At 33.0% G+C, this 72,089-nt stretch overlaps 2 protein-coding genes across 4 annotated transcripts in view; one reads left to right on the top strand and one right to left on the bottom strand.

Annotated features, from left to right (window-relative positions):
- The window catches only part of LOC127720459 (solute carrier organic anion transporter family member 2A1-like), a 17,137-nt gene extending 4,611 nt beyond the window's left edge, over positions 1–12,526 (bottom strand). Inside the window, exons 1-6 of the mRNA XM_052227044.1 lie at positions 11,899–12,526; positions 10,541–10,627; positions 7,454–7,639; positions 5,814–5,978; positions 2,357–2,546; positions 944–1,073 (exon numbers count right to left, since the gene is read on the bottom strand). Of these exons, the coding sequence (XP_052083004.1) occupies positions 944–1,073; positions 2,357–2,546; positions 5,814–5,978; positions 7,454–7,639; positions 10,541–10,627; positions 11,899–12,526 (1,386 nt within the window). The remainder of the gene's footprint in view (positions 1–943; positions 1,074–2,356; positions 2,547–5,813; positions 5,979–7,453; positions 7,640–10,540; positions 10,628–11,898) is intronic.
- Positions 12,527–34,751: 22,225 nt separating this feature from the next.
- On the top strand, positions 34,752–56,908 carry LOC127720457 (cytochrome P450 3A24-like). Of its 3 annotated transcripts, XM_052227041.1 has the most exons (15): positions 34,754–34,855; positions 35,482–35,557; positions 37,342–37,438; positions 39,435–39,487; positions 41,229–41,325; positions 42,121–42,237; positions 43,282–43,370; positions 44,568–44,716; positions 45,391–45,518; positions 46,435–46,555; positions 48,451–48,608; positions 50,336–50,424; positions 51,372–51,509; positions 52,982–53,144; positions 56,586–56,908. In XM_052227041.1, the coding sequence occupies exons 2-15, from the start codon at positions 35,484–35,486 to the stop codon at positions 56,658–56,660; spliced, it is 1,548 nt and encodes a 515-aa protein (XP_052083001.1). In that variant the 5' UTR covers positions 34,754–34,855; positions 35,482–35,483; the 3' UTR covers positions 56,661–56,908. The 3 variants fall into 3 exon arrangements, with proteins under 3 accessions (XP_052083000.1, XP_052083001.1, XP_052083002.1); XM_052227040.1 differs by lacking the exon at positions 35,482–35,557 and having other exon boundaries at positions 34,752–34,855; XM_052227042.1 differs by lacking the exons at positions 34,754–34,855; positions 35,482–35,557 and adding an exon at positions 35,692–35,709.
- Positions 56,909–72,089: the final 15,181 nt, after the last annotated feature.

Here is a 72,089-nt window from a genome sequence, read left to right as displayed (position 1 = left end):
TGTTACATATTATGATAACAAATAAACATAAGTTAAAAAACAATAATGATGATGCTTGTTGTCTGTTCTATGGTCGGGTTGTTGTCTCTTTGACACATTCCCCATTTCCATTCTCAATTTTATTATGATAATATGGATTTAACTATAGAAGTTGGGTTTTTTTTTTATTGTAAAACATTTATTACAAATCAAAACCAGTGTTGCATGTTTATATATTGATATGACACCCTTGTATAAGACCTTCCAAAAAACGCTGAACTGAGCTCCTTTCAAAACTTCTAAAGTCAACCAATTAAAAATAGAAAAAATGTAATTTCTTTTTCGTCAAACGTTTCACAGAAGATACTAAAGGGACATTCACAAACTATAAGATGAAGACAGGTTGTAAAACGAGGTAGATTTGTTAGGGCCCATAGTCATCCATTGCTGTAAAATAAGCATTCAGGTGACAGTAAGTTTGTGGTACCATGTATTTTTTATCAGATTTTGCATACAATTATAGCACTGATATTACAATTTTACCTTACAAATGTTTGTCTAGTTTAATATATTTCCTTTATTCTCATTTAAACAAATACTTTATTTTTCAATTTTCGATTAAGCTGTTTTGTAAAATTACATATTTACACCCCGATCTTTAAAAAAAGAAATAAAATTTTGAAAACTCATTGTCATGTCGCAATACTCCCATATTTGGCAAAATCTTGCATCTCCACTGAATGTTTAGTCAACAGAACTCTTGATATGAACAAGCATAACGAATAACGGTTGTTAACCCCAAACTACAGACCTCCCCTGACCCTTTCCATTCAAATACTTCGGATTATAAGAAAAGTAAGCTGATTTAGCTTAAGGATTGAATCATCAAAAATATAATACAACCCCCACCGCATGCCGTCTAGGCCATGGGCGGTTTACCTTTCTAGACGTATTAAAATTATACCTCTAAATTGTGTTCCATACACCCAGCGTGACAATACGAAAAATAGTTCCGGTTGTCCGAACCACACACAGGGAAATAGGTATCTTTGTTACAATGACAGTCTTCGATGCATGTAGTTATATTGGAATTGCTACAAAAGAGGAAAATGAAAATGTGAATTTTGTTTTGTTTTGTTTTGTACATACATGTAAATGTTAGTGATCAGCTGGATTTTAGCGTACTTTATCATTTAGACGTGTTTACTCACAATAATATGATGACGTTACTTACTATAAATTGAAGTTCTACTCGATCCTAGTTTGAAATTAGAGATTTAATATCTAAAGTTTGAAATTCGAAATTCAATATTAGAAATTCGATCTGAAAATTTTTAAATTTAATATCTAAATTTAAAATGAATCTAGAAATAAGAAATTTCATATCCAAATTAGCCAGTCAAAAGAAGGCTTTTAAGATATTAAACTTTTGAGGTAAATATAATGTCTTTAATCCGCATTTACATAATGCCGATAATTGCTCCCGTTTGAGACGAGACACCGATACGACACGAAAAATGAAAAAGGTCGGATTTATATCCACAATGATCTGGAATGTCCTATCATTGTCTGACCACAGTCTTATCCGTTTATAGCAGAGTCCTACTGATCGGGAATGGTAAAGACAGGTCGGAAAAGCACTCTCGACAGAAAGGTGCGTACCGTAACATTCGAGAAACTTGATTCGATTTTGTCTTTTCGGATTACAATTGTGACTATGTCGCGACAGATTCTGCTGTATCGGATCAAAATCGTAATGATTTCTTTTATTATACTTTATGTTAAAATGCCAGATTTTGATTCGCTAAAACGAGGGGGATAATTTACTCTTTCCCATGGTAAATATTCTATCACCCTTCACGAAGACGCTTGATCAAGTGTGCGCTTTATTAGATACGGATAGTTGTTGTGTACAAACGTCATAATTTATTACTTTGAATTTGAAATTTCATAGACAGTAATAACAGAACAGTCAGTACGATGAATTAAATAATACATAGCAGAGAGGATGATAGAGCAGATTATTACCCCTCGAAAAAAAATTGACAACCTTGGCTTCGCCTCAGTTGACAATGTTTTCTCGGGGAAACAATCTGCTCTATCACCTTCTCAGCTATGTGTTATTTATATAGTGTTGTCTAGAGGTAGTGACTTGTTGTTTTTAATTGCCTCTTTGGTATCTTCTTACTTTTTTATATTAATGTTTTTTGCGACGAAAAGCGGAACTGCACATTTCCCCGTGGATTTTGGACTTCGAGTTATATTCAATTTACTCTAAGAAAAAACGGTACATCAAAAAGTGAAAGTGTAAATAAAAGTAAATATATACCACAATGAAACAATAAAAAAAAACAAAAAAAAAACAAAAAAAGTTTACCTTTTTGTGTTATATCCGATAATTTCTGGGTTATCGCATCCAACGAAAAATCCTAGTAGTGGAGTGAACCCTGTAATGGCCGTCAAAATCAGTGCTAGTTTCATGCATGCATAAGGGGTCATTCGAAATTTGTATACAATGTATCCTCCAATAAATGTCCCAAGTGAAGCAGAGCAGATGTTTAAACCACCTAAAAATCAATTTTACACATTTTTTAATAATTACAAAAGACCCAGCAGTGACGCTCGAATAAAATAGTTAAATAGGCCAAACAAAGTAAGAAGTTGAAAAGCATTGATAACCCAAAAGCAAATGCTGTGATTCAACCGTGTCCTTTAAATGATTCATATTTCTTCAATCACATTGTGCACAACTAGTAGTATTTTGTTGACTTGTTATCTGTCCTTAAGGTAGATCGGATGTCTTTTTCTGAGGATCCCTTCTGAGCATGTTGCAAAAAGGCTTTTTTAGTTTAAGATTATTTATACCAAGTATCATTAGTTATACAACAGAAACATATAAAGCTTGATATTTTAGATTAAACTATAAAAAATTAAGTGTCGTCAAGAGTATATATAATTTTCAGAAAAAAATTCTTTAAAATCAAGAGCAGATAATTTTATTGAATTTGACAGGAAAATTTGTGTTGGTTTTTTTTATTTTCTCAAGAAGAAAAGGCTCGTGATCCCTTATTTCTATTTGATATTTCGGAAGAACTTATGACAAGTAATTTTCTTATTGAATTTTAACCAATTCTATCGTTTAATGTTTCCTGAATAAGGAAAAATTTAAGTTTCCCCTATATAACCCATATACAATAACTGTGATTTCGTTAATTTCAGTGCATTTAAACGGGGGAAAAAACAAGGTCCGTGACCCCTAGTTTTCATATAAAAATTTAATGTACGTTGAACCAGAAGTCGTTTGTACAGTAGTTTAAGAAAAATCTTTCGTCGACATCCGAAGGCTAGCTACATTAAAGAAAATGTCTTTTCGTATTTGAATTCTAAAGCTTTTGTATTCTCCTTTTAGTGGTTTTCAGTGCTCTTACATTCACTTTTACAGTGAATCATAATATAGTCACAGTCACTGGTACATGTAAACTGGATTGCCCTCTTATTTTTTTATTTATGTTGTGTAAATTTATCGTTTGATAATAAATGTAAATTAACTTTTGATTTTTCAATAAGAGTTGGTGGATGTAATATGATTTGCTCATTTGAAAACAATAAATTCTACCGTCTACTTATGAAAGGAGAATATATCATAATCCAGTAATTTTCATTACTAAATTCTGAACATTCTATATAACACACGTAAAATAAGTTATGTCTAATATTGTTTCATCTCGGCTTCTAGAAAGTGTTCTACAACTAACCTTGTTTAAGCTTTAGACTATTACCTTTACTTCAACTAACGAACTTGTTATTTCCTTTTTTTTATGAAAGATACGTAAACAATGGACTTAATTATTTCTGGAGTCTTGGATAAATTATAATTATGTGCTTTTGAAGGTCCGCTCAATTCGGTTAACAATTATTGTGACTCTGTACACTACACTTCCAAACGACCTAATGAAACAGAAGTTTTCTTATTTAACTAAAATGATCTTTTGTATGGGCACCAATATTTCCATTTTTAAACAGAGGTCTTGTTCCTGTATTTTTAATGGCCTTAGTCAGTAAAGATTCGTCAAAATACTATCTAATTGGTAATTTGTTTGCATTTATTCCGTAACCTGGATGACATTTTTCTTTAAATAATCAAGAGTTCTCCATTTATATGGCGGAATTTTAACCAAGTGAACTTCCATTGGATAAATATAATATGAACAGCAATAATTGCCCTTTTCTACATTGGGACATTTCAGTTTCATACGGGAAACTCTTTACTTCAAAACTTTACCACAAAAGAGACAATTTTTCGTTCATATTGCTTTGAACAATGAACCCTAGCTTCTTCAAAGGTGTGGATGATTTGCAAACGATTGCTCTGTCTGTTTACTAATAAATGCCATCGTTTTAGCATCAATGAACGTTATTTATGTAAATCTAGTAAATAATTGAGCTTAAACCTTTACTTAATTTTTTTATAGATACAAAGATTCAGGTAGGAAGTTTGGCTGTATCTGCATAATTTATCAAAATAGTGACATTACATCCTAATGTTTACGGTGATGTTGTTTATAGAGCATGTTGATTTAGCAAGATCCGTGTTAACTCATTGGTCCTTTCAATAAATTTGTTCTTAAAGGTTGTCAACTTAACACCATAGTCAGATCTTTGAATATTTTTGTATCAGTACTGTCATTGATTTTGTTTTTTTAATAAATCAATTGATTGTTCTTAAGGATGTTCGCTACTCTGTTTCAAAATAACAAGCTTTTTAAAAGGCTGTTATAAATTGATAGTATATAATCAAGGAACTTAAAAAGCAGAAAAAAATGAAGGGTCCGTGTGATTGTTTTCGAGATATAAGCCATTGAAAATTTGGCGGGAAATAATTCTCTCTAGACTTTTCATACATTGTACTTTGACGCTCTTTTTCTTTCAAAAATTATGAAAAAATAACAAGGATTTTATAGGATTTTTTCAAATATGGCTTTTTAAACTATATATAATAAAATTATGAAAAGAAAAGGAGGGGTTATCGGGGAAAATTTTTAATGGCACTACATGGATAAAACCAGACGATTCCGAATATCTGGCAAACATTCAAAAACAAGAGGAGCGAACATCCTTAATGTGTGTTGTTATACATGTTCACAAACATGTTTAACCCCGCCATTCTTATTGTGCCTGTCATATTTGTTTTTCGTTCTTTGTTTTTTTCATCAATCATGTCGTTGTTTTTTCCGTCTGAATTGTTTCACATTTTGTCATGCCGTGACCTTTTATAAATGAAAGAACGGTATTGGTTCTGCTCACTGTTGACGGTATTACGGTGACCTATAGATCTGTGCTTTCGTCCACGTCATTTGGACTCTGATTGATAGTTGTGTTATTGGCAATCATACCGCATCTCCTTATTTTGATGTTGATAGATGCTTTTCTAGTAAAAGGAAGACAACTCATTTTACAAATATCAAGTCACTCATTAAAAATGCATTACACGTGTGTGTACATTTGTCACAAGCGTATCTAAAGTAATGATATGTTGCTGTTCTATTGAAAAATTAATATATGTAGTTTATAGTTTTTATTATTATATGTTACAAAAGTGCCCCCCCCCCCTTTCCGCCAATAAATTAGACTTACAATTACCTGCAATGTTTTGGGTATATTTTTCTTCACTATTCGATTCCATGCAATATTTTTGTTGGTCTTTTATTTTAAGGTTTCCAACGTTATTAGAAATATGCTATTTTCAGATAAAATCTTAAGTTTTAGAATAAAAAAACTTGTTTTAACTTACATGAAAATATGGTAATTCAATCCATTTATTCAGATAAACTTACCCATTAATAAATTGGCATGCCAAGTGGGTATAGTAAACTGTGTTTCTAAAAATTTTGGCATGAAAGAAATCATACCCGAAACAAAGAACATTTGTAAACAACTGCCAAGGATCGAAAAGGTGAAGCACCCGTTCCTAAATAGACGTAGTACAGTGCTTACAAATCCTGCAATTGATACAGAAACAATTTTATAAAATTTATCTAATAACAACTTATAACGTCAATTACAATAGTTATATGAATGACTTGCATTGAATACGTCAGCTGTAAAGGCATTTATCTACGAAAAAGGAATTCAATGAGATAGCAACCCAACGACACAGTTGATAAACAAACGATATATATAAGTCAAAAGACAGTCTTCAACAATAAACAGGTGTCACAGCAAATTATTTCAAGTTCTAAATCGCCAAGAACAAAATTTGGGAAACGTTTTAAATGCAATAGCAGACAAAACATCTTTTAAGAATATAAACACCGAAGATATATCTTACATTACAGATACTTTGATACTTTTACTTGTTAATCAACTGTTCAATTTCCCAAACATATATTAGCTATAAGTAATGCATAAAACTGAGAATGGAAATGGAGAATATGTCAAAGAGACAACAACCCGACCAAAGAGCAGACAACAGCCGAAGGCCACCAAAGGGTCTTCATTGCAGCGAGAAAATCCCGCACCCGGAGGTGGTCCTCAGCTGGCCCCTAAATAAAAGTGTGTACTAGTTCAGTGAAAATGAACGTCACACTAAACTCCAAAACATATAAATGAACTAATATTAAAAAACATACAAGACTAACAAAGGCCAGAGGCTCCTGACTTGGGACAGGCGCAAAATGCGGCGGGGTTAAACATGTTTTGTGAGATCTCAACCCTCCTCTATACCTCTAGCCAATGTAGAAAAAGAAACACATACAATATGCACAGTAAAACTCAGTTTAAAAGAAGTCTGAGTCCGATGTCAAAATAGGTAACAAAAGAAACTAAGCAAAATGACAATGATACATAAATAAACAAAGGACTACTAGCAGTTACTGACATGCCAGCTCCAAACCTCAATTAAACAGATTGAAAGATTATGTCTTCATCATATGAAAATCAAGTACAATCCCTCCCGTTAGGGCTTTAGTATCATACCATCATAAAATATATGAGAAGAACATAACCCGTATCATGCCAACAACTGGTTTTAGAATAAATGTGTTTATTTCCGATGCAAAGACCCTATGAGTGAATCAATACTAATACCAAAATGTGCAATCCTAAATGACTTGACAACAGTATCGTAACTACATCCTTTCCGAATTAGTCTGTTTAAAGGCTTGGTTAGCTTTTGAGGTGAATGCCGACATTTTTGCGCTTTGTAAAGAATATTACCATAAAATATTGGATGTGAAATACCTGAACGTATAAGATGTCTGCATGTTGATTTATATTTACGACTGATGTCCTTGTACCGATGATAAAATTTAGTAAATGTTTTGACTAGTTTGTGATATCGAAAACCCTGGCAGCTTGTTAATAATGCCAGATTTAGGCATATTTTAATACGTTCACTACAAAATATGTGCATTCAAGAATGTTATGTTATGATTACAAGTATATAAAAGATGTCTCTAAGCTAGATAATACTAACCTTTTATATGACTGAGAAATTTAATATTTTTCTTTGGCTCAGTTTTTATTATTTTTTTGTTAGATTGGTAGTTCCTTGGAAAACAAAACAACGGCAAGGATATCACTATGCTAATAATTCCAAATATTAGGAAGCCTAACCACCATGCCCCTATCCAGCGTGGGTCCCTAGTTGTAATAGCAACATCTGAAATAAATATTATGCGATTTATTCTCTATGTATGAACAAAACATGCAGATGATAGTATGCTTTAAATCTGTTGGAAATTGACTTCGGCGGTGCAACATAATTATATAGGGATTCGTGTATACACCTTATGGTCACGTGACATAATTCGTAGTATTAAAAATAGAATACTTACTAAAATTGAAGAAGATGCAGTATCTCGACCTTGAACATTACTTGAATTGAACAGGACATTACATTACATTACTTTTACTGCTAGGTAATTTAAAAACTTAAATCTCAATGTAGAGGAGAATTAAATGGTTAACTACTGATTCTGAAATCTCGTCCACCGCAAGTGATTTATCATTATTTTTATTTAATAGATATAGGAAGATGTGGTATGAGTGCCAATGAGACAACTCTCCATCCAAGTTACAATTTATATAAGTAAACCATTATAGGTCAAGGTACGGCCTTCAACACGGAGCATTGGCTCACACCGAACAGCAAGCTATAAAGGGCCCCAAAAAATTACTAGTGTAAAACCATTCAAACAGAAAAACCAACGGTCTAATCTATATAAAAACGAGAAACGAGAAACACGTATGAACTACATAAACAGACGACAACTACTGTAATCAGATTCCTGACTTAGGACAGGTGCAAACATTTTAAATCTACTTATGCCTTTACCAGATAAATTTTGGAGAGAAAAAAACTTTGGCAGTAAGATATTCAATTATTTATAAATGGGTTTATGACGTTTATGATGTTAAGCAATCAAAAATCAATCAATCATTAATGTGTTTACCTGACAATATTATATATAAACAAAAAATCCCATATGAAAGTAGACGATCAAAAGATGATAAACATATCTGGACGCTTTTACTAACATTAATTTTCCAGAAAAGGGTTTAAGTGTATAAGTTTTCAATAAAAAAAGTGTCAGGCGTTTAAATCAACGGGTATTTTCCCTTAACTTCAAAACATTGTGCACTCGGAAATTCTTTAAGTAAGTGGAGCTGTCTGTAGGTTATACGAATAAATATAATGCAACTTTTATAAACAGCAAATTCTTATCATATAATTTAGAATAGATTACTTAAATTAGCTGTTTTTGGTAAAACTTTTCTGAATTGTTGGGTCCTCAATGTTGTTCAACTTCGTTTTTTATTTGGCCTTTTGAACTATTTGATTCGAGCGTCACTAATGAGTCTGTTGTAGACGAAATGCGCGTCTGCCCTACAAACTTTTAAGACTGGTATATCTGATGAGTTTATTTACATTTATACCGAATAAAAAAATAAAAAATGAGATGCGAGATATACTGTTCAACAGCACCATAAATTAGAAAATAAAAGTCAAGAAAACGAGAAACCATTTTCAAGGATAGACTGGTACTCATTCTTAATTTCTATGGCACCCGAGTTCCCCTCCGGCTTTTTACAGAGTTCATGTTGTTGAATCTTTAGTTTTCTATGAAACGTCTTGTTTTTATTGTTTGCTGTTTCGTCGTTTTTTATTCTTGGTAATCAATGGTAATGGTGTTGTCTGTTTTATATGTGATTTATTACTTTCGATTGTCCCCTAGCTATTTTTGGTACCAATTTCATATGTAAAAGTCTAAATGGCTCCTTGTCTTTACACGTGTTATTTGAATTCAACAGACATTTTCATAAATATGCATTCAATACCAAATAAAAGAGGAAAAGAGCATTAAGATATAAAGAAGAACATTCACGTCATTTGGACTGATGTTTGTCTGATTATCCTTATTTTTTAGCTTTTTCTTATATTGACCTTTATAAGAAGACTGTCCCAGGTTAGGGGAAGGGTTGGGATCCCGCTAACATGTTTAACCCCGCCACATTCTGTATGTATGTGCCTGTCCCAAGTCAAGAGCCTGTAATTCAGTGGTTGTCGTTTGTTTATGTGTTACATATTTGTTTTTCGTTCATTTTCTGTACATAAATTAGGCCGTTAGTTTTCTCGTATGAATTGTTTAAATTGTCACTTCGGGCCTTTTATAGCTGACTGTGAGGTATGGGCTTTGCTCATTGTTGAAGGCCGTACGGTGACCTATAGTTGTTAATTTCTGTGTCATTTGGTCTCTTGTGGAGAGTTGTCTCATTGGAAATCATACCACATTTTCATTTTTATAATCAAATATTTGTCACATACAATGTTTTTTTCATTATAATCTTAAATTACTCAAAGTTTATCTATTTCACTGCCAAAAACTATACATTATTGCAAGATCCGTATCCTTTGCCATTGTCAAATTTTCATTTTCACAAATATCTAAGTTTAGGCATAAATATAGCCTGTAAACAGCCGGTACTAAAACATATTTATGCATAAAAAAGCGTCATATGAAACCAAATTTAAGTGGTAGACTTAAACTAGTTTTGATTACTCTAAACTCTGTCCCTGTTATTGCATTTGTTTTCTTGTGTTTCCTGTGCTTATTTTCAATTTTCATTTAACGGCATACGATACAGTTTTGAACCCACGGTGATATTTTTACGAACATTTGCATACAAGCTATTTTTCACCTAGTCAATTCAAATATGAAATAAAAATTATACCTTCATGTGCTACTTTAAGAGATAAATGTGGTCGGAATTTTAAACATTTCAAAATTGCTGTTTTTTGGACATTTCTATCCTTTTGGATAGACATGACTAACTATTTTTTTAAACATAAATACAAGCGGATTATTTTTAAAACATTTGGATAATCTTCTTTACACAAAGAGGGGTCAATGTACTCGTCTTCTAGCTAATGATTACAACTGTCGAAAAATGCATCTTTTCCCGATATGTCACATTTTGACGTCGCAAAAAAATAACATTTTTAACGTCATTACCTCCGCTGTAACTGTATCGTATGCCGAGTGATACCAACAGATCATACCTTCTAACGTAACGTATATGTTACTAAAAACTGCTCCTAATCCAAATGCCAGTGCTGGTCCAAATATACCAACGGTAATGATTATACCTAAAATTAAACAAAAACAGGTACATAATTTCATGAACATACACTGAATACAACAATGTCAAAGGTCAAATAATATAATATTAATAAAACAAATTGTATTTAAAATAAAATGAAATATACGATGTAAAGAAAGACTAGCATGTTCAAAGTCATAACGATTCCACCCCTAGTTTCAAAACAAAGCCAGTTCGGCCTCCATCGATTTTTAAAAATAAATAATTTTTTCGCAATGTTTTTCTACTGATTATACGAGTTTTGGCAATATCGGTCATAATCATTTGCTGCTCTGTTAAGGATGTACTCAGGTCAAGTTTATGAACTTTTGTCAGATGTTCGGACTTCTTGTGTTTTGTCTTACAATGCAGGGTGAAATATTTTGCCCCATATCACCAACTTTTCTTTCCATAGAAGATTTCAAAAGCTCATAAAAAGGTCATAACCGAAATTGAAGCAGATTCTAGATTTTTTTTAGCTTACGATTTGAGACCCAAATAATGCTAATGCTAAATATAAGGTAAAAGTCCGAGTCAGCCTTTTCCCGCCATTTTTTATAAATCAAATATCGCAAAAAGGAGTTCCATAACCTATCAATATTTTAGCTCATTTTGTTCCTTTACTAATGCATTTCTGACTTATAGTATCAATTTTAAATTCTAAATTTTTATGCCCACCTACGATGGTAGAGGGGCATTATGTTTTTCGGTCTGTGCGTCCTATTGTCCGGCCGTCCGTCCGTTCGTCCGTCTGTCCCGCTTCAGGTTAAAGTTTTTGGTCAAGGTAGTTTTTGATGAAGTTGAAGTCCAATCATTTTGAAACTTAGTACACATGTTCCCCATGATATGATCTTTCTTATTTTAATGCCAAATTATAGTTTTGACCTCAATTTCACGGTCCACTGAATATAGAAAATGATAGTGCGAGTGGGGCATCCGTGTACTATGGACACATTCTTGTTTTAATTTTACCTAAGTATATCCTTAAACAAGTTGTCTAGTGAGTAGTATACATAATAGGTGTTCCCTGAATGTCAAGCGGCCAATTTTTCATTCATATTCGGGTCTATATTGATTCAAGGGATACATATCAACTGGAAGTGAGATCACTGAATATTTCATGAAAAAAAATTGAAGTCCTGTGTTACTTTCATCAAAACCATCAAGAGGCAAATTGATTGATTGTTGATTGCTGAACGTCCGAAATATTTCATGCATGTTCAGGACAATCATTAGTAAGAATATATAAACACATGTTGACCTTGAATGTAAACTTACCAAGATACATAGATGTTTTCCTTTTCTCGACATTTTCATCAACGTAATAAGAAACATATGGCGTCCTTGGAGACTTCCCAACACCTTGCAATACCATACCAATCGCGATAATAGCCATTGCAACAGGAGTAAACGCTGTTGCTGTACCAACAGCTTTAGGTGCCTCGCTTTCACATTGGGTTGTATCGTATGACGATAAATTCTTAAGATTGCACAACTGCAAAGAATCTGTTGGCTCAAAATTTGTTTCATTTGTTGTTTTTGTTCCACTATCTTGGCTCGGCATAAGAAAATATGCACAGGAACACAAAATGCCGGCAAATCCATAAAGTACGGTTGATATACCTAGTGTGCGTGGGATATGAGCAGTTGTTGCTCTATAGCTAACAAAAAGTGTCAACAATAAGAAACCGATGTCATTACAACTTAACAAAAATCCACTCTGTGAACTATTGAAGCCAAACTGTTTTTCGAGTGTTGTTATCTGCGAACTTATATAAATTGACAGGGTTGATGTTGTCAAACTGGATAAACTGTAGATACCCGTAAAACAAACAATGGTCGCACAAAACTGGAGACTTTTTGGTTGACATCTGCCAATCCCACAATTATCGGATTTTGTATTCATTTCTGGAAAAAAATCTATGGTGAAATTTTAAATCTAGCTACATAAGTATATTGAAATGTGTACGAAATAAACGGATTTACCGGACGAACGATATTACTGCATTTTAGGGGGATTGACACCAACCCAAAATTAGTGTAATGTAAATTTACAGTTAAAAGATTTTCAATTTTACTAAAGTTCCTTCAGGCAATGGATGATTTTTATTAAAGAAAAAGGACTTAAGATCTTTTTCATTTGAAAATATTTAATGAAACATTTTTAATTGTAAACTTTCTATCGAAATGAAGGAATAACTTTATTTTGACCCCGTCTCTCTCATTCTGTCTCTCTCTCTCTCTCTCTCTCTCTCTCTCTCTCTCAAATTTGATCTTCGACAATTTTGGATGTTCTTTTATCTCTTTGTTGATCGTGCGCTTAAATGTTTATTGATTTGATTGCCCAAACCTTAAGTCAATAGTGTATATGATTAGGATCGTGCGCACTACAATCTCTATGTTTTTATTTATATTTAAGGGTATAATGTATAGACAATAACTGTCTAGTGTCTTTAAATATCAGCTGTATTTGTTGGAGGCTAAGAAACGGGTGTGATGCGAGCTTTAGTGAGCTATTACTCCTGTTTCGAGCCGAGTACAAATACAGCTGATATTTAAAGACACTAAACAGTTATTGTCTTTATTCTGCAATTAATTTTGTATATTTTTTTCCATCCCAATCCTTGAATTTGTTTTTGAAAGAAATCGACATGACTTAAACGCGGACGGCAATGAGGACCCTAAATTGAACTGTGACGTAACCGTTCGCTCGAAACAGAAGCAGGATACCAGGAGACTATATACGTATATCGCTTCGTGTTATCTGTACACCTGTAATAGTATAGTAGAAAGGTCGATTGCAGGATAAAATGTTTCTATAGATAGAAAACTAATATAATTGTACGATTTCAATATGTAGGATAATCGAATATAATTTGACGAACTATTTCGAAACGAAAGTTTTATTTCGCGCAGTTCCAGTTGTACTTCAATCCAAATTAAATATCCGAAGGATAACCTTAATTTCTTAGGGTTGAACATGTTTAAATCCGCCGCATTCTTTTAGCGTGTCTTTAACCAAAACTCTCCATCTAAAGGCAAATAGTTTCGTGTTTATACCCAAAAAGAACGGAAAACACTGTGCATCTGGAAAAGATTATAACGCACCCTGATTCAGTGGTTGTTGTTGGTTGCTGTCTGCCATGCTTGTTTTCGTTTATTAGTTAAGAATTATGAAATTTCGTTGGTTTACTCTTATGCCTTTGTTTCATATTATATTAATCTCGGGCCTTGATAAATTAATATACAGTATCGGTTTTGCTCATTGTGAAGGCCGTATGGTGACCTTATAGTTTTCACATTCTTGTCCGTTGGTCTCATTGGCAATCATACCGCATCTCCTTATATTTATGTAAGAATTTGTCCAGTATCAAGATCAAAGTGTTATCCTATATGATATATATGGTGACGAATGAATGGCTGATTATATTTGGACTTAAAAACAAAGTCACGTGTATACCATACTTGCATTACTCATTCTCTCTCTCTCTCTCTCTCTCTCTCTCTCTCACACACTTACCACTTACCTTGTTTATATACGATCATATGTACTCGTGTATTATGGCTAAGGACGACGTTCCAGCTGATTTAACTATATACTATTCAATGTAAATAAATTATAATCTACCTTTTCAAAATTTAAAATGCTATTGTGTAAACAAAAAGCTACCATATCTCGTAAACTTTTGATTTACATGGACTTATAACGTGTTTACCTGTGAACACGTGTTCTTATGCCTTTTAAGCTAGATTAAATTAAACTTGTTTAAGTCTATGAAACTTATATATCCTTGCAGAAAAAATGAGAACTATTTATATATCTATACTACTAAAATAACGAGGTCCAATTTGTTAGCCGGCATGACGTAAAAACGACGAATCAAAGAATTCAACTTTATATATAACTAATATATGACAATGGTGTTGACTAAAAATTGCACCACTCCAGGCCCTTTTGTTTTACACATAATTACCGAGTCACTTGAGACCCGGTCTAATTAGTCATACGGGGCACGTCACGATGGGTTAAATCTGTTAAGGGATTCTAAGTTACATATCATCAACAAAGTTACAGTTAATCACAGATGCGTATCGTTATACAGGATAATTATATTACACACTTATCTATAAATAGCCCAAACAGCTATTTTGTTTTAAGGTGAATAAAATGCACTTGTACGACTTTGCCCCCAGCAGAGCTATAGAAAAACAGTACATTAACGGGTGTTACACGGACACTTTTTAGATGATACACGGACACTTTTTAGTTGTTACACGGACACTTTTTATGAATAGAATCACTCGTGCATGGTCAGTGAGTTCATGGGCACTTTAAATTTCAATTAGATTTGAACTTTTTGTTTCACCGACATATTTCCTGTCTTTTTAATTAAAATATTTACGTTAGCATCAATAACTATATTTTTTTTCAAACAATTCCAGTAACTATTCATATTAGAACACTAAGGGATCATTGACCATTTAACTTCAAAAGGTGGGTTATGGTTTTTTCCTAAAAAAACATTTTGATCCCCAATTTTATGAGAAAAAATATATAATATATTATATAGTTGAAAAACTAAATAATTTTTTTACTCAGAAAAGAACACATCCCCTTTTGAAGCTAAATGGTCGGACCGTAAATGTTTTTTTTTTCAATATATGGACATGAATAGTATTCTGGACAATGCTGAAAGAAATGCTGGTACCAACGTTTATATTTCAATAAAAAAGACAGGAAATATATATAAAAAAATCAAATCTAATCAAAAGATAAAATCCCTATCAACTCACCAATGCACGATTGATCCTATAAATAAAAAGTGTCCGTGTAATACATGTTCAAATAGGCAGCAAATCTTGAAGAAAATCATTCAACTTATGTCATCAATTTTGGACGGTAAGCTCTGATTGGATCATATAATGACACGTGTTTAATCCTGATCAACACTATCAGAGACATATAAAAACCTATAAGCATGAACATTTTTTTTAATCCAAAATATATGCCTATATATATCTAATAACAAGACAAAATCCATTTTTTCATAACATTTCATTCACTAATGAGATAGGAAATTCATTCCTTTGATACACTTATATTTTTATTGAATTCATATATGTATTGAATTCATATATTTGGCGGCAAACGTACGATTTTTACGAATTTTTTAGGGGGAATGGGGGGGGGGGGGGGGCTGGAATGGCACAGCCTGCATTCTTTCAACAAAAAAAGGACGAAGCCTGTTGATTTTAAAGTTATTTTAACTCCCCCTTTTCCCCCCAATAAAAATCAAATGGTAGCTTGCTTACCTCTGAAATCTTTTTTTATACATTACTTACATGCGAAGTTGCATTTCAAAAAATCTCAAATGTGTATAAAATTCACCTTTAACTTGAAATGGTTCTTTTTATAAAGTTATTAGATTCTTGAATTTTTTGAGAAAAAAAACTCTCGGCTGAAGGGAAGTGAGAAAAAAAATTGAGTTTAAACTGTAACTTACATTAACTGGTATATGACCATTTAAGTTTCTAATATCTTTAGTTTTGCTACCTCTTCTAAATGCAAAATGTACTTCTTCCTTCTTGAAACGTCGTACAAGTCAGATACAAAACAAAGTTAACAAAAAAAACAGGCTGGAAACAACCTGCCGTATAGTTTGTCTGCACTTGTAGTCAGGTCAAGGTCCTCGGCTATCGCCTCGGACCTTGACCTGACTACTCGTGCAGAAAAACTATCCGGCAACGGTTGTTACCGGCCTGTTTCTTTGTTACCTTTGTATTGTATCTAATACACGTCGTGATTTCACCAATTAACGCTATATCAAGTTTACCAGGCATAATGTATTTTATGGAGAGGAGTGTTGGAGTGGAGTATTGGAGTAAACTTTTGGAGTGAAATTTTTGGAGTAAGATTTTGGAGTGAAATTTTTGGAGTGAGATTTTGCAGTGAAATTTTGAAGTAAAATAGAACACAAGAATAAGAGAAGAACTGCAACTACAATGTTATGTCCAAGATTTTCATTGAGAAAATATATCAAGACATTTTACTATTAAGGATTTACATCATAATTTCAATTTCGGATACAAAGATGGGGTGGGGGGGTTCCTGGCAGATTTTTTTTTCAATTGCATGAAATTGTAACATTCGGCACAAACAATTCTGTGGACCTATCATCGCTAGTTTTATGCAAAAAAGTGCCTTCCAATCACCCATTACATTTATTTATAAATCAGCCGTCTGGCGATAAACTTTTTTTGTAGTCGGTTGGGTCGGGTTCCAATTTCTTTTTAATCCTACATTTAACTTTTGATGTAGCACCTAAAAGAAAAACTATGATAGGATGTTAAAATTTTGCTATCAATGTTTGTCTACACACATAAAAGGATTGTAAAAAATGTCAGTATCTAATGCTGTACTGATCCAGCATTTCTTTATGTCCTTCATTCAATTGGTCTTTAATTTCGTCGTGTACAATAACATGCTGCATTTCGAATCTTGGTATAAGTAAAAGTATGTGCTCTGCATGTTCTTAGAGTTTTTTTACAATTCGACTTAAGGCTGAAGAATGAATTGAAGTCATACCTTTTAAAAGTAAATCATGTTCCGACTTTCTATGCTTTTTTTTCTAGAAATAATTTCTGAATTTTCGAAGTCAAGTTATACTTTAACGCAGGGGCTGCTGCGGGCACTGCATGATAGAAACGCAGTATCGGAAGAATGTAAAGTTGAACAAGTTATGTTGAGCAAGTGTGGACGCAGTATTGTGCTTAACTTAGCAATGTGCTGGACATAGACTCACATTATTTACATGGCAGGGCTGGGATCCCTAATATTATCATTTTTTGGATCTAACAAGTCAAAACCTTTCGAATGAATATACCAACATTTCTTTTTAGAAACTTTATATTTCGCCCTCTTTGTGGCCCCCAAATTCGGACCGGTAGGGACTTGGACCCCAATAATTGATCTGACCTTTTATTTTGTATATTTGAAAAGGATCAGTCATACCATAACAATTTTCGTTGAGCTTCATAAAAATAAAAGAACATAATTCCAATGTCCCCGCATTGCACATATTTTATCTATCAAAGGTACAAGGGGAATAACTAATAAATTGCTTCGTCGAGCGCAGCTGGATACGACCGCAGAGGTCCAACCCTGAACATTCGGGCCAAAAATGGACACAATATTCGCGCTTGATACAGGTCTGATTTTGGATTGTAATTAATTATTTGACACATAATAGGTTTCTGACACAGAATAACTGTAGTCAAGGAACTTAGAATTGGTTATATGATTTGAATTTATATTCAATTTTTTGCTTTTGTGCAATACACTATGCTGTTGCGAATTGAATTTTCTAAGTCCAAGGCCCATAACTCTGCACAAAATCATTAGACCGGAACAAAATTTTAACTTGATCTGTAATTTGTCATGATAAAACTATATAACAATTATCAAATCAATATCTTTAAGCACGACGAAAAAAGCTGTGGAAAACTGATTATTTTAGTGAATTTTCAAAGTCCAAGGACCATAACTCTGCATAAAATCATCAGACCGGAACAAAATTTAAACTTGATCTGTAACTTGTCAGGATAAAACAATATACCAAATTTTAAATCAATATCTTTAAGCATGAAGAAAATAAGTGTGGAAAACTGATTTTCCGAACTGACGGATGGATGGACAGACAGACAGACAGACAGAATGCAAACCTAAAGTCCCCTTCGACTTCGTCGGTAGGGGACTAATAACAAAACCTGTTAGAACCTGTACACTTTTTCTAAGCACCTTTAAACATGTGTGTGTGACCTCAACTTTGCATGTTTGGAGATACATGTATAACCTAAGTTAGTTATGATATTGATACAAAGTACATGTACATGTATTATAAAAATCATATCATAATCAAAGAATGAAGTTATAAGTTTTACTAGATATACATGTACATAAGGTGATTCCATGTTTTTAGACTGAATAAAAACTGTATATTGAAAATTGGTTATTTATTAGATTATTAAACTCACAACTCCAATTCACAACTCCACTGACACTGTACTCAACCCTTCTGTACATGCCTACGTTGAATGACATTTGCTGCCATGCTTAATTGAAACTTCGGTTTAATTAATTGTGATATAAATTTTAGTATATTTCACAGATATTTTGTTTCATGTATCTCGTATCTCGTATTTTGTTATTATAAAACACCCATGCAACCACGCATTCCATATTGCCTAATATACCATGTATACTATGTACTCCAAAATTTCACTCCAAATGTCGAATATAACATTGTAATTGCATTTCTTTTCTTATATTTGTGTTCTATTTTACTTCAAAATTTCACTCTTAAATCTTACTCCAAAAATTTCACTCCAAAATTTCACTCCAAAAATTTCTCTTCAAAAGTTCACTCCAACACTCCACTCCATAAAATACATTATGCCAGTTTACCACACAGTCGCTGTCGTAATTGTGCAGAGCCATTTACAAATTTAACGTTCTTAAAAACATGTAAATATACAAAGGATCGTGTATGCTTGCTTCTGTCTGTAGTAAACACAAATTAAAGATAAACGGGAATATAGATATACTGTTCCCAGAGATAAGTAAAATTGAGAATGGAAATGGGGAATGTGTCAAAGAGACAACAACCCGACCATAGAACAGACAACAGCAGAAGGTCACCAACAGGTCTTCAATGCAGCGAGAAATTCCCGCACCCGGAGGCGTCCTTCAGCTGGCCCCTAAACAAATATATATACTAGTTCAGTGATAATGAACGCCATACTAAACTCCAAATTGTACACAAGAAACTAAAATTAAAAATAATACAGGACTAACAAAGGCTAGAGGCTCCTGGCTTGGGACAGGCGCAAAAATGCGGCGGGGTTAAACATGTTTATGAGATCTCAACCCTCCCCCTATACCTCTAGCCAATGTAGAAAAGTAAACGCATAACAATACGCACATTAAAATTCAGTTCAAGAGAAGTCCGAGTCTGATGTCAGAAGATGTAACCAAAGAAAATAAACAAAATGACAATAATACATAAATAACAACAGACTACTAGCAGTTAACTGACATGCCAGCTCAAGACTTCAATTAAACTGATTGAAAGATTATGTCTTCATCATATGAATATCAGGCACAATCCTTCCCGTTAGGGGTTTAGTATCATACCATCATAACATATATGAGAAGAACATAACCCGTGTCATGCCAACAACTGGTTTTTAAATAAATGTGTTTAGTTCCGATGCAAAGACCCTATAAAAGAATCAATATTAACGCCAAAATATGCAATCTTTAATGACCTGAAATCAGTATCGTAACTATATCCCTTCTTAATAAGTCTATTTAAAGGTTTTGTTAGCTTCAGGGGTGAATACTGACATTTGTGTGCCTATTAACTAATATAAATCAAAAGCATAAAAAAATTCTGAAAACAGGTTTATTCAAATGACTTATTTTCTATTAGTTATGTTTTTTTATCCCGGGTCTACAGCTATGACATAATCAGTTGCTTGGTTCATAGCAGTCTTGAATAGTTGATATAGTTTTACAGTGCTATTATTTAATTTACCGCCCACCATCCCCCTTTCTAACACCTTCAATGATGTTTCATGACAAGGGAAACATCTCAGCTTTTACTAGTGATATATATTTTATTTTATTAATTTGAATTCCTTGATGGAATTTTATCACTGGTTATTTTTAAAATTTCATTTATCCCCAAGCATTTCGGGGACAAATTTTATCAAATTTATTCCAGTGCCAGTTTGATAGACCCCTGCTACTCTACTAGCACATGGGCTATCCCCATGCAGACCTTGCACATCCCGGCTGCAGATGAGACGCCAAGTCTCATCACCTATGTGGAGAACCCTCGCTTCACATTCCCCGGCTGGCGAATGGTCGGGCAGGCAGATTCTTCCTCACATTGGAGGTTGCAAGCTGACTTGCTCAGGCAGGAACTCAAAATTGTCTTGTATGCTGAGTGTTTCCCTAGAAGAGGGATGGATTGATGTAGACATGCGTCGAATTACTTATCACGCTAACGTCCAGCACGGTACAGTGAAATTCTGATGACAAAACAAATAACCCTCCCTTCCCGAAAAAAATACCTGCATTTATCGTATCAAGTCACCCCCGGAAAGGGATGGATATTTTACACACAAATGCGTCGGTACAGGTCCGGTGGCTTGTTTTTCTCAGTCCTGTAAGGTGTTTTGAAAGCAGGTATATATATAAACATTTAAAAAAATTAAAGCTTTGCCAGAGTTATTTGTGTAAATAAAAGTTGTATTATAAATAAGACAGCAACCAAATTAACGCCAAAGCTAAACTAGGTCAACACTCTGGTTTCCTCAATGGATACATGTCTTTACAATTTTTCAAGCTCTAAATTTTCAAAAAATAGACAATTCAACTAAGACTTCCAAAAATATGAAATCAACACAAAATCCTTAAAATAGCAAAATTAAAATACACAAATTTAGGAGACCTTAAGGCAATGAACAGGAACGAACTCCGTTTGCTAACATCTGAGAAAACAATAATCACAGCTTCATGTACTTGTTTGTATTAAAATGTTCTGACAACAACTGGTATATGGTTAAACTTTGATCGATGTATGTGAATAGTCCTTGCGAATGTTCGAAACTATATTTTTAGTAAATATTTTTTTTCATGATCCAGAAAATTAGACAGTCATATACTTATTACAAAAAAATATGTGGTTTGATTACCAATGAGATAAATATCCACCCGAGAAAAAATGACGTATATGTTATAAAATATACGCCAACCTACGGCATTCAACAATGAGGAAAACCCATACTGCATTGCAAGCTAAACAAGGATCCAACATGACAAATGTAAAAAAATGTCAAACAACAAAACCAACGGCATGTCATTGATTTATATACAAAACAATTATAAAAGCAAATGTAATACACTACAACAAACGACAACCAATGAAATCCAGGCTTATGATTTTGCCACAGTCACACATCCTACATGACGGGGTTATTAATATAAAAATAAGAAGATGTGGTATGATTGCCAATGAGAAAACTCTCCACAAGAGACCAAAGAAATTAATAACTATAGGTCCCCGTACGGCTTTCAACAATGAGCATAGTCAGCTATAAAAGGGCCTGAAACGACAAATGTAAAACAATTCAAACGAGAAAACTAACGACCTAATTTATGTACAAAATAATGAACGAAAAACAAAAATGTTACACAGCAACAAACGACAACCACTGAATTACAGGCTCCTGACTTGGGACAGTCACATACAAAATGTGGCATATACATAACCATGTTTGCGGGCGCCCAATCACATACATCAATAAAAGCGCTGTTCCTCTGCTCTTTTTGTTTTGCTGTGCATGAACTGACTGTGTGTCATGGATGGATACCCCTTATCCTTTCTTTTCTATTTTGTAAGAATTTATTGTAAAGACCAATTGAAAAGGGGTTGACTCATCAGATTGATACAAGGCTGAAAAAACTAACTAACAAGAAGACCTATATAACCGGATTTAAACCGATTAACTCTATAAACATTTTTCGCAGGAACTTTGTACCCTTACAAACTAATGAGACCTGCTCAAGTAGGATATGGGGACAATTAGTTCCGGTATAATAAAGATTCGGTGGACTCTAAAACGTGTTTGGTTGATTTATCTCACGTGACAATTAATGAAAGATTTATCACACCTTTTTTTTCAAACACAATCAAACAAACAGAGAGTAAATAAATGACATGTCTTTTGAAAAATGTATTCATAAAAAAAGTTTACGAATACTAATAGTATTTATTATACTTCACGTTAAAATGCCATATTTTGATTGGCTAATACGAGGGTGTTAATTTACTCTATTACCCTTCATGGAGACGCTTGATCAAGTGTGCGCTTTTTTAAATACGACTCTATCCTATGGCAAATACGCTATTACCCTTCACGGAGACGCTTATCAAGTGTGCGCTTTATTAAATACGACTCTATCCTATGGCAAATACTCTATTACCCTTCGCGGCGACGCTTGATCAAGTGTGCGCTTTATTAAATACGGATGGTTGTTATGTACAAGACGTCATATATATAATAGTTTATTACTTTGAATTTGAATTTTAATCGACAGTAATAACAGAACATTCAGTATAATAAATTATCACCCTCTCAGCTATGTGTTAATATTTATTTATATATCATGGTGATTATCAATTAAATCACTGTGACAGACAAATAATTTGGTTTTCACTCATTTTGATCATTTTCACTGTAATTTCTGGAAAAAGGCGATATTGATTAAAAATACGTCATTAGTATTTTAAAGTGTTTGATAATTGACAAATAGTCTCTGTTCTTAAAGTTTTTTACATTTCCATACAGAATTTTATTATTTCAAAGACAGAATATGCAAAAATACTGACATCTTGTAAAATTAGAAATTGTCCGTCCTAGACCTTTCAACGCGATTTCACAAAAATTGCTCCGTACGAATATTTGAAGACCGGGCAAAGAAGATAGTGCAGATGATATACTTTCGAATGGTATATGATTTAGCCGTATGTTAGGTTGGTGCATTAAAAATGAAGGTGTGTGGTTAAAGTCACTCGACTAAGAGAAACATAACAATTAATACAAAAGCTAGGTCCTGTAATAGCTGGTCGACCGGGATGAAAGGCGAGAAATTTTTAATGCCTCTGGAAATAAGGGTATATTGGATAAGACAAAAATTTGGCCTTGCAACAAGACCCCTCGAAAGGTTGTTGTAAGTATTCTAAAACGTGCAGTGAGCAAGGCATTCGCTCTACACGAACCATTGAATTTAACGTCCCCAGTATGACCGGGCGTAACTACCAATGTATGCGTCCTGCACAGCAAAAAGTACTTGATGTGACAAGCGTTTTACTGTCGATCGATAGAAGACCAAGGAATGACCATATTTCTATACACCAGTCAAAAATAAAAATAATAAGAGACGCACCTTTATTAAAAAGAGGCAAACTTTAAAAAAGAGCTTCTCAATTAAAATGGAAATAACTAGGATTCATCTTAACTTTACATCTGATTCGCGACATAGATGAAACAATCGAGGGTTGCTTGACATCTAATACTATCCGAAAAAACGATGATTCCAATTTTCCCAGTGTGAATTTTCCATTTCAGTGAAGCGACATTCCAGCTGCGCCTACATGTTGAATATGTTTATACGATACGATATTATAGGGCTTCCTATCCAATTTTCTTGAAAGAGGATTGCTGATTGCGAGGGTTTTGAATGGTAAAGTTGAATGCGTCCCATTGAAAGTTTTACGGACCCTTGGCCTTGTTTTAATGGGTTCGAGTTCTCAACAAACTTTATAACATATCTTTCAAGAGTATATTAAAATGCGATCTTTGTTGGCTTTTCGTAAGCGCAAGGAAACACGATAGATTAATGAAGGATTTTTGAATCTTGAATTTTGAATTTTGAAATATGAATTATGAATGATCCTTCTCGGCTTTCGTATTATGTCAATCTAAATCATATTTGAAAATTAAAGGAAGATTATGATGTTTTCCTTCAAATGTTTTCCTTTAAAGTTTAATAGGATCAGATGTACTCAAATTTGTTAAATTTTCCAAGGCGAAACTAATTCTAAAGATAATATTTATAAAATGGCGATAATTAAAATAAACTGCGTTCTTCTAATATGCAACATGATGCATCGTTATTTTTATGACCTAATTCAGGAAATTCGAAAGTGGTCGACTATGTTTATAGATTTGTTTTGGGTTTTTTGGGTTGTACTGATAAGACTTCGGTGTTGGCGGCAGATCACACCAACAGAATTTGTTTTTGTGGATTATCTTCATTATATAGAAGGTTCAGAAGTTTGCAGGGAATGTTTGCAAATACAGGGCGAGTGTAAAATAGCTTCTAAATCATTTAAGAAACGATGTGTCCTTTTTATATAAATCAGACAACTAGATTGATTGATTGACTGATGGTTGGTTGCTTAACGTCCAGTGGTAAATATTTCATACATGCTCAGGACGATCAGACAAAATAGAAAGAATTAAGAGTAAAATTTTTTCTTATTTTTGGCTTTTGAATTTTCTGTTTAAGATTTATCCGTATACCACTTTGAAAAAAAAAATTGCTTTTGCCGTGACCAAAAAATTTTAGATTGCGTCGTCCAATATAGCAAATGGTTATGAAGTATTGTTATTGTGCCAAGCGTAACGCGGGCGAAATACCTGGCGTCAATCCGTCTGTGCGTCCGTCCGTCTAGTCTTGTTAGCGCTCTCACGTGTACAGTTCTTGCAAGATTTTTATGAAACTTATATCATAGGTTTTAAATTATATCAGCAATGTCTGGGACGAGTTCGAAAATCAGTGCCAATGAATTATTTTTAAAAGAACCCCTTGGAAACATCAATTATATTGAAAATTGCATTGTTAGCGCTCAAATTTGTACACTTTTTGCAAGTCTTTATGAAACTTATATCATAGGTTTATATTAGCAATGTCTTGGACGAGTTCGAAAATCAATGCCGATCAACTATTTTTAAAAGAGTTATGTCCCTTGGAAACATTAATTTTATGGAAAATCAGTGACAATCAATTATTTGTAAAAGAGTTATGCCCCTTGGAAATATAAATTATATAACGGAAATCACATTGCATTTGCTCTGAAGCCTTCATTTCTCTTAAGATATTAATAAAAAGTTTTAAAGAAAAAAAAAGTGTTTTTATAGTTATTGCCCTTGTACCTTGGATAGATAAACTATAAGCAACGCGGGGGACATTCGAACTCTGTTTTTTTTATTTATGTTAAAATGGAGGAACTGCGACCGTTTTCTTTTTGTAAAGACAAATACCTTAACGATTTGCAGACCAATCATGATAACTTTTAGATCTGCTTGTGTGATAAAGAAGATAATTTTGATTATATTAAGAAGTCAAAAACTATTCACGCTGGAATTCATAAAAATAAAAAAGGTCAACTTTGCCTAGTGGGGTTACTACATAAGTTTTATTGATTACATAAACATAAGTTTAGTATATATGAAATTAACACCAAGCTACCCATTCTTATATATGTATATATATATAAACTTTCCACAGAAAAAAAAAGATTCATGTTCAAAAATTGCAAATCTTCAACTGCAGCAGAAGATAAATGTGATAAAATTCTCTTTGAATATGTTTTCGCTTTTTCCCTAAAAAAATGTTATGGTGGTCAATATATTGTCACAAAGAAATCCGATTTTATCTTAAGATACCACTAGTTGCTTACACGCGGAATCAAAAATGTGGAAATTTATTTGATTGAATAAAAATAAAATCTGGAGTACAACACGAAATCTTAACCCTTTAGCCTCTTCGCCAGAGAACAAAAATTCAGCATACTAAAGCCGCATCTATTTTTATTGCCCAGTGTGTTTTCTTTTGGCAAAAACATTACTTGTTATATATGTGTACTAGTATCAGAAAATGTATCACTCTCATCAGAGGGTAGACTTTTTTTTTATGTTACTAAACCCCCTTAATGATGACATCACGTTTCCATGCCTAGACATTGCTTTTCTTTACCAGCAAATTATCAAAACAATTTCCTCCAGCAAATTAGCTCGACTTTTGCAAATAAATATCGTTAAAATACACCTCACGAAGAAGATGTAAAGTATTGGTGAAATAATAATAAAAGAGGTACTAAAACGCAAAAAAATGTTTGAATAATTTTGAAGTTCGAAATTATCGTTGAAAAACGCCAAAAACTCGATAAATTTTCATTTTTTAATTATCGAGATATTTCAAAGAATACTTTCTGTTATAGTCATTTGCACACCTCAACGATTTGATAAAATACGCCACTAACACCCTCTAATTCTACCCAACGGAAGTGACGTATACTGGGTCACCCTGATCAAATACGTGTATTATATCGTATATAAACAGGTCAGCTCGCAAAGTAAAATAACAGTTTGGATATATCGGTGACAATAACCAACCGAAACTACATTGAGAATATTGATATACATTTAACGACGCTTGATAATCGCTTTCATATTTTATTCGAATTTTTAGAATTACTCAAGTGGTTACATGGTACCAATAAATATATCCTGAACAATTTCATAAACTGTAAAATGAATAATGCAAAAACTTTTTCTTATGTATTCAAACAATAATAAACAAATTATTTGTTACTTTTTGTTCTATCAAACTTGTTACTTTCTGTCCTGTAACTTTCAGTCCATTTACCATAGAGACATAATACTAGTATACAATTGTAATCTATGTCTCTGTCCTAAACCACAGGCCATTTTTCTATATATATAATTGGGGTGTTTTGTGTTATTGGAAATAAAATTTATCACATACTGTCTTTAAGGTTTTAAACTATTGACCCCCCCCCCTTTTTCGTTTGAAATTTTTACCAATGACAATTAAATAGCAAAACAAGAAATGTTTATCCTCTCGGCTACCTTTTGATCCATATTAGATTACGTCCCCTGGGATGTATGAACGCGTTGTTTGTTCTCCTGAGTATTGTGTGTTGTGTTGACTTATAAGTGGTGAAAACATGAGTACCGATTATGTAATTATTTATTGTTTTGTGATTTTGATAACTGATGGAACAAAAAAACTCGACCAACTAAGCCACCAGCAAAGAGGAAACGAATACAAAATAAAAGTCCCAAAGGTGCGTGGATTCGTCCGCCATTTTGAGTATGTCCCAAACAACAAGTTCAAGTTCTAGGTCGTTTAATTTTTCAGCAACATTACCTTCGCAAATCCCAAACCCATTTAGTATGGTTTCACAGCAATCTCACCACTATCATTTTCAACAGTCTTCATCACCCGGTATAACTATATTCCCTTTAGCTTATTCATATTCAAGCTCGCCACCGTGGATGGCCGACCTTATAAAAAAGATAAACGACCTAGCCACAAAAATGACATCAGTAGATGAAACAAAATCTTCTGTGAAAAGCATTGACTCTAAAATGTCGCTAATGAAATATGATGTCGACTGTCTCGTTCAGCCTATAGGTGATATCGAGGGAAGTCAACACTTTATTTCTGAAAGTTTTGAAAAAAATAAATCCGATGTTGATGGCATTGCTACTGAAATGGTCCAGCTACGTTCTGTTAACAAGGAAATTTCTGCGCAATTTGGAATCCTTAGGTGTGCAAATCTAAGGGACAATTTACTGTTTTTTGGGTGTTGAGGAGGGGGAAGGTGAAGAATGTGTTGATATCATTAACACTTTTGTTTTACGAGTTTGTCTATTTCTGAACCAGTTGAAATTTCTACTGCTTATAGGATGGGAAAGAAAGGTGTTGGTAACACAGAATCTGATAACACACAACTACCAAGTCACGGCCTGCTGTTGCTAAATTCTTGCTACGTCAGCAGAGGGAAAATGTGCGTAAAAGCTCTCCTAAGCTAAAGGGTACAAAAATTTCAATGTCAGAACATTTTCCAAAGTCTGTGCATGAAAAGAGTAAAACTTTGATTCCAATTTACAAAAAAGCAAAACTTGAAGGAAAACTAGCTTCTCTTATAGGGACAAATTGTATGAGGAAGGACATCTAATTGTAAATACGGATGAACAAATAAACAAAAACATACGCATAAACATTCAATCGAAATCGAGTAGGTCTACAAAAAGCATCCACAAGTCATATAATTTGACAACAGGTGCTTAGTCAGGTCCAGGGTGTTTTGTGCCAATAAGAAGGCAACCAAGTCCAGAATTCATTCAAAGCTTGGTAGTCCGAAAGCTATTTCTAGTTCTCAAAATGGGTCCCGGTTTGAACTATTAGCCGATGTGCATATTGAAGCTGATTAGGATACATCGAGAAATATTTCATCATTGTCATTTTTGTATTGGAATATCAATGGTGGTCTACATGATAAACTGTCTGAATCTGACTTTTTAAATGATATTAGTTCTCATGATGTTATTATTCTGTCTGAGTGTTGGATTGATAATGCATATGATAATGTTATAATTTTATATGGTTTTATAAGTAAACCTGTTCCTTTATTAAAAAGGGAATATAAATAGGAGGTGGAATTCTCCTCATGATTAAAAACTGTTTTTTCTAACTTTATCAAAGTTGTTAAAGTTCTTAATGATACAATTATATGGTTACAAGTATCAAAAGATGCGACAATCTGTGGTCAAGATTATTATGTTTGTTTTGTCTATTTACCACCAATTGTTTCAAATTATTATAAAATGTACGAATGTGACATATTTTATGAACTGATCAATTTTGTTGAAAGATATTCAACTGAGTCTTCTAAAGTATTTTTATTAGGTGATATGAATGCAAGGACTGCAATAGGTAATGATTTTATTACACATGATAGTTTGTATGTTTCAATTTTTGACCACTAGGTCGATGCCACTGCTGGTGGACGTCTCCGTCTCCGAGGGTATCACCAGCCTAGAAGTCAGCACTTCGGTGTTGACATGAATATCAATTATATGGTCATTTTTATAAATTTCCTGTTACAAAACTTTGAATATTTCGAAAAACTAAGGATTTTCTTATCCCAGGAATAGATTACCTTAGCCGTATTTGGCACAACTTTTTTGAATTTTGGGTCCTCAATGCTCTTCAATTTTGTACTTGTTTTGCTTTATAACTATTTTGATCTGAGCGTCACTGATGAGTCTTATGTAGACGAAACGCGCGTCTGGCGTATTAAATTATAATCCTGGTACCTTTGATAACTATTTGACGATTTAAATCACATTTTTAATTATAAAAGTGACAATAATTTACCTGTTCGAAGGAATCTAGATCAGGGTACCAATGATTATGGAGTAACAATGTTAAACTTGTATAGAAGTACTGGACTTCGAATTGTGAACGGTCGACACAAAGATGGAACGGCTAACGATTTTACTTTTTGTGGTTCGCGTGGTATGAGTGTCGTTGATTACCTTATTGTACCGTTTGACTATTTTCACATTGTGGAACAATTTATAGTTAGTAACTTTACTGCGTTCAGTGATCATGCACCTCTGCATATACGTCTACAATGCATAACACTGTCTTAATATACCCATGAACAACAAAAAACGAAATGTATCTACAAGTACATTTGACAGTTTTCGGTGGAACGACAACTTAAAACAACAGTGTAACGAATCCTTAATTTTGAATAGTGGGTTACTCAGCCAAATAGTTTTTTGTGATGCTCAAAAATCACAAGATGGTATTGACAATTATATTGAGACTTGTACTACCCAGTTAACGGACATTGATTTTAAGAAGTACCAGTAATAAATCGAAAGACTCTCAACGTTCTAGCCGAAAATTTGTTTGTATAACTTCTGATAAGCCATGGTTTAATTGTGAGTGTCAAAGACTTCGTCATGTTTATTTAAGTGCGTTAAATATGTTTAATAAAAACATAAAAACAAAAAAGTTGAAAATCACCAAAGACTTAACACTACGAAGAGACAATACAAAGTGTTGGAAAATAAGTTAAAACGGCAGTATAAACGTCAAGAGGGCGACATGCTTGAGCATCTACGTAAAAGCGACACTAAAACGTTTTATAGAATGTTTCAAGAGAACCGCGCTAATAATTTAGAAGTCCCCCTCTCGTCATTTTTTTAACATTTTAAAGAGTTATCTTCACGTAACACTCCAATAATAAATGACACACAGAGTATTCAGGACACTATTACCGAGGCTACACACGAACAACTTGACCGTGTTATTACGCAGATCGAAATTGTGTAATGTATTTCCAAACTTAAACGTGGTAAAAGTCATGGAATTGACGGGATTCTGAACGAATGTTAATCGAATATAAGGATGTGCTTATACCGTTCTCAGAGGAAATGTTCAACAGGGTATTGTCTTCTGGTTACTTTCCGACAACATGGACAGTTGCGATACTTGTTCCAGTTTTTAAAAAAAAGGCGATCCGTCTGATCTGGTAAACTATCGCGGCATAAGTTTGGTTAGTAATTTGGCCAAATTGTTCACATTCATTTTGAATATGAGATTGTTACTTTGGTCTGATAACTATGACATTATCACTGATGCACAGTTTGGATTTCGGCCGGGCAGTAGTACAGTTGATGCAATATTTAGTTTATTAACTGTAATTCAGAAAACACTCTTCAGCAAGAATCGTTTGTATTGCTGTTTTGTAGACTACAAACAGGCGTTTGATACAGCATGTAGGCAGAATTTATGGTTGATATTGTCAAAAATTGGTATCACAGGGAAACTTTTATCATTACTTAAATCGATGTCTGCAAATGTGAAATCATGCATGTGTACAAATTGATGGTTTTTATTCAGAGCAGTTCACCAGTACAGTTGAAGTACAGGAATTGTCTTTATTTTTGCTTATGTATGCCGATGATATGATTCTGTTTTCTGATTCTGTAAAAAGCTTACAAGATATGTTACACACACTTTTATTGTACACTCGTAAATTGGGCAAAACTGCAAACAATGCTAAAACAAAAATTATGGTATTTAGAAATGGTGGTAATGTGAGGGTAGAAGAAAAATGGTACTTTGATGGTAATGTTATTGACATTGTTGATGGATTTTGTTACTTAGGTGTACTGTTGAATTATAACAGTATTTTTATAAAACTCAGAAAAAATTAGCAGAGCAAGGTAGGAAAGCGGTGTTTGCCTTGATATCAAAAGTATCATCCTTAAATTTGAATGTTTTCACATACTTGAATTTGTTTGATACGTATATTAGTAGTGGTTTATGCTATGACAGTGAGATATGGGGCTTATATAAAGCGCCGAATATTGAAAAAGTTCAGATAGATTTTTGCAAAAATATTTTGGGTGTCAAACAATGTACCACGAATGTAATGGTGTATTATGTATATACATATATATATATATAAATAAGTTTAAATTGAAAACAACGTTCAAACCTATGGTTGCGTTGGATAAAAACCGCAATTTTTAAACGTGTGCATGCAAAACAAATTTCTTGGTAGAGGGGTCTAAATACAGCACAAACAACATTTTCCAAAAGACCAAAAAAGTGAAAAAGTATATCTAAACAAAACGCATTTGACTAACAGGTCGAACAACGGATGTTCTTAAACCCTGCTGACTGCCATTGGCGATTGCCAAATAAACGGATCACAAGATGTAACAAAATGGATCATTATTATTAATTTAATATATATAGGTGACACATTCTCTTCAGACATTATTACGGTTTTTCAATTCATGACATCGTCCTGAACATGCATGAAATATTTGCCACTGGACATTAAGCAACCAATAATCAATCAATCAAACAATTCATGACGAAATAGATCAAGTTGCCTTAATTTTCCTTCCCAAGGTTTCATAGAACAAACTTTTTTGTGTACAAAGTAATTGCATGGATGATAAATTATCACAATTTTAAGATAGCGTTGTACTCTAATCAAGGTATAAAGAACCATATGTGTTACTCTTTATGTAAATGAAAGAAACTTGCAATCGTCAAAAACATTTTTTAGATCAAAAGATTTTAATAGCAGGATATTTAAAAATCAATGTGAAAACTATATTACAAACTATTTAATTTAATTTGGAACACAGCATTTTATTTCAAAATAGCCAGTGGCAATTTTTGTTTTAATATCTTGATTACGATACAATGAAATCTTATCCTTGTGGTCATTCATGCGTAGTTAATTAGTACACGGAAAAATTATGTACTATGAAAATTATAAGACAAATTCTAGCAATTTGATTGGACGAGAAGTTGTGAGTATGTGCTAAAAGGAAAAGAATGTCAACATTGAAAGTTAAACAAGAGTAAACTATTTGGTTGACTGGTTCGATCTACAAAAATTCATTCTTATACAGGTAAACACCGTTAATATGAAATCCAATTGCACGTTTTGGCTATCTATTTATTTCTATATTTATGTTTATATCGGGTTATATGACAGTCGAAGGTCACCTCGATGATTAATTAGATGGCCTCTAGACTGAAATACACACGAAATGCTGATACATATTATCGAGAGCATGCATTGTAAATTGTTTCTTTTAGACTTTTAATAACTTGAAACATATACCCTCACGACACTTACCAAAGAGGAAATCCTGGATAATCATAGGTCTGTTCTATGTTCCTTTGGAATTTCAACTAAAGATGAAGAACTGGATCTTCCATCACTGTATTGGATACCTAAAGCACATAAGTGTCCTTACAAACAACGGTATATTGCTTGGTCTTCCAATTGCTCCACGAAACCTCTTTCTAAATTATTAACATCTATTTTATCAGCAATCAAAGCTGGGCTTCAAATTTATTTAGAAACTGCCTATTCGAGAGGTGGCGTGAATCAGATGTGGATACTAAAAATTTCCAAAGATCTTTTAGAGTACATACAATCTAAGACTCTCTCTTCTTGCAATAGTATTAAAACATTTGACTTTTCTACACTTTACACAAGTATTCCCCATTCCAAATCAAAAGACAAATTGAAAGAGTTGGTATTGTTTTCTTTCATAAAAAAGAATGGCGAACGTAGATACAAGTATCTTGTTTTGGGGAGGGATAAATCCTACTTTGTAAAGAATCACTCTGATTCAAACAAAAAATTCTCTGAAACTGACATTATCAAGATGCTTGATTTCTTGATTGACAACATATTTGTTACGTTTGGAGAACGTGTTTTTCAACAGACTGTCGGCATTCAAATGGGAACCAATTGTGCTCCTCTTCTTGCAGACTTGTTTTTTTATTATCATGAGGATGACTTCATACAGGAACTTCTTTAAGAAGAAAGATAAGAAGTTAGCAATATCCTTTAACTTTACTTTCCGCTATATAGATGATGTTCTCTCACTAAATAATTCAAAATTTGGTGACTATGTTGAACGCATTTATCTCATCGAACTAGAGATAAAGGATACAACAGATACAGTTAAGTCTGCCTCATATCTTGACTTACATCTAGAAGTTGACAACGAGGGTCGGTTGAAAACAAAACTTTACGACAAAAGAGATAATTTCAGCTTCCCTATTGTGAACTTTCCATTTCTATGTAGCAACCACCCGCAGCGCCTGCATACGGAGTATATATCTCCCAATTGATACGATATTTCCGGGCTTGTGTTTCCTATCATGATTTCGTTGATAGAGGATTGCTGCTCACAAGGAAGCTATTAAACCAAGAGTTCCAAATGGTGAAGTTGAAATCATCCCTTTGTAAATTTTACGGACGCCATCACGAGTTGGTTGACCGTTATGGAATAACCGTTTCACAGATGATATCGGATATGTTCCTTATGTCGTAATTACAATCCACTCCCTTTTTATACCACGAATGTGACCTACCGAATTAGACTATTTACCGGATTTGTAATAACATGAGCAACACGACGGATGCCACATGTGGAGCAGGATCTGTTTACCCTTCCGGGGCACCTGAGATCACCCCAGTTTTTGGTGGGGTTCATGTTGCTTAGTCTTAAGTTTTCTATGTTATGTCTTGTGTACTATTATTTGTCTGTTTGTCTTTTTTTTATTTTTTAGCCATGGCGTTGTCAGTTTATTTTCGATCTATGAGTTTGACTGTCCCTCTGGTATCTTTCGCCCCTCTTGGAAATACGTTTTAGTTTGTTATAAATCAAATATGAGAATTTGAGTCAAATCGGTGAGCATAATTTTGACAGCTAATGCCCCTTTAAAGTAATAAAGTAATAACAAAATTGATCCTGGTAATTAAAACAGTCCATACTTTGACTCATTAAACATCCTGTAGAGTAATAAAGATCAAACAGGGTAATCAGTAGCTATTATCCCTCTACTCAGGTAATTAACAACTTAGCCATGCAGACATGCCACCTGTTGTTTATAAATTGATGTACTTTATAGTTTGATACTAACCATTATTAAAAAGGTATTGTGAATACCCGGTTTTTAAACTTGAAATTTTTATTACAGAGATAAGAAGCCCTACCGTCATATTTTGTCAAGTTGTTCTGCAACTTCACGTAGATGTAAATATAAACAATATTTATTCTCGACTCAATAAAAAATATTTGGAAGTGCTTTTTATAATCCACGATCAACAGAAAGTTCAATATTCATCAACGTTTAGATGAGAAGAAGTGACCAAGTGTGCGTCACTTCCGGTAGATTTATTTTTAGTACTGTTTCCGGAAGAAGCGTTCATTGGATTTTCCTAAGGTAAACATAGTTGAATTTTACACGCAATTATCTCTGTTGTTAGTGGACCAAACGGCATCGTTTTTTTTTTTTTGCATTTTCGATCAATTATTTCGAACTTTTAGATTATAATTACTTGTTATGTGTGTATTAGTGCCTCTTTAACGGGAGTAACCGTTCCGATTCAATGTAAAAAATTCAACACAACAGAACATTTTTAGTTAAAGTTTAATTTTCAGTACGCTTACTAAGTCAATATTTGGTAATGTACCTAATCCGTGTAGCTTTCAAAGACTCAATTTGTAGACATGTACAGTTACAGTTACGGAAGTACTGAAATCAATAAAAATGTCTGTGATCTAGGACACACATATATTTACACGACCTGTTTTTTAACCTTTTTATTTCACCATACTTATTTGAATAGGTATTAGACGTGCTACGAAATGGTATATACTCGACGCTGAGGTTGACAAATTAGATCTTAATTGCGAGTATCGTATCAAAACACAAACGTGATTTAAAGATTTTAATTACCTGTGTATCATAATCAATTGAGTCTTGAACATATCCATATAAGGTAGTGTTCCCGATCTGTTAAATACTTGTCAATGTTGACGAATAGAGATTTATTTATAACATTGTAGACATGGAAGTTCTTGGTCTGGTAAATATCTCTTCATGGATAATCTCAATTCTTCTGTTCATTCTTACACTCTATTTGTAAGTTTTTCTTTTTCATTTTTTAATGCCAAATCGTTAGTGTTTTTTTTTCTTTTTTTTCTTTGTATTTTTAGATCACTTTGAATTGTTACCACTATTTAGTTAGCATAAATATGGTATTACAACTGAAGGGGAATTTTAGCATAAATAAGGTATTACAACTGAAGGGGAATTTTAGGCAAATTTTTAGTATTACAAATTTCAACCTACAGGACAGGAATTTCGACGTCCATTGGGAAATGAAAGTACTATGTTGCAACAATTATACATGCATTCACGTATAAAAATAATTTATAATTTGCCGTAATATATATATTTTTGCGCTTATTGTTAACTTATGAGTGCGACTGGTAATAACTTTGATTGCCAAATAAAATAGACTTGAGAACGGAAACAATGGATGTGTCAAAAAGACAATAACCCGACCAAAGAGCTGAAAACGGCACAGGGCCACCGATGGGTCTTCAACACGACAAGAAAAATTCCGCACCCGGAGGCTTGTTTAATCAGGCTTCTTAACAACAATGTATACTTTTTCAGAGAAATGGACGCCACACAAAACTCTGAAATATATAAATGAACCAAAATTAAATAAAGACTAACAAAGATCTCAACCCTCCCCCTTTACTCATGCGAATGTGGAATAAACAAACACACAGCGATACGCACATTTAAATTCAGTTTAACAGAAGTCCGAGTTTGCAACCCTAATCTCGATTGAAGACCGACCGGACAAAGCGTTATGTCATAGAATTCTGTGGTTGATAACAGACAGAAATAATGCAAATCTGACCAACTATTTAATGTATCTAAAATGAAATAACATCAGTCCTTGATATTTGAAATCTGAACACTATTTTAAGAGATGATATTTTACTAACTACGTGTTTTATAGCATTTGTTTACTCTGTATCTATATATATATTATATAACAAAGGTAGAAATAATAAATGTCAGATTAAACAATTTCCGTTTCAAAATTCATTATATAGGCTCCAAAAGGAGGTTTTTCTTCTCCTTCTTCAGCAAAACATTTAGGGTTTGAGGAATTTGAAAGTATAATTTGGGAGGATCTGATTGGTTCTACTACAGAATCATTCGAAATATTTTTTAGAATATGGTTCGCATCCCGACCCCTAAACAATATATTTTCTTGTTTGGCTATCCAACATGCCTTGCATGATATATAGGAAGGGGGTCCTAAGAGGTTATCACAACCCCCTGTCATTTTAGGAATGGTCAAACATAAAGCAAATAACATGTTGAGACGTCAATCTCTAGACAATAACTTTTTTTCTCATACCAAATAAATTGAATAATATGCAGGGTTCGTCCCCCTAGGGTCAACCACTCTCTCTTCTTTATGAAAATGTTCAAATATTTTGGAAATTTTTTAGACGCCCACACCCCAGCCATGTTTAATTGTCTGTCATGTCAAGGCGAGTTGCATGAAAGGTAAGATAAGTCCCAAGTGGTCGTTCCCTACCCCTACTATTGTAATTGTTTAAGGATGTTGAAAACGGTCGAGATCCCAACCAAGAAACCGTGTAGTTTCTTGTTTGACATGTCAGTATAAATTGAATGATATAATGGGCGAGCACCAATGAGTATATATTTATTAGAAATTCGTTTTAGAGAATTCGTACTAACATCATATCACAATAATTTCTCCTGTTTTTTTCATGTTTCCTTTAAACCTAAATAGAATGTATCAAGTGTTAACACGGCAATAGAAATAATTGTAAAACACTCTATTTCATTTCAATTACATTTTTCTTCACCAGATATACATTATGGAAACATACTTTATGGAGAAGGCTAGGAGTTCCAGGACCAACACCATTCCCTTTCCTTGGTAGCATTAAAGACTTGGCAGTAAAGGTAATATACATGTAATAAATCCATAGGTAATATATGAACCTTATTGGGCTTTTAAAATTCGTATGTTATTATTCTGTGTAATACCTATTTATAAGTGAGGATTTCGGTTGAACATATTACACACTCATTCTTCTAGTGGGCGATAGTCCAAAAAGACCTTGTCCGTTCGTTCGTATAACACATATTTTCGTCACACTTTCCTCGTTAATTTCTAAATATAAAGTATTCATAAAAATTGTTTGGTCAGCAGCTTGAGAGTAGTGAGTTGTAACGTGTATTTACTTTTCGGTTAGATACAGACTCCTTGTTTGCCGATAATATAATTTTCATTGTGCTAAATGAACTGCAAATTTTTCTTCACACACTTCTCCAATACTTCAGTACAGACTGACTTCATATGTGGACAGCAGCATATATGATGAGTTGGAACGTGTGTGTGTCCTGTTTTGGATCTGTCACAAACATATGAGTATGGGGGGTTCGTCATTTCTGTATTCTTTAATTTTTTAGGCAATTTTTTTCTAGTCTTTATACTTTTCGCCCATTATTCTCTATTCTGTAAACCCCCATCTACACCATCGAGTATGCGTAGCACGAACATGTGTGCATTCTTGGTTTAAGACATCTTTTCATGAATGGTAACATTTTTCACATAACGAAAAAGTTGTAATATTTCACAAGATTTACTAAAATGATTTTAGACATTTTTTACTGCACTTGTTGCTTGAAGTCTCTATACTTTTATGGATAAAAAAATGTGATGGGTAAACTCAAATGAGAAGGTAAAAAAAAAGTATGCAATCAAACATCCCAGTAAGTCAAATAAAAAAAGACAACACATTGACCAAAAAGAAAAACAACGAAATGACGATTAATAATACCAAACACTAAGTCTTCACAAAACCTTTAGATTCCTTCGGAAAGGTAAGTAGTTCATGCTCCACTAGTTGCAACCGCCGTGTTTTTCATTTACAAATAAAACAGTGATAACCTGCATTCGTTTTGTAAAATTAAGGACAGAAAACAGGATTAATGTAAATCTATTTCAATAAATCTTTCGAAAAGATGACTTTGTAATCTTTGATGTACAATACAATAAGGCCTCATATTGGCCTACAATTAACAAAACACATACATCAAGGTTAAAATATCCTGAGTTTAAATGTACCACTTTCTTGGAATCGCAAATAGTTTTTTTAATTATCATCTTTAGCTGATTATTATTTAGATCACCTTTTCTAAATTACATCTTAATTACATCATGTACTGTAAACAGTTATAGGTGCTTCTTATGGTTCTTACATCATTAGTGACTCCATTCTACTTGATTATCATTTTTATTTGTGAGGAATTTCTTTTAGGTTGTTTATTTAATCAGTAAAATTGCATTGAGTGATTCGAAATAAGATGCAAAATGAGTTCTTATAAAAGAGAGGCGAAAGATACCAAAGGGACATTCAAACTCATTAAGTCAGAAACAAACTGACAACGCCATGGCTAAAAAGAAAAGACAAACAGACAAACAACGGTACACAAAACAAAACATAGAATGCTAAAGACTGAGCAACATGAACCCCACCAAAAACTGGATGTGATATCAGGTGCTCTGAAAGGGTAAGCAGATCCTGCTCCACATATAGCACCCGTCGTGTTGCTCATGTTGGTAAAAACCCGGTGATAATTCTAATGCAGATGGGGACGGGATTGTAGTTACGACAATTGGAACTTAGCCGCTATCATCTGTGAAACGGATATTCCATAACGATCACTCAACCAACTCGTGATGGCGTCCGTAAACTTTACTTTAACTGACTGTAGAAGCTAGTCCAGGAACGAAAACAGTAAAATGGTGTCAACTTACCATATTTATTTCATAACAACATTTTATTTATTTGATGGAATGTTCATTACTTATTATGCTCTCCATTACATGAAATACTTTTAATAAATTTCAAAAGAATAAATCTGTATCAATTATTATCGTACTGTCTTGTAGGGAATGTCCAAAACTGACCAAGACTTAGTTCCAAAGTATGGCAGTGTAGTTGGGTACGTTAAAAAAATGTATAACGTTTTAAAACGTGTATTATCCAGTTTTAAAAGAAAAAGTTGTAATTAAAATAGCTGTTAAGCTATTTACACATGAGTATAGAGCTTATATATAAACTTTAATACGTGTATAATTCTAGAATCGGGTGAACTTACACATGAATATAAAGTTCTGTTTACATTAAATTTACATGTGGATAAAGATGCATACATTTTGATTTTACTTGGAGATATTATGTTTAGATCAAACTTGCAAACGAATATAGAGTTGTGGTTACATTATATTACACATGAATATTAGATTATGCTAAAATAATACCTACCCATGATAGAATTCAGAATAGTGGTTTCATTAATTTTGCACATGCCTGAATATAGGATACAATTTGTCAATACTGGAAGACTTTTTTTAATATATTGATTAAAGGTGTATGAAATAAACGTAAAGAAGACAGCAACCCGGCATTACAAGTACACTACAAGACTTACATAGGTCATGTAGCATCATGTATTATTTTTATTACAAAAATGTACAATTAATATATGTGTTCGTCTTGGCCAAGATAGTATAGGGGCATTATGTTTTCTGGTCTTTGTGTCTGTTCGTCCGTCCGTCTCGTATCGGGTTAAAGTTTTGGTTTAGTTTTCTATGTTGTGTCTTGTGTACTATTATTTGTCTGTTTGTCTTTTTATTTTTTTGCCATGACGTTGTCAGTTTATTTTCGATCTATGAGTTTGACTGTCCGTCTGGTATCTTTCGCCCCTCTTTTACACTAGCTCATTGAACACCAGCTTGGTTTGACAATACTAAAATGTATGTTTAAAATATTATTCAATAGGACATAGGTGGGTATACAGGCAATGAAATCTGGTATATAAATTATAATCCTGGTACTTTGATAACTATTTACACCGCAGGGTCGATGCCACTGCTGGTAGACGTTTCGTCCCCGAGGGTATCACCAGCCCAGTAGTCAGCACTTCCGTGTTGACATGAATATCAATTATGTGGTCATTTTATAAATTTCCTGTTCACAAAAGTATGAATTTTTCGAAATACTAAGGACTTTCTTATCCCAGGCATAGATTACCTTAGCCGTATTTGGCACAACTTTTTGAAATTTTGGGTCCTCAATGCTCTTCAACTTTGTACTTGTTTGGCTTCATAACTATTTTGATCTGAGCGTCACTGATGAGTCTTATGTAGACGAAACGCGCGTCACCCTTCCGAAGTACCTGAGATCACCCCCAGTTTTTGGTGGGGTTCGTGTTGCTTAGTCTCTAGTTTTCTATGTTGTGTCTTGTGTACTATTATTTGTCTGTTTGCCTTTTTAATTTTTTTTGCAATGACGTTGTCAGTTTATTTTCGACCTATGCGTTTGACTGTCCCTCTAGTATCTTTTGCCCCTCTTTTTTGAAACTTATTACATTTACATGTATACGTGGCTATTTGAAGTAAACTTTAAGAATGTATGCAGAATTATCGTTTTGACCTAGATTCTACGGTTAAATGAAACGTGAATTTTCGAGAGTGTGGGAGGGGAAATGTGTTCTATGAACACATATTCTTGTTTTACAATTAATAGACACTCAGCGATTTAAGTATTTATATATTTATTTATTCTATATATTTGTTCTCGTTCTGAACATGCATTAAATATTTACCAATGGACGTTAAGCAACCAACAATCAATCAATCATTTTATATAACAGTACATGTACATTTGACGTTATTTTGCAGAGTATATAACGGAACTATTCCTGTACTATTAGTTACAGATACAGATCTGATTAAAGAAATATTTATCAAAGAGTATCAAACATTTACTAATCGTGTGGTAAGTTGTAAATTGTGTTTAGCCTAAGAAATTCTTTGGTTGGATACGACAGTCGACCACATGGTTAATCGATAGGTTAAACGGGTTTATTTTTAATTTTCTTTGGGGTGCAAGTTGTAATTTTGTTATTTAAAACTACAATTGTTTATTTGCAAAATGTATACGTCTAGTAAACGTATTAAATAGTTAACATTAAAAAGGGTAGGACATGAAATGTATGCTTTGGAGAAAACATAAACAAATTAAAAATTAATTGTGTTTAAAAGAGATAGATACTTTATTCTCTAAAAAAACAAAATACAAGTTTACAGAGAAAGTACAATCACAATATAAATACAAATACAATAGGTCATGGTAAACAGATGCAATACGATAATGTAAAATGAAGTACAACTTTATAACAAACGGTTAAACTAAATATAAAGCTTTACGTTTACATGGAGGGATTAACTTTTTTATTGATACACTTAATGAATGAACACAGTTTTTTATAACTGATTTATTTTTAGTATTAAACAGTGAGAAAATTGACATGATATTTGAACTATGTCATGGATGGATACCCCATATCCTATGTGTATCTATAATGTGAAAATTTACTTTGAAGAAATAATTTTCTTTCGTGCAATTTGAAAACAGCAAAAGAAATAATGAAATTCATCACATATACCGGAATTACATAAATTATATTTCTTTTTACTGGGGGTCAAAGCTCAATACCCCTAAGTCACTGTAAAGCCTTAAGGGTGTTAAATTGTTTACTTTGTATTGGTTAAAGTAATATTTATGTTGTAGGTAATTTTAAAGACGGATGATTTGTTGAACAGTATGATAACAGCAGCAGAAGATGACCACTGGAAGTTTATTAGAAGTACTATGACACCAACGTTTACATCGGGAAAATTAAAGACTGTATGTTTAAATTCATATACGTCCAGGTCTGATATGTGATTTAGTTTCCGATTCGACGCCAAATTTGACCATTCTTTTATAATTATTTAATACCTGAAGCTTCTGCATATAATTAACAAATGAAATAACGTGATTTTGATAGAAGTTCTTTGCCACACCGTTAAGCGTTAATATAATCAAATGGTTTTCTGCAACAGATGAAACTGATAAAAAGAAGTTCACCGAGGTTAATTTAGGGTTTAAGGGACCCCTTCCTTTTATGGAGCTACACGATGAACATTTAAGGTTATTGCATACAATCCTAACAAGTCCCATTCTTAACGTTGTCTTGACGGTGTGCCCGTTTATCAACATCCTGGATCCGCACTTAAAACTAAAATAGATTTTACAATAATACTATTGACACAGTACCTATTTATAATTCCGTAAGTTTACTTTATTTCCTTCCATCAAACCTACTAGGTAAATATTCCCTTCCATCAAACCTACTAAGTAAATATTCCCTTCCATCAAACCTACTAGGTAAATATTCCCTTCCATCAAACCTACTAGGTAAATATTCGGCCCCAGAGCTTAAAATCCCTCGATCCTATATGGGTTGTTTTGGCATACATAAATAAAATACAAAAATAAGTAAGCAATGAACGATGTTGTTAAATGTAATATATGCTTTTTGTGCTTCTTTGTTAAATATTTGTTTGTTTTTGCTGTGATTAAGATTGTGACACGGTGTTGACTAATGTACCCCTATTCTACATTTTTTCCTATCATGTCTGTTTGTTTTATTCACGCATCGTTGTCAATATAATGAAATTTGATGCGACTGTCATACATGTGAGAGGTTTAGCGCTATAAAACCAGGCTCAATCCACCATTTTCTACATAAGAAAATGCCTGTACCATGTCAGGAATATGACAGTTGTTGTCCATTCGTTTGATGTGTTTGTGCTTTTGATTTTGCCATTTGATTAAGGACTTTCCGTTTTGAATTTTCCTCGGAGTTCAGTATTTTTGTGATTTAACTTTTTGCTCTGTATTTACTAGATGCTTCCAATGATACTGCGATGCTGTGATGATCTCGTAAATAATATCAATGGTAAAATGGAACAAAATGAAAGTGTAGAAATGACAGAGTAAGTATGTTCTATACTAGTATATATTATGGTTTAGGGGGCCAGCTGAAGCCCGTCTCCGGGTGCGGGGTTTTCTCGCTGCGTTGAAAACCAATTGGTGGCTTTGAGCTATTTTCTGCTCTTCGGTCGGGTTGTTCTCCCTTTGACACATTCTCCGTTTCCATTCTCTATTCTATAACTATTCTTTTTGAAGTTATTTGAAAGCACTAGATAAGTAAGAAAATGTGGAATAATTCCCATGATTATAACTATCCACCAGAGACCACAGGGCGAGGATGGCCCATACCATTTAGTAAGCTATAATAAAAGGTTACAGCATGACAAAAGGAGATTCAATTCAAAAGAGAAACCCAATTGCCTTATTTGTGCTAAAAACAATAAACAATGCAAACAACAAATATTGCAAAAAGGTTGTAATATTATTTTTTACAATTTATCCTTCTAGTCTAAATTGTGACTTGCAGGGAAAATCCAGCTAACTGTTCCTGTTCTAAATCATAATCAGAGAACCGCCCTTATTTAAGTCATTTCGGTCTATTTTACCAGAGAAAAATGTTTGACAGTTCTACCCTAGAACCAATTTGGACAGTTTTATTCCTAGGGTTCGTGTGCTTGTTTTCGAGATATAAGCCATTGAAAATTTGGCGGGATATTATTCTCTCTAAACTTCAAATATGGCTTTTTAAATTATGTGTAATAAAATTACGAAAAGAGGTTAACGGGCAAAATTTTTAAAAGCATTCAAACGGATAAAATCAGAGGATTCCGAAAATCTGACAAAAATTCCAAAACATGGCAAGCGAACATCCTTAACACAAAGAATGATCCTTTTAGCGAGCAGTATAGAATAACTCAAATAAAATTTAAAAAAATAACCAAACAAATAGACATTCTTCTAAAAAAAAAATAATAACTGAACAAATGGACATTCTTCTAAATAAAATAAAAAAATAACCGAACAAATGGACATTCTTCTAAAAAAGATTAAAAAATATCCGAACAAATGGACATTCTTCTAAATAAAAAATTTTAAAAAATAACCGAAAAAATGGACATTCTTCTAAAAAAAAAAAAAAATACGCATTTTCTTTTGTAATTTTTTAAATGTTTTTTGATATACATTCGTTGATTACTTTAAAGATGTGCTGTTCATAACTTTATGTGTAAGATATACACATTTTATTTGAAAAATTTCAGAGTCTTTGGTGGTTTTACATTGGATGTTATTGCAAGCACTGCCTTTGGTCTTCAAGTAAACTCTCAAAAAGAACCAGACAACGACTTTGTTACGAATGCAAAGAAAGCACTCCCAGCCGAAGTTGTAAAACCATATTTCCTGATAGTTAGTAAGTGATGTTTCTTTATACTATTGTTCTAGTAAATCTTTCATTGAATATTTGCACTACATGCAAATGAATGGTCATGAACAGGAGTTCTATTTTCTTTTCTCCTCTTTGAAATAGTGTAATATGATAAATATTCGCCATTATTATTATGTATAATATATTTGAAAAATCAGATATTTGTATCATGTAGTGATATTCCTAAATATGTTCGTTTGTATCGAAATTTACCTCAGTTTTATTTATAAATTTAATTGGACTCTTATACACAAAATAGCAATACAGGAAAGGCACGTTACACATTAGTAGTCATGTTTGTTCCGTACTTGTTCCGATTAAAATAATACAGTATATTTGCAAAGAAAATTGCAATAAATACTAAGAAGATTAAGATTAAAGATTACGAAGAAACATGTATGATAACTTCATGATGTAACTTTAATAATCTCTGCTTGGTTTTGCATTGAGAATGTATATCCTTCCTAAAATTTTAAAAAGTGCCAATAAAAAAACTGCAATAGCAGCATTAAAATTTCATTCTCTTGAACATCTTACTTAACACAGGTAACATAGTTTTTTGGAACGATTTACAGTAAAAATATAGAGTTAACATGATTGATGCTTTATATAAATATTTCTTTAACCCATAACTGATATTAACAATCATTAATATTTAGTGATTTTTCCATTCTTGAAAAATCTGATGGGAACCCTGTTCAAGGCTCCAGTGTTCGGGGAGGGTTCTGAGGAGTTTTTCAGAAATATAGTACAGCAGTTAGTAGCAGAAAGAAAGTCAAATACCAATGTAAGTAAGAAGTAAGAAATTATGCTCTTCAGATTGTTGCTTTGCTCTTATATATTTTGAATTATCATTAATTATCTGGATCATAATATACATTTTACCTGCATCGCTGAAGGCGGAAGCAGGTCTAATAACCGTTCGACTCCGTCCGGCCGTCCAGAAGGAAACTTTCGTCAAAGTTTTCTTGGCTTTTATGAAAGGGAATAATTCATTATTTGGTCTGCAGCTTGATAATGTTTAGTTGTAGCGAGTAAGTAATTTTAACATCTGCCGTGTATCTACTTCTTGTTTGTCGGTAGTTTTGAAACCAGTCATTGAACAAGGAAAATTTTCGTCAAATCTTTCTTGCCGCCTATTGAAGGGAATGATTCGAATATTTGGTCTGATAATGGTCAGTTAGGCTCTTGTATACATTTTTCTTAATCAACTGTATGCAGCGACGCAGGTCCAGACCCGGTCCTGTTCTTGCTATAGAAATGGACAGTTACTTGAATTACATGCAATACCTCATCTAAAGATACTTATACCGGTTCTGTTGTCATAATTAGCATTTTTGACGCTTTGCGACATCAGTCATGCATTTTGAAATCATAATGGTTACTGAAAGACAACAACAACTGAAGAAAAAATTTCAGTGCACCGAGAGAGTGAAACCTAACAGGTGGATTTTGTGTTGATGCTTTACTTTTGCACGACCTTGGGTTGTATTAGTTTAACTAATTGGCTTAAGATTGCTAAGACAACTTCCTTTAAATTTGTATTGTCATATTTTAGTATGTTTTTCAATTATCTTAACCTGACAAAAAAATATTTGATATATATTATAGATTTCTTAAGTTATCTGCGTCTTGTGATCTAATGATTTTATTGTTTTCTTTAAGAAGTCAAAATCCACGAGCAATGCTCTTTCTGGTTTCAGAATAATTTCAAAGATTTTATTCAATTGATGTTGAACTCTCATAAAGAAAAAGAAATAAAGACAGAAAATGGGAAGATTGATGAGTTGGGAGGACTTGACTTTGCTGAGTACAAAAACAGAGGTATTAAAAACCTGGCCTTTAAAGTGCTTTTGCGTTTGTGTGCGCCTACATTCAAAAATAAACATTGTTTATGGGATCAAAATGAGGAGGATGTCAACGCCTTATGGTCATCGTAAATATGGTCATACCAAATAGTAAAATATAAAAGATCCAGGACAACAACATGTTAAACAAAACAACAGAGAAAACTAATGACATGATTGAAACAAATGACTTTATACAAAAACCAATTTTTACAGACATCATTCACTGAACTACTGGTTTTTGGCTTAGAAGATGTGTATAAGGCATGTGGCAGGATTAAACATGTTTATTAGTGCTCAACCTTACCCTAACGTAGGACAATGGTTTATCAACACAACATTAGATATAAATAAGAAGATGTGGTATGAGTGCCAATGAGACAACTAACCATCCAAGTCACAATGTGTAAAAAGTAAACAATTATAGGTCAAAGTACGACCTTCAACACGGAGATACACTTTAAAATATGTTGGAAAGGGAATGACCCATCAGCTCGACGCAAAGCACCAAACATTAACTAAAGGACAAAAGACAAATAATGCCGAGAGTTATGATCGTAGTTATTAATGCGCCTAATTTGAAATAATAAACAAAGCAGTCTTCCCAAGACCAAATATAAATCAGTACACGTCCAACAGATCAAGTTTAAAGACGCCATAAGCAGTCTGATAAAAGCATAACCTCTTGAAGTGCCATGATATATGTATCGACTTGAGGAGCACCACAAATGTTTACTTAATAACTTAGCAAAACATTTTAGTAAAGTATAGAAAAATTGAAAATAATGAAACATATATTCCACGATTTTACTACAATGTTAGGTTGATAGCCTTTAAGAAAATGTTTATTCAACGGACTAATGGATAATTTTACCCCCATTAAAGCGGGAGGTTTGGCTAGCCACAAAACCAGGTTCAACCCACCATTTTTTCTTAAAATGTCCTGTACCAAGTCAGCAAAATGGCTATTGTTATCTTATAGTTCGTTTCTGTGTGTGTTGCATTTAGTGTTTCTGTTGTGTCTTTGTTCTCCTCTTATATTTGATGTGTTTCCCTCAGTTTTAGTTTGTAACCCGGATTTGTTTTTTCTCAATCGATTTATGAATTTCGAACAGCAGTATACTACTGTTGCCTTTATTTAATTTGATTGTACATTGAGTTTTATGAACAGCTTTACCGTAAATGGGATGTATTAATTTGTTTATAATTAGATTTCTACAAGTACAACAAAACCTTTAAAACAAGACGTAAGGAAAATTATCAATAGGGAATGAACATTTCGTCCCTAAAAATAAAACATTTCCTTCTTATTGTATATTAACTAAATGGCTAAATTTCGAGAAATCATTGAGGCCCTTTGCATTTAAAAAAAAGTCATGAAATATTTACATAATGTATATAATAATGTTTAAATGCATACCTCATATATGAATTCATTGACATACCTCAGAAGGATCAACTCATCTTTTTTATACTACTGAAAATAAGAATTTTTTCACGTAGTACAAATTCTCATGGATTACGTGTTTGCTAGTTTCTATTATATTAAATTTAGATTGATTTAATTGATAAGGGAAGGCGAGTGATACCAAAGAGGCATTCAAACTCATACATCGAAAACAAACTGACAACACAATGATAAAAGACGATAAACCAACCAACAAACAAATAACAGTAAACAAAACACAACATCAAAATACTAAAGACTTAGCATCACGAACCCCACAAAAACCGGGGGTCATGTCAGGTGCTCCTGAAGGGTAATTTATCTATATCTCGTCAACAAATAACTTTTCCACAAATCAGTAAAAAGTATAGAGAATGAATCTACGAATAAAAATTCTTTAACAATACCATTTCTAATGTTTGAAGGAATGAATGAAAATGAAATATTGGCGAATTCTATGGTATTCTTTGGAGCTGGGTACGATACAACAATGAACACCCTATCGTTTGCCGCCTATCTGTTGGCCTTACATCCAGACATGCAAGAAAGACTATTTACTGAAATCGATAATGAACTGGAAAAGGTATGAAGATTTCATTCCAGTATAGTGAACGTATTGTATGATCGAACAATTGGCCGGTCAGAAAGGAATACAAACCATTATTCACGAAAAAGAAAGTGTAGAGTATTAGCAAAAAAATAAGCTGCTTCAAGAAACAAAAATCAAATATTATTTGCTTTCTTAGAAAACATACTGCAATTTTGTGCTTGAAGGTTTTAACTTTCGAAGCCTCTGTTTGATTCAATATGTACAATACCATGTATTCGAGAATACTGATTGAATACACTGCTGTTTAAAGATGGCCTCTTCCGTAAACTCACTGTTTCCTTTACCGATACCTTTCAAAACAAGTCGCTACAATGCATATGCAACAGTTGAAAATGATCGAAGATCCAAACATTGGTGTACTGCTTTATACATTTAATACATTTTTGGTTTTCATATCTTCCTAATTGAAGCTCGTGGATTAAAACTTTACATTTCGGACCAACCCCCTCTTTACAAGTCAGTTGCATTAAAACTCCTTGCCATCACATATGAGAGGCTTGTACACATTTTAAAATATACATATGTTTTCTACTAAGTAAATTAAAATTAAGAACGGTAATTAACATACTTAAGAAGAAGGCACATCCTAAAATTCCCAAACAAAGCTCTTCCCAGAATACATTGAGTGAAAATAATTTGTAGGAACTACTAAAAAGTTAAGTCCATGTAATTATTGTCTGTAATTTCCACGTGAGGAAAGAACCTTTAATGTAAAACTTGTTTCGGTATGTTTGAATAAATTCAAGTTATCGTAAGCAGAAAGTATACGAAACTGATAAGTGGATCGTAAAAACATAGATAACCCTCTTAAATATTTCCACAGAAGTTTCAAGTGCTGTTAGACATCTTCAAACAAATCTTTTGTTTTCTCTCGTTCCTGTATTTCATAGGTCTTTTTTTTTTTTTTTATTTTAGATATAATTTCTTTACATGTATACTTCCTGTCACTAACTTTTCAATAAATAAATGAAAATGTATTTCGAATTACAACGTACTATTGATAAAAGAATTCAATCAATAAAATTACAATATATTCCCTTAACATTCTATTTTTATCTCTATCATTATATACTTATCGTCTTATATGTACTTACCATACGCAACATGACGGGTGCGACATGTGGAGCAGGACCTTTCCGGAGCTTTAAAACCATACCCGTTATTTTGTAGGGTTCTTGTTGCTAAGTTTCAAGTTTCTATTTAGTAATTTGCGGACTTATTTGTCATTTTGTTGCTTTCGTTTTCCCCCATGTCGTTGTCAGTTTGTTTCACTTAAGGATGTTCGCTACTCTGTTTCGAAATAACAAGCTTTTTAAAAGACTGTTATAAATTGGTAGTATATAAATAACAGAACTAGAGATGCAGAATAAATTGAAGTGTATGTGTCCTTATTTTCGAGATATAAGCAATTGAAAAATTTGCTAGAAATGATTCTCTTTAGATTTTTTAAACATTAAACACTGGCACCTTTTATCCTTCAAAAACTACGAAAAAATCACAGGGATTTTACAGGATTTTCAAAAATGGCCTTTTAAACTATATGTAAAAAATTATGAAGAGAAAAGTAAGGGTTAGCGAGCAAAATGATTTTTGGCACTACATGGATAAAACTAGTGAATTCCGAATATCTGACAAGAGGAGGGAACATCATTAACAGCTAAGAATGTCCCCTTGGTATCTTTTGAATCTTTCTTTTCCAGAGACCTCCTACCTATGATTCCCTTCCCAACATGCAGTATCTAGAGATGTTCCTAAATGAGGTTCTTCGTCTGTATGCAGCTGTACCAAGGTAAATTTATACCACAAATGTGTTTTTTAAAAGAAAAAGATCCAACCGGTTAATTTGCCGCATTTAAGACGGCATTCTTGTTTCAATTTATTAAGGTATGATTTTTCAAAACCTGATATTTGTTTAATGACAACCTTTTAATTTGTATTGGTTAATCATATAACTAATTTCAATACAAAACTTAAGTAAAAAGAAAAAACAAATAACAAAAAAAAAAATAATGAGGCTCTATTTTATTGCTTTTGATCGCCGAATACGTGAAAATCCGGTGCATCAATGCAAAAATGAAATGGACAAAAAGTATAAGGTTGTATTAGTCAATACACCGTTCTTTAATTGAAAGTTTGTCAAAAGAATGAAACTCATACGAAGGTGTGTATGGGGTTTACAGAATAAGGAATAATAGGCATACACTACAGACAAATTAGCAAAAATATAAAGAACAGAGAATATAGTGAGGTGCTAAAATATAAAGAAAAGACTGAGAATAATAGGTTACATTTATAAAGAATAGAGATAAATGGATTAAAAAAAATTATAAATATAGAATTGGAGGACCACATCCAGACCCGCTCATATGATATTAAGCAAAATGCTAGTTAAGCAAGTATCTATACACATTTGCCTGAAATATGCATATATAGCTGGAAAAGGTCCAGGCAAGTGTCATTTAATGTATTGGTTTGTCCAATTGCTTTACTTATGTCAAAAGAGGTCATCTAAAATGAAACGAACACGATTTCTGTGTTTATTCGTTACACATTTATATACCGACATTGTTCCATATTTGCTAGGCTGACTACAAAGTATGGGAAAAACGAAGTTTTTAGTCAATCAGTGAGTCAGGTGTCAAACCTTTCTCAATTTAAGTGCGGTCAGTGGTCTGCTTCACTGTGATATATAAATGCAACATATATTTATTAATCAGTATATTTTATTTTACACAGGATTAACAGACGCGCCAAAAATGATATCACAGTCAATGGTATGTTTATACCAAAGGACACCGATGTAACAATACCAATATCTGCACTGCACAGGAATCCCAAATACTGGCCTGAACCAGAAAAATTTGATCCAGAAAGGTAACATGCTTAATACAACAATCTACAAATTCCAAAATCTCTTACAATTTTACACACTTACAGACAGACACAAAAACCTACATGAAACAATATTAAAAGTCTCATGAACTCCATATAAAAATAAACCCAAGTCAATTGACATATTAAGCGTACTTCGGTTGCTATGCAATTTCATACTCATTTAACATGCAATCTTCAATTAAAGACAGTAGTAAGCTTCGTGTAATAAAAAGGTTTAACGATCAGTAATAACCAACTCGCAATTGAGGCAAATTAGAAAATCCTTCAACAGTATCAGTGTTGAACAAATCAAGTCTCGATATCACGTTAAATACACTATGTCATAATTGTTGCACTTAATAACAATAGTGTGATTTCATTCAATATTTAAGATTCATGTTTAAAGAGGATAATCAGAAAACTGTAAAAGCGTCAATTTTCGCGTTCATCTGTTTTTGTGATTGTTGAATATTGTACAGCAATGCGAGATAAGTTATTGCAATTCCATACAAACCATGTTGTCAATTTCTATGATGCGAATTTGTTTTCGCAAAAATTGAAACATTGCAAACATTTCTAAATTTACAGTGTCGAAATCAAGAAGTCGGAACACGACGTGGAGAATTTAAAAGCAATTACATACATTGTAGTAGAAGAAACTAGCAGTAATGTGTCCCAGCTGGGTGCAAAGTAAAACCATCTACAAATCCGATAATAAAACTATAGTTTAACTACATCAAAAGAAAATAAAAATAGTTTCTGTAACTCATTGCGAAATTATGATTCTCTTTCAGTCACATATGAAAATCGTGGATAGATTACATTTTAACTTGCAGGGAATCTAAATCACATTACACTTTTTTTTTTATTTTTACAACAGTTGTTCTATTTCAATAAACATGTAAAATGACTTTGAAACTCTGGATGATCTAGTCTTCTTTAATTAGAAACTCATCCTTAACTATTTAAGGAATTTGAATTCAAACTTTTTCTAATTCCAAAAGATAAAACTTGCCTATTGGTTTACTTTTTTGTGGTTTAATCTGTGCTTTTCGAAAGCAAGAATTGATTTTGTTGTTCTGGTCGCCTGTGAGATTCAATGAATACAGGGGGAAACTGCAAAATATGTTAACACTGTTCCCAATAAACATATAATAGATTAATAATTATAACTAGTTGAAGTTTTAATATTGATATGTACAATTAGTATATACTACTGATAGGATAGCCCCAAGGGTGAATGTGGAATAGAAATATGGTCACTTTTGTCCTCTACCGACCGGCAGTCTGTGCGGGGTGTATAAGTACGCAGCCACGTGTGGTCAGAATAGGAACGTTAAATCAGATGCCTCGTGTAGGGAGAGTGTCACTCTCTCTGCATGTAAGAACCCTTGCAACAACTCTTTTATTCTGATACACCTGTCGTTTGATATTTATCTCGTTTCTAGATATATGCATTCATATTTGCTTAGGTTTACAGATGAGAATAAGGCTACAAGACCTATGTACAGTTTCCTTCCTTTTGGCCTTGGGCCACGTGTTTGCATTGGTATGAGACTTGCTTTGATTGAAACCAAGTATGCTCTCATTTCAACGGTGCAGAATTTTAAGTTTGTAGTCTGTTCCAAAACAGAGGTAGGTGGAAACATTAGTATAAAAAATGAGGAGATGTGGTATGAAAACTAATGAGACAACTATTTTTTTAAGTTCAAAGGAAGTGGATGTAAGCAATTATAGGTAACCGTACGGCCTTCAACAATGAGAAAAACCCATACCGTGTAGTCGGCTATAAATGTTCTGACATGAAAAATGTTATACAATTCAATTGAGAAAGCTAACGGCCTTATTTATAACAAAACAATTTAAGAAAAACAAATATGACAGACATGAACCAACGGCAACTGTTGCATTTCAGGCTCTTAAAGAATGTTGCGGGATTTAACAAGTTTGTGAATCCTAACTTGGGATAGTGGTGTTACAGCACAAACTGTAAAAACCAGTTGCAATTGGCTTAACTCAAAAGATCAATCCGTTGCTAATACACATTAATCAAAGTCCATTTCAAATAGATATGGAATTAAAAGTTAAAAAAAAAAAATCTCCTTATTGTACATTTTTTTATTTTGTTCAAGTGCTATCTATGAAAGGGTTGATGATGTTCACCTATATATTTAAGAGACGACCATTTGATATCTTGAGAAGGGCAGAAGGATACTTCCGGATTTTCATTTATTTTTATCTATTGCTACTCATACTTATTTTTTTATTTTCACTATTGTATACATTTGTTTCCTGCATTTTGTGTAGCAGAATATTCATTTTTATCCTGTCTTGTGCAAAGTTCTTACAAGGCTATTTTATTCTTTTTAAAATCCACCTGCCTACCCCGAGAAAATCAAGTGGTCAACTCGTCCAATTATTATGATTTGCATTCAACAACCACGGCATTGTACATATGTCACATCTGGTAATGAGTTAAAATGTTAAATGTTAAGGTCGGTAAACGATATAAGGTTTATAAAAGTGGTACACCAGACGAGCTTTGCGTCTAAACAAGAATCATCAGGGGCGTTCGAATCAAAACAGTTTGAATGCCAAATCAAAACGTCAGTTAAAGTGAGATGAAGACTTTGTCTGTGATTTTGCACACTTACATGTAGTTATCGTTGTCATTCCTTCCCTGCTTTAAAATCGTTTTTGTATCATTTTAGCTCATCTGGCCGAAAGGGCGAAGTGAGTTTTTCTCATAACTTGACGTCCGGCGTCCGTCTTCGTTGTCAATCGGTGTCCGTTAACATTTGCAAAATTTGCTACTTTGAAACTACTGAGCTAATTGACACCAAACGTGGCCCAATCATCATTGGGGTATATAGTTTAAAATGTGTCAGATGACTCCGACTGCCGACCAACATGTCCGATATGACTAAAGATAGAACATATGGGATAAAATGCAATGTTTGGCTATTATCTTGAAAATCGTTAGGAGAAAGAGAAAATCTAAAGGGACAAAAACGTTCAGCATGTTGAGATCTACCTAATGTTTATTTACATCAAAACTGTCAGACGACTTCTTATTTGAGTTATTGCCCTTAAAAGACGAATTTTACATTTTTTTTTTTTCATTTTTTCCAATTATCTCGAAGATAATAATAGATAGAAAGAAACTTTTAATAACAAAAATTATCAACAGGACAATATCTACAAATAAGTCAAATAATTGTAACTGTTAGTCGACACCTTATTGAAGTTATTGCCCTTTAAATAACGATTTTCCCATTTTTTGCGTGTTTGCTTATTGTCTTGGAAAATTTAAAAGATAGATAGAAATTTTAAATAGCAAAATAGATCAGCAGGATAAGATCTACAAATAAGTCAGTACGATTGAAGTACAGTAGTTGGTCGACTCCTTATTTAAGTTATTGCCCTTTAGTGAAGATTTTCCCCATTTTTTGTCTATTATCTTGAAAACTATAATAGATGGATAGAAACTTCAAATAGCAAAAATGATCAACAAGATGAGATCTACAAATACGCTATCATGGTTGAAATCTTCATTTGACTCTTTATTAGAGTAGTTGCCCTTTAATGATAATTTTTATTATTTATTGTTTTTTGGTGTTTTTTGTCTATTATCTTGAAAACTATAATAGATAAAAAGATAAATTTGATCAGCAGGCTGAAATTGTCAGTTAACTCTTAATTCTGTTATTCCCCTTTAATGATGATTTTTACTAAAACATGGCATCTGTTGAAGATACAGGTGAGCGACACAGGCTCTTTAGAGCCTCTAATTTACGTGTTGCATTGCATATATGTTATGCTATCTTTATTTTACAGGCACTTGTCTTTTTGAAAATAATCTATATACCGTAACAAGTTAATTAACGGTATACAAGTATATTTGTTAGAGACAAGTGCGTGTGCTCCATTTTCAGAATTGTCAGACTTTTGACGTCAAATTTAGGCCATTTAAATATGATAAAACAGACATAAAAAATATTTGCTCCAATCTTAAAGTGTCTAATATCTGTTTTAAAAATAGAATTTGTTCTATTTTCTTTCACCTTTATATTTTCATTCTTTTATTCATTTCTAACGGTTAACCTGACGATAAGCCTCAGGTTAATTGAATTTAAAAATGAATTTTCCTTCTGTTAGATTCAGTGATAGCTTAACCTACGATAAACGAAAAAAAAAATGCAACATGTTTAATTCAACATTATCATAGATTACAGATTGGACATTGATTATGAATTTAAATTTGAACAATGTAAAACAATTTCGCAACAATTCATATTTTCTCTATTTAATTTTAATCTTAAAACTTACATTATTATATACAACCACGAGGTTTTTTCCGGTAAATATTATAGAAGAACATTTAGATAACTAAGTAAGAAAAATATACAACGACATGTGATTGATATTCAAATTTGACAGTCACATGGACAATAAAATTAACATTTGACCAAATTGATATTTTAGGGGAAAAAACGCTTTTGAGTCATCTTATGACCTAAAATAAAAATAAAAGATATTAAAGGGCTATTCCAATTCCTTAGTCGAAAAAGAACTGACAATTCAATGGAAAATCGTTTAAAAGACAAACAACAGTATACCATACAAAACATAGAAAAATTAAACAATGAGCAACACGAACCCAACCAAAAACCGGGGGTGATCAAAAGCTGTTTTGTACTTTATATTGTTGCAAAAGATTTAGATATCTCCTTTCACACACTCATTATTTTGATTGTATTCTCATTCTTTCATCATTTCTTATTTATAAAGAAAACGATGAAAGTAAATATATGTTTTTAATTGTTTACCAGTTATGATATTTTAGTATTTAAAATTTTAATTTTGTAAATTTTCGAAAAAGTACAAATGTTTTATAAATAATCGTAGTATCCCGAGATGGAAGAATCGTGAAACTTGACACAACCATAAGTTTAAGAATACTTATATTTTACCTATGGGCAATAACGAATTTTTGAATAACCAGTCAATCAATAAAAACTGATAAATAAAGGAAAACAATTGCAGTGCTCTCTTTATTTTTATTTTTATTTACAGATACCAATGCCTCTTCAAAAAGGTTTCATTACCAGACCACTAAATGGAGTCCATCTGAAAATTGAAAAGAGATGATTCAATGTTTTCATTGGAGCTTGACACACATTGTTTAAATATTTTTACATTTCAAAATGTGTTACTTTATTTTTTCTTAGCATAGCCAATTTATTAAACATTAGTGACAATTGAAAAATATACGGTCCATTTTCTTGATAAAAACATAGAATGTTGGTGTATATATGTGACACATGTTATGTAGTTTTCTCGTGTCAGTTTACTTTTGACTTTTTTAATGAAATGGAAATATAACTTATACACTTTTAGACTTGTGTTATAAGGGAAAGAGACTGAAACCTAGTATAAATAAATTTTGATTATTGACAAACAAGGGACATTTCTTATATGGGACATACGGGAATTTGCCTGTTATTTTGGTTTCATTCCTTGACAATATGTTCCGTGTTTGTGAGGACAATATTTATTTGGATTATGTTATGGACAGTTGTTATTACCTTTGGTTTGATTTTTTTTTATTTTTGGTGTTTTAACGCCACTTTTAAGCACCGCTATTTCGTGGTTGCCAGTTTTTATTGGTGGAAGAAGCCGGGGAAGCAGGGGAAGCCGGGGAAAACCACCGACCTTCGATAGGAAAACTGACAATCCTTGTCATCTGTAATATTATTTGTCTGTTTGTCTTTTTATTTTTGGCCATGGCGTTGTCAGTTTGTTTTCGATCTATGAGTTTGACTGTCCCTCTGGTATCTTTCGTCCCTCTCTTAAGATTGGAGTCGAGTGCACCCGCACGAGCGGGGTTCGAACTCACAACCTCAGTGTTGACTGGCTAGTGATTGCAGTAGTAATTACTTAGACCACTCGGCCACCGAGGCCCCCATTGTTACATTTGGTTAAATTAATCAAATTTTCCCTAACTGATTGATATATATTAAAATACCATTTGATTCATTCCTTTAAATTCTGCATTATTTTAAGGTAAAAATAAGGAGATATGGAATGGTTGAAAATGAGACAACTATATTTACCGAAGAAAAAGGGTGTAAATAAATACAGACCTTCATGCGGCTTTCCACAATGTGCAAATCCCATACCATATAGTAAGATATAAAGCACCCAAGATTATAGGGAGTGACATTATCCAAATTATGAGCACTAATTGCCTAGTTTAATCTTAAAATGACTACAAAAACAATAATTGGTGTACAAACCTTTGGTATGGGGCAGGAATATAAAGCATGTGATGTAACAAAATATGTTTTTGAAGGCGCAACTCTCACCTCAATGCTTATACGGCAAAACAAAAGAACAAACTGTAAAAATATGCCGAAAATAGTTTGACTCATCAGATTGTAACTACGCTCAAAAACAGAAATTCTTGCGATGTTTTTATTATCGCGAAAAATGCGACAGGGTTATAATCGCAATAATTTAAACTCGCATTTTGAAATTCTTTATATGAATTAAACAGGATTTTTCTCAATATCGCCAAAATTAAAATCGCATTTTAGTCTAAAATGGCAAAATCGCAATAATAAATGCACGCAATAATTTCTGAATTTACAGTAAATAAAGTCTCAGACACAACTTCACTGGACAACCCCTGTTTAACACATGTCAAGGTATTGAAAATAAAAATATGATTTTTTTTTGTATAAAACCATTACACACCATACAAAAGTACGATATTAAGGCTCAACTATGGCATGGTATTGGTTGCAAAAATTTGATATTTTTCATTTAAATGCAATATTTCTTATTTAATTGGTATATTTCTTCATTTAAATGCAATATATTTTTATTTGAATGGTATATTTTTTCATTTAAATGCAATATTTTTTATTCAAATGGTATAATTTTTTCATTCAAATGGTATAATTTTTCATTCAAATGGCATAATTTTTATTCAAATGCAATAGTTTTTATTCAATTGGTATAAAATGTCATTTGAATGCAATATTTTTTATTCAATTGGTATAGTAGTTTTTTTATTTATATGCAATAATTGCATTATGGGAAATTCTTTGACGTCATAAGGTCAAATTTGCAACAACGTTTGTGATTGGTCGGAAATTGTTTGGATTTCTCCCCTTTCTCTCTAAACATGGATGACAAAGAATTAAAAAACGCCTCAGAATATCGCCCCTCTTACTAAATCTAACGTTCGTGCGAGTCCTGCACTGGGTGTTAAAATCTTGTGGTCATAACTAGTATTTCTATTGCAAAATTTCGATGGTCAAAACGTTCGGTCCACTTTTCAAAAACCGTTTCATTGTATATGGATTTATATGCAAGTATATCGTTTTTTTTTAAATAGATTAGATACCGTTGGTTTTCCCGTTTGAATGGTTTTACACTACAAATTTTTTGGGGCCATTTATAGCTTGCTGTTCGGTTTGAGCCAAGGCTCCGTGTTGAAGACCGTACGTTGACCTTTAATGGTTTACATTTACAAATTATGACTTGGATGGAGAGTTGTCTCATCGGCACTCATACCACGTCTTCTTATATCTATATACAACGTAAACCAGACGTTTCTCAGACTGTTTTCTTTTTTTAATAAATCCTTTGCCGCGCGTTGTGTACTGATTGATAACTCAGTCTGGGAGAACAAGATTTATTTCAGTACCAGTTGTAATTAGGTTTGATTGAGCAAACTTCCAGTAATTGCAAATACTCTTATGTCGGTGCTTTGTGTCTATTGTCAGTGAAAAAAACTATATGAATTAAGTTTTTTTCATCCTACATTGAACTTTTGACGTCGTCCCTAATGTGCAAACAAATAGATAGGGGCGGGACCAAACCTATAGATAACATAATAAAGAAATGATGAAATATACAGAATACGTTGATTGACTTTTGGTTGCCTTATGTCCAGTGGCAAATATGTCACGCATGTTTAGGACAAATATAATAGAGATCAAAGGATAAAGAATAGGGTGAAATGGTAAAAACTAAGAGATATAGAATTATAGAAACGTTCTTTGATCTGAAACCCCTACCCTCACACACACACCATAACCATTACTGCCAATACTCGCATATATACATCTCTATACAAATATCTAAATTTGAACCTATCCCCCCCCCCCTCTTCCCTCTAGACACCGAGGTTTTGGATCCGCCCCGGTTAAATGTGTCTAATTATATACATTTTGTACGGGTCTAGATAATAGCTAAACGTACAATCATATAATTTGTTGGATACCTAATTATATTATATAATGTGTCACAAAATAAACTTGTATACCCCCCTTCCCAATGAAGTATTGAAAAGTAAATCATTTAAAAGTCCTGAAGATAAAATATGTTTTGAAATATGCCCTGCATACTTATTTATGCAAAGACATATAGTAATTATTGAACTACTGTGGGGCTTGAAAAAAAATCTATTTAAGGGATTCGGAGACGAGAACAGTAAAAAAAAAAGCTCAGCAACGAATCCTAAATGTAAAATGATTTGCAGCATAAGACATGAGAGCACATATTATAGATAGTATTAAATATGAAGTTCACGCCTCATATAGTGAAGTCCTATGTCATAGGACTATTGTTGTAACATGGGTTAGTAACTGGTTCCAATTTATCCTGAATTGTCTTTATTAAAGAATTAGTTCCGAAGTATAACAGCTTATGTCTCTACTTGTGGGTTTCTGGTTCTGCTGTCGTAATTAAGTGATTTTTTTTCTACATGTAGCAAAAAAGACGGGGCTTAGTCCAAATAATTGTAACGTCCTGGATGCTTTTTATTCTTTTTTCATGTGTGCCTTCCTGCAACGTCTCTGAGGATCAAGAAAAATAAAAAATGATATAGCACTAAAGAACTTTATGATTACATGTATCTGGACTTAGAAGGGGAGGGGGGCTAGCTATGTATTTTTTTTTATTTCAATGTGTAGACTGTATGAGAGTTTCTTCAGAAAAGGTTTTCATTGGAGGTGTTTTTGCCATGCACGCAGGCATCTGTTTCTATCCATGAACAAGTTGTGTGTCAAATTAATTATTATTACTTGTCACTCGCATTTTTTGCTCGTCCTGGCCATTATTGGTATTAACAGCCAGTGCACGAACTCGCACGAACGCCAAATTTAGTTAGAGGGGCGATATTCTGACGCGTTTTTTAATTCTTGGTCACTCAAGTTTAGAAAGAAAGGGGAGAAATTCAAACAATTACCGACCAATCACAAACGTTGTTGCAAATTTGACATTAAGACGTCAATGAATTTCCCATAATGCAATTATTGCATATAAATAAAAAAAAAAATACTATACCAATTGAATAAAAAATATTGCATTCAAATGACATTTTATACCAATTGAATAAAAAATATTGCATTTGAACGAAAATTATACCATTTGAATGAAAAATTATACCATTTGAATGAAAAATTATACCATTTGAATGAAAAATCATACTATCTGAATGAAAAATTATACCATTTGAATGAAAAATTATACCATCTGAATAAAAAATATTGCATTTGAACGAAAATTATATCATTTGAATGAAAAATTATACCATTTGAATGAAAAATTATACCATCTGAATAAAAAATATTGCATTTGAACGAAAGTTACCATTTGAATGAAAAATTATACCATTTGAATGAAAAATTATACCATCTGAATAAAAAATATTGCATTTAAATGAAAAAATATACCATTCAAATAAAAAAATATTGCATTTAAATAAAGATATATACCAATAAAAATAAGAAATATTGCATTTAAATGAAAAATATCAAATTTTTGCAACCAATACCATGCCATACTCAACAAGACCGAATTGTTTTTTGTTGAAAATTAGTGGCAACTGAAAAATGTGTATGTAAACTCATCATAGATACAAGGATTTTTGTACACCAGACGCACGTTTCGATTATGATCTGGACTGTTGTGATAAATTGAGTTTAACATGGCCCATGGTATTCAAGCATTCCCAATGTGGTTGAAACACATTAAAGTCATTTTATTCATTCTTTAAATGTGCATTTTTGCACATTTTGTTTAGATTTTTAGATTCATGAACATCAAAGATTAGGAAATGTGGTATGAATTAAAATGAGACATTATATCCACCAAAAACAATAATAGCTCACCACACGGCTTTCAACAATAAGCAAAATTTACGCCAAAGGTAAATAAACGATCTAAAATACTAACACTAACGGCCAGATGTTAGAATATAACATTTAAAGGAAAACAATCATGAGAGAGACCACCACGCTGGCATCGTAATTGCTAAGATTTCAAATCCTGTGATCCTGAAAACGATCACATTGACTTCAAATCATGTTAGGAAAGCACTGTGTAAGCAGATAGACATAAGAAGATGTGGTATTAGTAAGGCATGGACCATTTGACTTTCTGGGGGGTTGGGTGGTGGTGGTGGTGGTGGTGGTGGTGGGGGGGGGGGGGGGGGGGGGCGGGGGGGGGGGGGGCGGTATGGCTGTTTTTTCTTTAAAATAATCTGGCCTCTATTTTGACAAAAAAAATAATCTGGCATATTCAGTTGCTTAAAAATATATTCTGGCTTCATGTCCTATTCCTTTGTCTTTACAAATGTTGAAAAAAAATATTCTTGCTTTGGATTGACTGAAAAAAATATTCTTGCTTTGGATTGACTGAAAAAAAATATTCTTGCTCGGTTTGCATGATAAAAAAATCTGGCTTGATATAAAAACTCAGCCGCTCCCCCCACCCCCAGAAAGTCAAATGGTCCATGCCTAAGCAGACATTTATTTACAGGCAGGAGGCAACGAGTCTGTGTGCTGACTGTAAATTATATGAAAAAAGCTAATTTCTTGTCGACTTCATAATTATTTCAAACATTTTAATAGATGTCGCTCAACTTTGGTCTATTTTACTTCCGCTTAAAATTCTTGTTTTTTTTCAAAGTCATGTCATTTATTTATCAATTGGCAGAAATATAAAACATTGAAGGCCCTCTGGTTACCTTTAATTTCAGAAGCGGATTTAGGGGAAGGCGACCTGGTCACCCCTTATAATTTATGGTTAATGCAGACTTTTTACCTGTCCCACACCAAACGTTGTCGTCCCTTTTTTCAAAATTTATCCTGGATCCGCATTTGAATTTCTTCGCTTATTTGTTCTTTGGTCTATGAATATCTGTCTATATATTGACAATGATACCACAGCTCCTTAATTGTGTATGATGGTCCCACAAAAATGTCGAAAATGTGTACATTTCATTTTCCCCTAGCTTCTCTAATGCGATAGCGGTACCTTTTTGGTCACTATTTATGTGTTGCGTCTAAATATGAATTGTAACAATTAATAGTGACTGAACAGGTTGAACAAATTCTTCTCAAGAAACAGAAAAAGAAGAAAACTTGGAAAAGCACCAGACTGTGTATGAATAAAAACTCAGATCGGAATATAGCATGGACGATATGTTAGTTATAGTTACCTCCTTGTGAATAGTAAGGAAAGCTATTAATAATACTGCAGATAACCCAATTTTTTTTTTTAAGTTTATTAGGTTTTTCGTACATTTTCTGTTCAAATTTTCGCACAATCGTTCAAAAAGGCTAAACTAAGTTTACTGAAAGTTTCAATCAATGACAAGTGTTTCATTCACCAATTTAAAAAACTCGTGCAATTATACAAAAAAATCACGCCCGATTTTGTGAATGAAAGGAAAATAGATCCTTGCGCGATGCACTCGCGCATGTCAATTGCGAGCTGACCCACTAATTTTTTTTATCACGACCAGTCCACTGATACTGATATTATCAGCGAGTACACATCAAAGGAAAACTATACAAATTACCGATAAATAAAAATATCAAACGTTGGAGAAACGTGAACACACCATTTTAGCACACTATTTAGTGTGTAAATACCAACATGTTAAAAATATTTACAATGCGATGAAAAATAAACGCAATATTTTGCTAGACAAACTAGCTTCGTCGAGCGTGCATCTATTCAGGTGAAATAAAGCAAGTTATACCATTTACACAAATTCCAACTGTAAAACGGAGAACTCAATTTATGTATTAACATGTAACACCTGTGGCATTCAGTACGTGGAAGAAACAATGGACAAATTTAATATTCGGCTAAATAACCATCGATTATGGTACAAAACCAACAAAAACTGTCCCCTCAGAAGACATATTCGCTCAAAGAAACATCCTTTTGATAATGTTACTTTCCAAAGCAGAGAAATGAACACTGAGTGGGACATCACGATGAGAAGGAGAAGAGAAAATATTTTGATCCACCTACTCCATATCTTAGAACTTGATGGGCTTAATGAAAAAGACGAGAAAAGATTCAGGAAAGATAAAGAATAATTAATTATACAGCATCGTCCTTTATATCCCTGTAATATTAGCTAATGGACGTTGCGAACTTCAACCACAAATCTCGTAATTAAATAAATAATCTTGAACTTCATCCAAACTTTGAATTATTTACAAGACAGCAAAATTCATATAGAATGAGCTGCAAAAGTTTCGTATCTGCATCCGATTTCACCGAGGATAGATGTACGCTCGATGAAGCTAGTTTGTCTAGCAAAATATTGCATTTATTTTTCATCGCATTGTAAATATTTTCAACATTTTCATATTTACATATTAAATAGTGAGTTAAAATTACATTGTTAGGCAAATTATATAGCATGAGTTCGAATCCCGGCGAGGGAAGAACAAAAATTTGCTTCCGCAACTTTGCAGATTTAACATTGTTTTGCTGATATTTAGTGTAGATATGAATATAATATGTGTTTTCAGCTGTGTATCACCTTCACTGGCGATCCAATGGATGGTTCTGTCGTAAAGTTGTCACTTGTTTAGACGTACTTAAATAGATATATATATAGAGAGAGAGAGAGAGAAGTCTATATATATATATATATATATATATATATATAGAGAGAAGTCTATAAAAAGGACCAACCAGCAAATATATATATACATATAGTTTCAATTGATCATATTTACATTACTATATATATCATATGGTATAATAAGCAAGTCTAAAAGGGTACAACATCACAAAAAAAATTAAACCATGAACAAATGTTAAATATTTCGGATAACTAATATCAGTAAGATGTCAATTGTTCTTATCTCAACATGTGGTAGTCACACTGTAATAGTAATCTTGATCGTTATACAAATTATCACGAATCAATACGCTGGTAATTTTTTTCAATATTGATGTTTCGGAGGAGGAATAAATTTCTTTAAAACTGTAAGAGTCCTGTACTGAAGCCTGAGTTACTGCAAACAAGTGATGGTAGGGACTCATTCTATGTTTTTTTCATTAAAGCCTTCTGGGGAAACTGCCCTTATCTTCCTTATCCAAAACTTCCCGAGTAAGTCTGTCGGCCCTTGACCAACCCTCCTTGTGGTCTATGATAGTGATGATAAGTTTTTTTAGATCAGCTTGGGCGTGCCCAGGTGATCTCAAATGACGACTTATGGGGAGGTCGGGATTGCAGGTGTAGTCACTTCGATGACCATTCATGCTTTTGTTGAATGGCTGTTCTGTCTCGGCAACATACTGCATGCCACATCGACACTGAAGAAGGTATTCACCATTCTGGGTTTTGCAAGTTACATTGCAATATATAGTGTATACGGACCAGTGGAGTGGCAAGTAAATGTTTGAGTTTTCAGTATTTGTTGGCAAGTCAAACATTGTCTGTTACCACACGACTTGCACCATCCTGCAGTTGAAGAGCTTTTATTAGAGGAGACATCAGCTCTCACAAATAAGTCTTTCAGACTTGCTGGTCTCCGAAAAGCTAAGACAGAAGGTTTGAGAAAGATCTTGGATAATTTTGGAGGTTTGGCAATAATCTGCCAATTGGCACGTATCAAACGGTAGAGGTTAGTAAAGGAGGGATTGTATGTTAAAACAAACGGAACTATTTCGCTTCGCCGTTTATATCGATATATATAATACACAAGTTTGAGCTTTTTAAAAAGCTGTGGACTGCTTCGCTCTATCTTAATTTAAGGTAATACGTGTGCATGTGGTTGTTGATTTAGTATTGGAAATGTGGTATCTGTAAGTTAGATATTGATTGATATAAAATAGATGTCTTAGACTTGGGATATCAATTTTTGTATACATATTAAGATGAACTTTTCTAAAATTTTAAACTGGCTGTTCAGTGTTGTACGTTATATATATATATATACACCCATGCTTTTAAAAAAAAAACATTTACAAAACACGACTCTCGAGGTGTGCCTCTCTGGAGGTGTGCCCAGATTGGCAGAAGTTATAAAATAAAGATAATGCATTTTTGTAAACATTGTAAAGACGTCTAGGAACATTATTTAGCTAAACAAATCGTGCATATTACAGATTAACAAAGCAAATAAACAGATGTTAAAAAATTGATATTTCAATATTGAATTTCAGTGTGCAATATTTGCATAATAAAACGAACATGAATTAATAACACTTGATCGGAACTGAAATACACATAGTTAATTTTCCGGCATTTGATGTCTTATCCTGAGATGAGGAAAGTCTGTAATTCTTTATCTCATTTAAGCCAATAGCTGTTGCTGTATCTCAGCCGAATCAGAAAGCAACCAATCAGAATCTTTATGTGATGAGTAATTATTTCAAGATGGCGTGCTGAAACTAATAGCTCCGCACCGTGATGCGAAGCAAAAACTAAAACAGCGTAACGTATACGTACTAACCCAATGCAAGTAGTGGAGAATATTGATCTCTCTTAAAGAAGATGACAAAATACCATTTTTTCCTTATACAGAATAATTATAATTTATTTAAGATACGAGGCTTATATGCCAGACAAATGTTTCGTCTATATGATACTTATAATATTGTTCACACTTAAAATGTTCCAAACTATAAGACGGAATTTCGAAAATAATTCAAAACAAAACTTTACTAGAGGGTATTTCATCACTAACATTTAATTCATATCAGCATAAAGAGATGTTGTATGATTGCAAAGGAGACACCTTTACTCCAGAGACCAGAGACGTAGATAAAAGCAACTTTAGGTCATCGTACGGCCTTCAAAATGAGCAAATTCACATAATGTATAGTAGACATAAAAGGCCCCGGTGCTTTAATGGACTGCATGTATATAACAAGTTTTAATTGATCTGCTTTGAACTAGCTTTCAGTAACTGTGAATACTGTTAGATCGATAGTCCTGCAATCTGGTGAGACAAGTCATTTTTAACAGATTTTTACAGTTTGTTCTTCTTATGGTGTACTGTTAAACCGCTATACTAGGTTGGGGATGGTTGAACGATCGCAAACATGTTTAACCCGCAACATTCTGTATGTGCCTGTCCCAAGTCAGGAGCCTGTAATTCAGTGGTTGTCTTTGGTCCCTGTCTATCATAGTTGTTTATCGTTTATTATTTTGTATATACATCAGGCCGTTGAATTGTAATTTCGGAGGCTTTTATAGCTAACTATACGGTATAGGTTTTGCTTATTGTTGAAGACCGTACGGTAACCTATAGTTTCTAACATCTACGTCATTTGGTCTCGGCTGGGGAGAGGGGAAGGGGCGGGAGGTTATTTTCTTGATTGATCATTTATCTTCATCTGTTGCTATGCATGCTTATCTCCATTTTCGTCCTGTGTTGTACAAAGTTATTTTAAGATCCTCCCTCACTCTCCGATAATGAAATGTTCGCCCCTTATGACATTTTAAAGCAAAACAATAATTAATGTGAAATGTTGCGATTAAGTTTCATTACAAAGGTGATCACCGTATTGTACTAGTACTTTAAGCTTGGTCTACGTTATATTTGGTTTTACTTAGACCCAGCTTAAAATTCAATACAGTTATTCTAATAGTTTTTAATATCTCGTAAATTGTTTCCCCCAAGGGTGACTGGGGAATAAAAATATGGTTAGTTGGGTCTTCCGTCTACCGGCAGTAAATCTCTTGCCAAGGCGGGGCGTCCATTTGACTTTGCGGGATGTACAAGTTCGTAGCCACTTTTGGTCAAAATGAGGACGTTTTGAAAATATGATGCCTAGTCACATTAAGAACCCTTTCAACACTTCTGTGGAGTCCGTAAATGACCTGTTGCAAGGCAAAATTTATGTCCCTATTAAAAATACCCTCATTTACCAGTGGTAGTTCAAATTTCCCAGACCTTCATCATGGACGGCCACTCTTACAGTACCTACCTATTGTATTTATTGTTAATTTGTTCTCGTTCTGAACATGCATGAAATATATTTGCCATTGAACGTTCAGCAACCAACAATGATTCATCTTAACTCTTCTTATGCTAAAGGTGACACAATCAATATTTATTTACGTCGGTTATCATATAGATAAAGAGTTATTTCGAAATCACAATCGTACATTGATTAGTGTTTAATTGTAATTATATATAAATACTAATCGATTTTTCATCTTTTGTTACTGAACGATTTTACAATAATATCTCATTTTACGAAATACATTTTTCAATGTTAACATTTTCCCTAATATAAAAATAAGAAGATGACTTCCAATGAAACAACTGTCCAGAGACCAAATGACATATAGAAGTTAATAGCTATATATTTCATTGTACAGCCTTCTACAATGAGCAAAATCCTTACCGCACAGCAAGCTATAATAAGCCCCGAAATGTGAAACAATTCGAACGAGAAAACTGACGGCCTGATTTAGGTCAAAACAATAAACGAAAAAACAAATATGATATACAGCAACAAACAAAAACCATTAAATTACAGACTCGGGGACAGGCGCATACAGAATGTGACGGGATTAAACATGTCTGCTGGCGCCAAACCCTCTCCCTAACTTGGAACAGTGGCGTGACAGTACATGATGAGAACAAATAATGTTTAAATAGACGTAATTATATATAAATGCTGATCGATTTTTCAACTTTTGTTACATAACAATTATACAATATTTCATTTTACGAAATATACTTTTCAACGTTATCATTTTCCCCCAATAATTTGTTTTCCAATATCAATAAACTGCGTCTCGTGTTGTAGGGACTCTGTGGGATTTTTTTTAATGATAAAAATACACAAAAAGCATTTATTATTCGAAATATATATGTGGTAGAAATATACTAGGACAAGAGTTTTCATTTTTATGTTTGACCTTTGACCCCAAGCATCTTCCTGATATTCACGAATATATACCTTTTGTCTGCCAACATTCCAATTTACAATAAAAACACACTTAAAAACTTATTAATATAACTACCGCAGCACACATCATACACAAAATGAACAGAAAGGATGCAAAAACTAACTATTTTTTATAGCTTATGACCATTGTACGTGAAAATCTTATTTCGCACAGGAAAATACGGAAAACTGTACTAGTTAGCACAAAACATAAAAAAACGAAATTTTTAAATGTTTTGAATTTTTAATTTCCATGTACTTACTATTCGACCATATGATTTACACAAATAGCAGTTTCTTGTTTTAGAAGTGTAGCAAGTGTTTAAGAAGGCTACCATTGTTGGATGCACAAGTCGGTTTGTCTAGGGTCAGAACTGACTCAACCCCTGCACCCTATTTCTACCATTTTTTATTATGATAAATATAAAAAAACTAGTTTCAATCCACCTTTCCATGTGAAACCCTCTACATCAACCTTAAAGATTTCCATATTTCAGACAGTAATAATAAATCAAGCATACAAAATCATAACTTGAAGCAAAGCTGCGTGTCTTTCTTTTTGGCGCTTTTGAGTTATAATTTGCAGTAAATATGAAAAACAAATTATGTGCATAATAAACAATACGTGCCTGGATTTGTGTTTTTAATTTTTATTTCTAATTATTTTTGTGGTTACGTTGCTGTCTTGTTACTTTATACATCTCCTTTCATTCATGAGCCAAGATAAAAATTTTATTGACAGTTTGTTTCATGTCCAGTGGCAAAAATTTCAAACACATTCAGAATGAGAACAAACTATGAATAAATGTAATAGCTTGGTTCTGTAATAGGGATCGACCGGGGAAAAGGAGGGGAATTTTATCAGTCACCAGCTGAAAATGTGTATATAATGGATAGGGCATGAATTTTCTCCCTTGCATCAGGCTACCCACGGACCCATAAAAGAGTTTCTGCAAAAATTCTTAACGTGCAGGGAGCGTGGTACTCTCTCTTCACGAGGCCTCAATTCGTCCCTATTCTAACCGGACGTGGTTGCGTATTCAAACATCCCGCACAACCAATCAGATGCTCCACTTTGCCAAGGGTTTTACTTGTGGTCGGAAGAAAACCATATTTCTATACCACCAGTCACCTTTGGGGTTCAAGGATGAAGACATGCTACTGTACATGTCTTGTATGTACAGAAAATGAGAATAACACAGGCCTGTATATACGTAACATATATATGTACAGGCACTCTTTCATACATTCAATTCCAAATATGGACTTAAATTATGAACAATTTCATTATATGTTATGAATTAATCTAATTTAGTATGGCCATGTTCAGATATTATTATGTTGGTATCTTCTTCTGAAAAAAATAGAGCTAAAATTTCCCTGAATATATTAGACATCCGGACAATTTCCAAAGAGTCTTCATCATTATCAATATTTAGAGTATGGTATCTTCTTGTGTATACTTTGAAGGTCTAACCACAACATTACGACATTTCTTTAAAAACATATCACCTAATTATACGTCGAAGCTGCAACTTGGGTAGATTGTTACAAGTATGCACATGTACATTTGTACCACAACAATGAAGAAGAATAGCATACTTTACCAAAACCAGCAATTGAGAATGGAAACGGGGATGGCCAAAGAGACAACAACTCGACCAAAGAGCAGAAAAAAGCCGAAGACTACCAATGGGTCTGCAACACAGTTAGAAAATCTCGCACCCGGAGGCGGGCTTCAGCTGGCCCCACAATAATAATGTATACTAGTTCATCGAAATGGACGCCACACTAAACTCTAAAGTAACGCTCCTTCTTGTATTTCAGATACAAATCATTTCAGTTATTTTAAAGATGTCTTTCAATGCAAAAATTTTGAATATCATTTTTTAATATTTTGTTTATACATACTGTTTTAAAACTGTCTCCTACAACAATATATAGCACTGAATAACCTTTTGAATTAATAGATAGATATGTGTAAATGTTTTTGTAAAGTCTTCAATATGTATTGATTTAGACTCTAGAATACTTCGGATTTGTAACCTCCAAGTAAAAAAACTTAATGAATAATTTTGTTGTGTGGTAAGTTTCTGTCCACAGTTACTGTCTTTTTATGAGGTAAATATGTGGGTTTTCTTGCCCTTTGAACAAATGATACTCACTGATGCCAACCGCCGAAGTGAAAATTATTTTTCAAAAGTCAATTAAACCACTTATTTGCCGAAACAAAAGACATTGAACATTTTATTTCATATTCCAAGAGAAAAAATGTATTTAATGAGAGTTATTTACTAAAACCAATTACACATCAACCATACATGTAAAAGTAAGTGACGTACACGTACAGTGGGGTGAATGTCCACTTTTCTTTTAGTGAGTATGCTAATTTATTCAAAATCTATTTGATATGGAAAATCCTATTAAAATAAAACCAATATAGAAAAATCATAATAATTATATATATATATATGTACACATTTTATAATTGCAATCGATCATAGATTCTTTTCTTTATTGTGTAGGGACAGAATGCAAATTTCTACACACTTCATTTTAATGGAAAAAAAATTAAAGTTAATACGTTGGAATAAAATTGTCTGATTTAACACGTAATCAATTTTCGACCAGCTGTTGTTCAATAGAGTTTAAAATAAATATATTAACCATAGTGTTTTAATGACATATCTTATTTTGTTGAAAAATGTATTGCAAATAAAAAAAAATATATTCTTTTACTTTAAATCGATGGTGGCGTTTTCAAGACGAGAAATATCGAGTGCTGGAAGATCATTTGGTTTTTTTTTTTTTATTTTTTTTTAAATGAAAGTTCCTGATTTTGAAAGCGTCGGACTCATCTAATTTATAAAGTTATTTTCATCATCCCACTGAGATTTTTGTCATTCGTTCAGTTCATTAAAGTGAATGCCCAGTATCAGTTATAAATACATTAAGACAATAATGAGGGTCTGGATGGGGGTGGGGGTCCTTCATTTCTGTTTTCTTCAAAAAAAAAATTGTCATTTTTCTGTTTTCTTTATATTTTTTGCCCATGATTCTCTATTCTTTATATTTTAGCACCCCATTATTCTCTATTGTTTATTTGTTTCCCTATTTTTCTTTATTCTTAATTTTTTTCCCCTTTAATCTGCACTTTTTGCCCATTGTTCTTTATTCTGTAAACCCCATCCACACCCTCAATAATGTGCAAGAGTCAAAGTGGTGATGGTTTCATCATAAATACAAAACATTTAAGAAAAACTTTTCAAAGAACATATATAAGGTCTCTTGTGGCCAACCATCACTATAAAAAAATACAAGATGTGGTATAATAGCCAACCC

Source organism: Mytilus californianus, unplaced genomic scaffold, assembly GCF_021869535.1.
Source record: "Mytilus californianus isolate M0D057914Y unplaced genomic scaffold, xbMytCali1.0.p SCAF_11, whole genome shotgun sequence".
Classification (NCBI taxonomy): domain Eukaryota; kingdom Metazoa; phylum Mollusca; class Bivalvia; order Mytilida; family Mytilidae; genus Mytilus; species Mytilus californianus.
The sequence above is the reverse complement of the archived record's forward strand: the minus strand, read 5'-3'. Positions and strand labels throughout refer to the sequence as shown.

Bases quoted from the DNA above. Each gene is read 5' to 3' on its own strand.
- LOC127720457 (XM_052227040.1), top strand. From the start codon at position 34,767: ATGAGAAGAAGTGACCAAGTGTGCGTCACTTCCGGTAGATTTATTTTT. The intron at 39,488-41,228 runs GTACGTTAAAAA...GTTATTTTGCAG, and splicing joins AAGTATGGCAGTGTAGTTGG to AGTATATAACGGAACTATTC. The intron at 53,145-56,585 runs GTAGGTGGAAAC...TTTTATTTACAG, and splicing joins TAGTCTGTTCCAAAACAGAG to ATACCAATGCCTCTTCAAAA.